We start from the raw sequence: 72089 nt of genomic DNA on the forward strand, positions 1-72089 counted from the left end.
TTTTTATGAGGTATGAGTGCTTTATCAACGCTGACTTTGTTTCATCGAGTGTGCTGACATTTCTGTGCAACAGCCTTTGACCTGGACACGAATTTTCATTAACATGGCGGCCAGCAGGGACAGAAGAGGAAACACATTTTTGCCACTCGACAAAAGGGTCACTTACAGTGTCAGCTGGTAATAAAAAGATGTTGGGGGAAGTTACCGCCATAAGATGTTTATATTTCTGTTTCCAGTTATCTGGAGCAGTCCGTTCGGCTGTGGGTGGTCGTTGGGCGCGTTTTCCTATCTTTTGTTTTGGAGTGGGGTCTACTGTTGCCTTGCCAAAGTGGGGGCTACTAGGTGCAGGGTGCCCAAACGTTTGCTGTGGCCCTTTTTCCCTTTTCTATTATTTTGAAAATGTAAAAGATGAAAAAAAAAATGTGATTTTGTGTATAATGTAGCATCTGTAACTTCATTTCATCTTCCACTTGCTTAATTGTTCACATTAACAGAACTTTTGACCAGGGGTGCCCAAACTTTTTCACTTAATTATACTCATGTAAAAGCCCAACTAGGGACAAGAGTTGCACACTAGCAATAGCTATAAACTCTATGTACAGCACGTCAGTTGTATTGTTTGTGTTGGAACTATATATATGATTTTAGGCACCTTGTCTTTTTAATCGAGAATTAAAGGTTTATAAAGGTTAAATAAATGAACTTTTTATAGTTCACTGAGCTTCCTGTCCTGGATTTCTCTCTGTGTGATTTCTTAATAAGTAGTAAGGACTGTGGGCTTTTTTTTTACCCTCGCACAGGCTGATAATCGCCGTATATCTGATAAATTAAGCGATGGAGGAGGGAGAAAATCCCACTCTTGAGTCAAGCTGCGAGTGTCAAATCCGTTGACAACGTGACGTCCCATTGGCTGGAGGCTCGTGGGACACCGCGCGTGTGTGTTTGTGCGCGCGAGGGGAGGAAGAAAAACGATCTAATGACGGAAATGTGACACTTTGTTACAGAGCTGAGTCTGTGTCTGTTTGTCCGTGCGCACCTTGTGCCAAATGGGAGCCTCGTCACCTCAGCTGCTGCTGCTGTGTTTGGAGAGCAGCCGCGGCTCGTGCGTCTTTTCCACTGCGCACCCATGAACTTTACGCACCTCCACCACGCGCCGCCGCCGCCGCCACCGCTGCTGCTGCTGCTGCTTCCTTCTGCTCCTCCCGCGGACCATGAAGACCTCTCGCAGATGTAGGACCCTTCTGTCGGTGAGCCTCAACTTCTTCGCCCTGTTTTTCTCCATCACCGCCTTCATCACCACCTACTGGTGCGTGGGCACGCAGAGAGTCCCCAAGCCCAAGTGCAGCAAACTGCGGACACACCACTGTATAGACTACGGGGTGAACGAGACGGACCCGAACAAAGTGGTTTACAGCTGGGAGACCGGGGACGACCGGTTCCTGTTCCGCCAGTTCCACACCGGCATCTGGTTCTCCTGCGAGGAGAACATCGACGATGAAAGTAAGAGGAGGTGTGTGTGTGTGTGTTCTTGTATGGGTCTCTTTGTGAGGACCAAACAACTTAAAGCGAGGAGCGAGGACATTTCGTGAAATTTCCTCACGTTGTCACCCCTGAAATTCGTTTTGCGGGTTTAGATTTGCGTAGGGAAAGGGGCTCGGGTTTGGTTTTTAGTTTAGCAGTGGCGTGCACAGACATTTGGGGGGACAGGGAGGCATGTCCAAAGTTGACCTGGGGTCAAAGTATGGCTGAACATTTAATGTTGAAATGTTACAAAATACCAAATGTAATGTAAATGGCACAATATTTTGTAAAGCCAAAATGTGTGGAAAAATGACCATGTCGTATTCTACAACATCTGTTTTCCTCACAGATCTGTGCAAACATCACATAGGAATCATTTTAAACATGTCTTTCAAATGAAAATGAGAATAATTTTCTAGAAAAAAGTACCATTCACTCTCAATTTCAGTCAAAATAATCACAATTAGGTATTTATTCAAAAGGGTTCAGACCTCGGCCAAAGGCATGTAGACCTTCATGTAGACCTCTACATGGACCTCCACACATTATTGTTGGATTAAGTGCTGTGTCCTTGAAGAAATGCAAGAAAGCCTTGGTATGTTATCGATGACTGATATCCCAATGAATTGTTGATTTCTTTTAAGGTCTTATATGTCACTGAATATAAACTTGTAACACATATTTTTAAACATGACCTAATCTGGCAATTAAGATTACCATTGATGACTCAGATTGAAATTATAATCACACCTCTATGATACAAACACATTGGGAACTATAAACCTTTATTTTTATTTTTCATTTACAGCCAAATGCTGTTGTAAACCTGCAAGACAGAAATAAACAAAACAAAAAAAAGAGCAGAACGTTTGAATTTACATCCTCACATATTTAAATGCTTGTTTTAAAAGCATATGGAAAATCTTTGGAACAACCAAGAATACCATTATTCTTCACTCAGGTAGGCTGACTCATCAAAATGTTCTTCACGATCATCACACTTGACAGCAGACTGTTTCCTTCTGACGAGCCTGTGACTCACCCTTTAAACACAAACCCTTTATCAAACAATAAACATCCATCAAACTCAAATCTGTCGTTTTCCTCCCTCGAGATTATTTGATCGGCCTTCCATTATTATCAGTCAGCGATAACTTGCTTTGTGTGTTTCTTATCTGTTGAACAGACAGCGGCGTGTGTGGGAGCGTCAGGTGAACGACGACAAAGATGGCACTCAGTCACACTTAGATTTTAAGTGTGGCGGCAGAATGTGATGACTTAATATGACAACGCAAGCCAACAGGAGGAGACAAGTGTGACTGCTGTGTGTGTGTGTGTGTGTGTGTGCAGCACTCGTTCACTCAGGGAAATGGAGAGTGAAACAGTTGGACGTTGGAATAAAGATTTAATTACAAGTGAGTTTATGGTGGGGGGGAGGGAGGGGGAGGTGGTGAGCCGCATCACTGTTGGAGTCAAAGGTGAGAACAGGCCAGATTAGTCCATCACAGTGACTTGATCAGGATTTTCCACAACAACAACTTAATAAAACTTTAATAGTATTTATATTATACATTTTCTGTCAGCGCACGTCAACGCGTTTTTACAGAAAGTAACCCGCCACACTTTGAGATTAGTCAAGAGGGGAATTTGCGAGCACATGTTTATCTCATCAAGTGGCTGTACGATGGAGGGGGTGAGGGGAGAGTGGGGGTGAGACAGCTTGAGTTAATAAGGATTATGTAACAGGGACCTTGATGAGTTTTTCCTCAAAACAGCTGTTGCCACCCTCTTTCTGTACCTGATTAAAGTGCTCCACTTGCAACAAATCCAGCAACGCACTCCGCACGACAGATGACAGCGAGACAAACATCGCATCGGCATCTGAATGCGCCGGCCGTGTCAAGGGTCACGTTTTTTATATTACTGTTTGTTAAATTGCCACACGTCACAGTGTGTGTTCGAGTGCTCTTACTTTTTTATACCACATATTATTTTGTTGAATCGCCACAATGTTGAGTGTGTGCGCTCGTGTAATTCAATAGGACAAGAAACTGATGTTGGGCAGGTTTTAGCAGCAGAAAACATCTGCTGACACTGAATCAGAAGCCTCCGAAAGCTGCATTTATTATACACACACTCTCTAGTGTGTCACATCTGTCACTGAAACACTGCTAGCATCACTTCCCCTCACCAAGGGTATGGTTGGTTATGATTATTAAGTGAAACTGAATTGTGTGTTCATAAAACTAAAATTACTACTAAAATTGTAGTGAAAAGTTGCTTAGTTTTCATCTTTGTAAATTAATTTCATACATAAGCATTTTGGGTTTTATGAAGTGTATTCATATGGTTCTGTCTGTCTGTCTGTCTGTCTGTCTGTGTTTCCGCACTTGCCAATATAACTAACAGAGGCCGACAGAGGCTTGTTGCGTGAATGGGAAAGTCTGCCATCCCCCAACATTGATCAGGCAATTTTGAAAGGTTGTTTCTGAGAGACAATACTTATCACCTTTTAGAATCTTGCACCTGGCAAATACTCCATATTACAAAAGAAAACTAAAACTAATAAAAAAAACTAGCGATCCTGCTCTAAAAACTAATTCAAACCAACTCATTTCAACATCAAAAAGTCAAAATGAAATAAAAACTAACACTAATGAAAAATCAAAAGCTATTATAACCTTAGAACGTGCAGAGCAGCGATAGTTTCTGATGTTTACAATCTAAAGCTCAAAAACACAGTTGCTAAATATAAAGACAAATGTAGTGTTCTAATGTTTGTTTTATTTCTTCAATGTTGTATTTTTAAATGTATGAATAAGAAGAATGGGCTCAAAAGGAGACAAGGGAAGGAAAGAGAGGAAGAGAAAAAAAGTGAATAAAGCTTGAGGTCAAAACATGAGGTCACTCTGTCTGAGCTGTGAAACACACCTGGTCACATTCTGGGATTTAAAGCCAGATTGTAGGAATTGGACTAAAGCCTGTATCAGTACCAAGACTGAGAGCAATTCTTCACTCAGTTTTTGTTTGTTAATCACAATCACTGCTTCCCTCTGACCCTTTTGAACCTTTGACATCTTATTCCTCTGAGCCTTTCTGCCAACAAATGGCTCCCTTATTTCTGACAAGGCCACAAAGAGGCGCAATCACTATCGAGTGAATTTATTATCATTATTATTATTTGTTTTTTTTGTACTGTAGGTGAGCGATGCCGCAGTTTCATCGATTTGGCCCCGGCATCAGAGAAAGGTGAGTGTGCGCTGCTTATCATCATGTGGTTTAATGACAAAAAATGTGGAGCTTTTAGTGTTTTTAGTTTGTGCGTTTATTGTTCACATGGAAGTTAGTGATTAGAGACTTTTCCCTTCACTAAGTGAATCTTTTAACTAAATATTCATATTAAATAAATAAATAAATAAATCATTAATAACTGTCAGCTATTGGCTGCACTCATTTCTAAAGATTTGGACCATACAAAAACCAATAAAGGCCAACCTCAAAATAATCTATCACCCTTTTTTACCATTTATGAAATCATTATTGATGAAGACACTAACTCTTAAGAGTAACTAAAACAGTGAAGTCTCTTTCAGTTCCGGAATGATCCACTCAATATGAAGCCATGGAGACACAGAAGAAGCCGCATATGCTGGGTTTTAAGTTACAGGATTTTCAGCTGTGATGATGGCTCTTTCCTTTCTGAAAAAACTTGCTTCCCAGCAATCTGAATAACAAGAAGGCAGGAGAGGAAGAGATTATTTGATGTAGTCATATTATATTTAGTTTGATTCACTGGGAAACTGAATCGGTTTCGGGGGGGAAAAAACCTGAGAGCTCAGCTGAAACCCAACCTTCTTCCTGTTGGAAATGTTCCCATCAGCTGATATTATATCTACACAAGGAACAAGTCTGTAAAATAGGTGAAATCACAGGTTTGACTGAATGTAATGCAGCTGTGTGTGTGTGTGTGTGTGGTTTGCAGGGATGCTGTGGCTCTCTCTGGTTTCTGAGATGTTGTACATCGTTCTGCTGGTGGTCGGCTTCAGCCTCATGTGTTTAGAGCTGGTTCACTCCAGCAACGTCATCGACGGACTCAAGCTCAATGCCTTCGCTGCCGTCTTCACTGTGCTTTCAGGTGCGTTGATTTTGATTTGCCATCAACCAAAATATGTCTGTGAGTTTCTGTTAAGGATTAAAGACATAATATCTTACAACCATAGACACACAGTAGTCTGGTAAAAGTAGAAGTTCACAGATGTCACCTGCAACCAGGCTCCTATCGAACGATACCAGCTGGCAGTCACACAGGTGTCCACTCATGTACTGTGCGTCATGCTTTATGTCCATTTTCCTCTAAAAGGAAACACAATTTGCAAAATTGACATCATTTTCTATTAAAGAAAACCTGAAACTAGCAAAGAAAGCTCATTTTCCCATAGACCTTCATTCATTTTGAAACCAGCAGTATTGCCCCCCTGGTGGTTGTTCAATAAATTGTTACTTCCGGGTTAGATTCACCCTGCAAACTAAAAAGTATGTCCACTTTTTATGTATGTTCTAGGATCCCACTGCATGATAAGAGTATCATGTGCTTTTTTTTGGTAAAGTGAGCTGTTTCTTAATCTGTCTCAACTCACTGAGCACATTTCCTGTATTTTTTGTTTTTGTTTGTTTTTTTAAATTTGATATAATAACAAATGATGAGTCCCTTTGGCAAATCATAAGGAGAAGACATTCTATTGCAGATGAGATAAAAGCACAGAGTTAGTGAAATGATCTAATTGGCATAAACAAAAATTAGAGATTGAGGGCTGTGGAGTGGGATCAAATCATTTCAGTGTTTACATTTGCATTTAAACTGCTTTTGTAAGTTCTGCAGGATTCTCTGGCACCAGTATGTCACAGCGCACGCTTCAATACCCCGACACTGTCTTTATTATTTCAGGTCTTCTCGGTATGGTGGCTCATGTGATGTACACACAGGTCTTTCAGGTCACCGTCAGTCTCGGTCCACCCGACTGGAGGCCCTACAACTGGGACTACGGCTGGTCCTTCTGGTAGGACACACCTCAAACGTCACACTTCAGATCAAGGGTGTCACATTGTTAGAGAGCCATATGAATAAAATATGGGAGGAATTCTATGTATTCTGCATGCAGCGGTCCCAAATAGTAGCTTCTGCAGCATCACTGTCTCTAATGAAAAAAGCCCAAAGCTCTCATGTTATGGCAGGATTAGGCTTTGGTGTCCAAAGCCCCAGTGCAGACGTAATTGTTGTTGCATAAGGGGATAATATTTCACTCCTTCACAATATGCTCAGTGTGCTAAAGATTCATCCTAGAGGCTAAACAATTCTTAACCTTTTGTTGGCATTAACTGACCCGCGTGGACAAAGAACATGGTGATTTGATTGTCTGATCTCACGCGTGGCCCGGCATGTCATGTCAAAATGTTAAGGCAATAACGTCAGAAAGCAATTTGGATTTAGATGCTATTATTATTATCATCATTATTATTGTTGTTGTTGTTGTTGTTGTTATTAGACTGTATTAATTCCATTGGGAAATTGAAGTATTCAGTGGTCCAGAACCATGAAAGAAAAAAACAGTTAATGACATAAGATGTATTAAAATACAGTACACTATGTGTGTGTGTCGATGTATGGTATCTTTGTGAGGACAGAAACACTTGTAAACCTAAGGGAGTGAGGACATTTTGGCTGTTCCTTACATGCTATCACCCCTTAATAGAGAGCTAGCTAGCTAGATACATAGAGAGCTAACTAGCTAGATACATAGAGAGCTAGATAGATAGATACATCTACAGGGGTGGAGTGGCTCAGTGGTTAAGACCCTACCTTGTGTACCAAAGACATCATGGTCGCAAGTTCGATTCCACCCCTGGCTAATTGTACTTGATTCCATTGTAAGTCGCTTTGGATAAAAGCGTCTGCTAAATGACATGTAATGTAATACATAGAGAGCTAGCTAGCTAGATATATAGAGAGCTAGCTAGATACATAGAGAGCTAACTAGCTAGATACATAGAGAGCTAGCTAGCTAGATATATAGAGAGCTAGCTAGCTAGATACATAGAGAGCTAGCTAGCTAGATACATAGAGAGCTAGCTAGCTAGATATATAGAGAGCTAGATAGATAGATAGATAGTTATTTCACAGGATTCAACAGCATGTGCTAATATGTTTGTTTGTTTTTTTTCACATCAGCATGGCCTGGGCGTCTTTCACCTGTTGTATGGGCGCGTCCGTCACCACCCTCAACTCCTACACGAAGACCGTCATCGAGTTCAGGCACAAGCGCAAGACCTTTGAGCAAAGCATCCGGGAGGAGCACGCAAGGGAAGCCTTCGGATATTTCCGAGAACGCTCGGTGCACTCCATCTCGAAATCTGTGGAGGTTTATCCGAGTCAGACGATGAAAAGTGGCAGGAAAACTCCCATACCTGCTGACTCACTGGACCTGAGTGACATTGCGGGATCCTTAGGGGAAGAACAGTGCTGAGTGAGACGGGGGCAGCATGTGGTGGCGTTTAATTCAAGTGTGGAAACTTGATGGATGGATCGATGGATGGATCGATGGATGGAGGTGTTGTTGTCGTTCCTCTATACACGGGAAGTTTGCCTCATGGGATCATAAGCTCCATCTGAAACATTTCTTCCCTGCCTTAATTTGAATAAATCGCAGAGATTCATGTCAGTCAAGGTTAAAGTTGGGCAACTCAGCAAAGGAATGGAAGAAGGGACACGATCTGTTCTTTATGGTGTATTTTTTTCTGTTTGTGTTACCTACCACAGTGTAAAATTTCAAGGAAAATCATTTTGAGGGTCTTATTAGCCTTATTAAATGTGTTTCAGTTGATCAATAATTGAATCCGAATGAGTTTTCTAACGACATTTCAGCTGCCGGTCATTAAATGTGAAATAGAGCACAAATACTACTTACAGTAAATGACGTGCCAAGATACAGTATCTACAGCAAAGGCTGCAAGTATTTAGACCGTTACAGTTTTTTTGTTTCGTCGTTGTCATTCAAATAGTGAACAGTGAACCTCACCTTTAATCTGAGTAAATGTATGTAATTTAATATCAAGGAAGAGTGTGGGAGACGTCCAAAACCCAGGGATCAAAGGTGATTGGAAACTTTCCATCCAAATGTTTCTTCTTGTGGAGCCAAAAAGCTGTTCATCACTGAATGATCAATGAGTCACCTGACTTTTATTTGATGGAGTGGATTTTAAATTGCTGCAGACCAAGCTCAAGGTGGGAGACAATTGGCATCAGCTGAAGAAGTGAATTTGATGAATTTCCTTTTTTTTTTTTTGACATTTAGGCTGTAATGCACTTTAAAGGCTTAATCTCCAACTATATCCATCAATGAACAGTAAAATGTCAGTGTCCTGATACTTCTGGCCTTGACTGTAAAGTGTAAATAGGCTGTGGTGTGTTATTTTAGTCTTCGATGTTCACATCAGTTTCTTTATGAAAACTGTAACAAAGGCCATGATGTTTCTGCTTTGATCAGAGGAAAATAAATACTCAACGCCATCAAAGTTACTTTATATAATTAGAAAAAAAGTGATTTTTCGTACAACAGAAGAAATGGTGACCAAAAATAAAGTTTGAGAATACAATCACTGCGTGTTCAACGTAAATCTGATCTTTGTTGTTGCATTAATGACCCACTAGAGGACAGTGTTGTACACTCACTCACTCCTACAGTCAGTTAACCTCTGCATGTTTTTGGACTGAAAGGCCGCAGAAAGGTCCTTATCCAGACCTGGATCTTTTTGCTGCAAGGCAACAGTTCTATCCACTGTGCCACCCATGTCCACATGGTGGTGTCTGTACAGTTTTGCATTTTTGTTATTTCTGGTGTGCTGTGATGTCAGTATTATAGTATAATATTAATTATTATAATGCAATATGTGAGGATACTGATGAATAAACTTTTATTTTATACCAGGTGATAATCTACACTTTATATATGCAATGTTAACAGTTTATGTTTCAGAAATGGCACAAGGTCATTATTAATATATCATGGTGCTTAATTACACACCGTCATAGAAATACACTATTAAAATATACAGAATGTTTATTTTAAACAAAAAAGAAAAAAAAAGAGGTGACCTGCACGCTCTCATGTACTTGCATTTCTGGAGAAATTATAACTTTGATGAGACTGATTTCAGTCGTCTTTTCTGTCATTGCGTTCTGTCCCTGTCTCCACGGTGACATGAGTTCAGACCTGCTTGTTGTTCAGTAGCCATCGTCAAACTCGTTCTGGGCCTGCTGCCGCGCCAACATGGCCTGAATGAGTGCGCTGGAGCCCGCGGGGACTGGGTTCTGTGGGTGAGCGGGGACCCACTGAGTCCCGTCCTCGTCCTCAGCTCTCTGTCTGGCTTGCATCACCAGCATGACAGCGCTGGACGTGTTGGCAGCGGTTTCATGATAATTGGCCGTACTGTTGTGTTCATCCCACGCCTCAACCTCCGCCCTCTGTCTTGCTTGTGAGGCCTGTGTGAAGGCACTGGGGGATGAGAAGTCTGTATCCGACATGTGCGTGTTTTCCTCCTGGTCCTGAGCTCTCTGACGGGCCATCATGGCCTGCACTAGGGCACTGGAGGTGGAGATATCGGAGGGAACTGGCACGCCGCCATTGCCTCGTCTTCCCTCCTCGTCTTCGAGTTGCTGGCGAGCAAACAGAGCCTGCAGCATGGCATTTGAGGTGGACTGACCACCTGCGGACACGTTACCTGAACGTTGTTTGGTGTGCTGCAAAGGGCAAGAGAAAATATTCAGCCAGGCTGATGGCATATTATCTCAAGGTTAAGGGCACTTATGGTTAAGGGCACTTATGTAAGATCAAGACAACGTCTCAACAGACCTTTTTTGGAGTCTTCTGTTTGAGTATTTTATTTGACCGAGATTTCTGGAGGTTCTGGAGCTTTTCTAACAAGAAGGCCTTGTCTTTCCCCTCCTGGCAAAGAAAGACAACGAAAAATGAAGTCAAGGAATTGGTAAAGGGAAAAAGAGAGAGAGAAACTCAATAAATGATTATTTATAATACTCACATTGACAATCTGCTGCTTCAGTAGAACGATGAGCTGCTTGCGGCCTTGAATCACTTGCCAGAACATGTATATGACGACTCTGAGCAAAACAAACACGACCATCGTCAGTTTACATAACGATGATGCAAAGATGAACACACACACACACACACACACACACACACATTCACGTGTTCTCTGTCGGTCTGTCGCTCTGTGTGACTGCTTGGTACAGTACAGAGTTTTCCTAGTTCTATGTTGCATATTAAATTTGCATGATTTTGATTCACCGATGCACCAACTACTTCATTTCCTCACAAGCCTGCTCTTAACTTGATCTAAACATAAATGATCTGAACGATCAGTGTGACCAGCTACTATAAACATACTATAAAACACTCATTCACTGTTCATTTCATTCAGAATTTAAATTACTTAGGCAATTATGACTATTTAAATACCCAATAATAAATATATATTTATCAGAATTATTTCTTTCTCTCTCCAACTGTAAGGCAAGGCAGTTTTATTTATAGAGCGGATTAAGTTTAAAAACAACACATTTAAGAACAACACGCGGACAAAGCTGTAGAAAAATCAATAAAATGTTAAAAATTACAATTCGTTACAAATTGTAAAGAAGTTAAAAAAGATAAAAAAAGTGTTAAAAGATGCAAAAACGTAACAATTTGTGTATAAATAAGTTAGAAATAGGATTAAGTTAAAGAAAACATATAAATAAAGATGTTAAAAAAGAAAGTCTTGAAGGTATATAAAAACTAAATGTAAAACAGATCTGCTTTGCTTTGCTTATACACATAAAAATAGGGGAAAACGTGATTTACGCTGCAGTTGCACTTTGTACTCACAGGACGATGAGTACGAGCATAAAATAGAATAATTCACTCTCAATGACATGTTGGTAAATCCACACGACCCACACAGAACCAGGTATCGCCGCCAGCTCAGCTATCCACACCTCAACCACAATGAAGGTGTTGCTGAGACCCCGGAAAGGACCACAATGCTTTGAGGGCGTGAGTCTGCAGATCAGGACAAGAGGGACAAAACAGGGAATAGTGTGTACTGGTCAGACTGCAGCTCGTATGGATGTATCCTTACAATTTACATCTTTCTGACTCCGAGCTGTAAATGCGAGCTAAAGGGTTTTGTATTTCTCAAAACAGGCCGCATCCTCATACCTCCAGGCGGTGAGCGCCACCATGGACACGGCTCCCACAAAGAAAGGGAAGAAGAGGAGGGCGATGAAAGTTGTCTGCATCTGAGCTGCCCTTCCTGTTCGCCGCGGAGGCTGGCAGTTGTGAGTCAGACTGACCTGAGGAGGGGGGGGAGTGCAGAGAGAACATAAACAAAGCATTTTATAAAGCATTATCCCTGAAATAAGTCAGTACTTTTGAAGTTAATTTTAGCCAACTCGTCTTTTCTCATGAGAAAACATGAGAATCTCAATAGCGTTGCTCCAAAGGTCGTTCATGAAACACCGGATCAGACCTGGGTCAAATTACCAGTCACACTATTGAAGCCATATACATTTTCCAGGGATGATTGATGGCGGTCAGGCCTCCTGCAGCACAATGCTGGCAACAGCTTTAATTAACATCAATCCAAAAAAATCCTGCCTGTCTTTTCCACATAATAAAGCACACACTGAATATATTGAAAGGATTTAATCAATTATTGACCCAGGTGCACCAACGTAACATGAGCCGTCAAAGGAGAGCAGAGCTGTTGGGGGCCACAGACGGCTTTGTTTCATGTCATCGAGGCAGTTCACTTTACGTGGGTTTACCTTCTTCAGGTAAAACAAGATGAAGAATTTGAGAATCTGGATGGCAGGCAGCAGGGGAGAGAAGTAGATCCCAATCCTGTGTAGACCAAATAAAAGCGACAACAACTTTTAATATGAAATTAAGACTTTCACCCACACTGATTGTGGTTTAATGTCTTGCTCTTACCAGGCTAGAGTCTGTGCGTAGATAAGTTCGAGGACATTTCTGGCTATGTCGAACTCTGGAACCCCAAGACGTGGTAATAATGTAGTCCCAAGTACTCTGTCAAAGACAAAAGTAGGAATTAATACAGTTGATATATGTAGTCAACAATGAGAATGAAATGTTACTTACTTGCTGAGAAACTCTCCAAAGAAGGATCCCAACATCAGGAAAAGGAAGTCAAAAATGACCAGACGGTACAAAGACTGCCCCACGATTGACTCCCAACACTGCACGGAAAACACAACGGTGAAACATCCACTGCATGTTGGCTATAAAACAAGACATAATAATGTAGTATTACTAAGTGTCAAATGTACCGAATACTTCTCAGGCACCACATTCATCCAGTAGTAACACAAGACGCCCAGAATGGAACCTCTGAGCAAGACATTTCTGTGCGTGAGGAGAGAGAAGGAGTTGTTAGTGAGTTCAAACCGTGTTGCATTTTGGGAATTTTCCCTCCTTGCAAAATCAGGACCACGCTGGCCACCGTAGCATACATACAGTTACCAAGCAAAACCTCTTACTGTAAGAAATTAATATGTACACATCTTTTGTTTAACTAATACAAAGATGTGTTATAGTCCAGGAAATAGTCGGGACTATGGAACAAAGGTATCAATATTGTCATCTCAGCAAATTAGTATCTTTACACAAGTGACCGTTTCTCTATCACTTCAACCCCATATTTCTCAATCCTCTTCATAGAATCAGTCTTGTCATCTAGTCTTTTATCAACTTCACAACTCTGGATACATGTCATTTAATTGTCATGTCATTGTCTTATACTGTCTTAGTCTGCCTTTGTTTAGCGTGCTATTGGGAGTTTATTGTATCTGTTCATCTGTAATGCAGATGGAAATGAGGTTGTGGCTAAATCTTTCCTCTTACTGGGATGAATGTACACTATATGGACAAAAGTAGTCAGACACCTGACCATGACACCAACGGGGCCTGTAATGACATAGTCCCCTTTTGCAGCTATAACAACTTCCACTCTTCTTGGAAGACTTTCCACAAGACTATAAATTGTTACTGTGGCAGTTTGTGCCCATTCATTCTGTAGAGGATTTGGTGATGTTGGACGAGAAGATGCACTCGTCCTTTTGGAAATAGAAAATCACTTTCCACTAAACTGTCGTCACAAAGTTGGAAGCATAGCATTGTACGACATGTCTCGGTATGCTGAAGCGTAAAGAAGGTCATTCATTGGAGATAAGGGGCCCAAGCCCAAAGCCTGATTAAAACACCTGAATTCAACCCTAAACAGGAGTGGCCAAAGACTTAAATCTGCCGTCTAACCTGACCACTAGAGCGTAGACTTGTTTCCGCTGGCTGGAGTAGAGCTCAAACTTGTTGAAGAGGGAGTAAAAGAGCGGGATGACCAGGTTCATCAGAGACACCACGAAGGGAAGCAGGAGCGTCTCTGCCTCCTGAAGCAGAGTCCAGCTGGCAGCGTCAGTTGTCCGCTGCAAAGAAGGAAACCGGTGATGGAGGTGACTTCACTAAGTTTATTACCCTGATATGGATTTTAAAGGCCAAACACATGACTGTGCCATAAAGTATTACAATATTCAGTTTCTCAGTTTCTCTGCAGATGAGACAACAAACTACACTTTATCTTAACACTAAGATTAATTATTTAATCCACGTGTGCCTACCTGCTCTTCATACTGGCAGAGGTAGAAGATGCTGGCCCCACAGCCGACAGCTAAGCCAGTGGAGAGGAGCCAGGAACCCAGATACACTCCAAACTGCTTGAGTTTTACAGAGAGGGTAGGCCGCTCCCTCTGGGCCTTCTCTGACAGAGACTCCTGGAAGATAACAAGAGGGCAAATGCAGTGATGAAAATGAACGAGGCCGTCTGAAATGAGTCTGAGAGCTCATTGTCTACGTATCATCTTTGAAGTGCAGTGACAGTCACCTGGAGTTGGACACGGAGGTTGTTCTTGCGCTGCCTCACCGCTCTCTCATTGGTTACACTAAAATCCCAGCTGCACAGAAGTTGCCATGCACCACTTGAGGCGGGAGCTGCTAGTACATAATTAGTCTGAAATGAGCTTGCCATGCTGCATGAGGACAAACAAAGACACATGCATTCAGATACATGCACTCAACCGGGAGCTTTTTCCAGAGGTAAGACATTCAGACGATTCGCCTGACCTGTAAAGAAGTGCAACTCCACACAGCACCATGTAGAGTGTGATGGTGAAGAAATAGGCCAGCTGCATGTTATAGTCCACCAGACCCACGAGGATTTCATTGCTGTAGCCGCCATAGTACATGACAGTATATCTGAAGTAACCCTGGAAAAATGGAACAAGGAATCTTATAGGTCCAGGGAGGAAAATTGTGGAAATTATATGCGTAATTATTTTCATTTGACAGAAATTGAAGATATATTTATATCAGGAGCCGGGTCAGAAAAGATGATGAAAAAGAAAATGTCCAGTGAGCAGCATTTCTCTGGGTCAGAGTACAATCTTCCACTTTTTACAACCCAGGTAAGGTATGCAGAGGCCCATATACCAGATATAAAGACAGTGGTTTTGTAAGAGTCTTCACTTACAGCTCCAGTCAGTATCTCCAGTCCCCTGAAGGTCACATTAGGAGGGATGTTGGGTGTGGGGTCATAAACGAGCAGCGGGATGGTGATAAAGCCAAAGTTAACGAGGAAGGAGAAGATGTTGAACATGAGCAGCCACTTGAGGAACACGAAATAGGAGAGGACACTGGTGCCAAACTTGCCACCGATCTCTTTCATGATGCCGTGCCACAGCTGCAGCGTCTGCCTGGCCGACCTCACACTGTAGCCACACCTGCGGAAGAACTGAGAGCACAGTCTGTGACACATTTGACAAAGACCCGTGGGTTTTGAATCAGGCGGCTAAATATAAGATAAATCACTCACCAGCGAGACATTTTCAGAGAAATCTGCTAAATGTGCATTCTTCCGAGATTTCTTGGCAGACTTGAGGACTTGGCTCCTATAAAATTGACAAAAAACCCAAACTAAGACTGTAGTGCGTGACATTTAAATAAACAAATGACTGTAACATTCATTGTCAAATGGGTTTACACGACGCTTATAAGCTCGTGTCTCTCGGCAACATTCCTGCACAGCGAGTGATTCGATTTATGTCGAGACAGACGGAGGCAACAGTAACACTGAGGTAGTAAAGCGAGACAGCAACAAACAGGTCGGAGTATGACTGAAAACACAGCAGTGTGGCGGAATAAATGCTTCGTGGTCCCACTCGCCCCTGCGCTGCTCATTCAGGTCTGATAGTATTGCTTGACAGAACCTGTTTTCGAATGAAGTCGCAGTATAAAGCATGTCACCAAATGGGGGCAGAGTAATAACAATAATAACAACCACACCGACACGATGCTGTAGTCAGCACTGACCGTGCTTTCGTTTTAAATGAATCGATAATTTTTTGTTTAAAAGCCCTTGAAACAAAAGAACACTGTGTCCATGTGTTAAGATATATAACTCTTCCTCTTGTGATCCATTGCAACATGACTTTTCCAGAGAGTAATGTTTAACTCTAATGACACCGACAAGGAAGTCCATTATCTTTAACTGGAAGCGTTTCCTCACCTGATGTGTTTCTTTTCTTCAAAGCTCGTTGGAAGAGACCGGATCGCGTGGATTCGGTCTCGTGTCGACAGGGCAACGAGCTCCTTGACTTGGTTTTGTTCCTCTGTGAGAAACAAGACAACAAGACAACAAGACGACAAGACAAATCCTATTAACTTAACATGCAACAACACCCGTCCAGATCACAGATCAAGTGTGACACTGCAGGAATCGACCCGTCACAGCCTCTTACCATTTTCCATCTCATTCCTGATGGCATCCTCGGTGAAAGCTAGACGGGCAGGATCAGCATCGGGAAACATGCTCATGCTTCTCATTGTCATCCCCCTCCATCTCATTGTCATGTTAGCTGGATTGATCAAAAAGACAGGGGGGGAGGGAGGGGGGGGGGGGGAAGTGTGAGTTTGAGTTAAATGGTGGATAAAAACACAAGAACTGAACACTCTTCCATTTCACCTTCATGAAGATATAGCGCTTTTATTTGTAAACCTCAAATTCTTGTTGTTTCGCCCAATCTGATGCAATGACGAGGCATTTGTTTATATTTTGCCAAGACCTTGTAGTGATGACAGAGCTGCTGTGTTAAAAGTCTCTGTGGACTCTGTGGTGGTCAATCCTTGTCTGGAAATGATGCCCCACGCTCCCTGAAGCACTACTGCGATGACATTATCTTGGAAGCTGGTCGTTCAGTATATTTTTCGGCAGTCAGCTGACCTCGGTTTTTGGCACCTACTGTTGCTGAACGTGGGCCGGACTAGAGTGCTATTGTGAGTGCTATTAACTAAAACCTGAGATGCTGACGTCACCATCAAACTAAAAGGGGACGACCGCGGCAAAAGTCTGCAAATAACAGCTGTGTCATGACATGACTGGGTCTATATCCAAACTAGTGGAGTCATTTCTTTTTACTGATGTTTGCACACAAACATTTGATTGTGTCCTATCAGCTGAAGATAACATTGAACGCCGCCGTTCTCTTCCCTCTGTGTTATTTTCTTGGTCAGTCCTATTGTTTTCTTTGTCATTTGCTGCAGTGCTGCCTCCACCAATAATTAACACATTTACTGATTGATTATCACAGTCAACAACAGGTCGGCACAGATGCGTCACATTTGCTGCATTTAAAAATCATTGTGCTGGGAAGTCTTTTACAACGTTGTGTGTGTACACAGCAAAGCCATGGCAACCGCATGGGAGATTACAGTAATGATAAATAAGCCGCACATTAGACACAGATTAGTTAAACCTGTTATTAGTTATTACCTGAAATTGAAGACGGAAGTTGACCTATTCGTGATCGATCGTACTGAGAGTCAGGGTTGATTTGAAATGTACTGTGATCTGAAAATAAAAGTCAGAGACAGAGAGCATCAACAGAAGTGTCACTTAGCAACACCTGAAGGCACAATGCTGCTTTATTTTAGCCGACAGCAAAGACCAGTGTGTAAGAACTAGTGACATCTAATGATGAGATGCAGATTGCAACAGGACTCTACGGGGTTGTCCTCATGAAAATGAGTCTACGTACGAAAACAGCGTTTTCTGAAATGCAATTTTTTGAAAAGTGAGTGGGACAATCTCAAAAACGCCACCCTTACACCTAGTCACATTTGCTTCTTTTGTTTAGAGATTGTTTGGTCTATACGTACGTTTTAAGTATTGTTTTCTTGGGTCATTCTGTCTCAGTTTCTGTGACTGTATTACTTATTCAAATAAAGCTTTATTTAAAAAAAAGTTTGTACACCGTATGTGCATGCTCAACGCCTTCCTCTCTGCTTTTGGTGTACATACAGGCCTGGAACGTGTACTACAGCATATCGAGTTGTTTTATTTTTGGTGTGTGGATGAAGATATTTCCTGACACAATTTCAAAACAACAAAGAAAAAGATTCCTTGTGTTTCCATGTGGATAGAGCATCAGCTTACGCCTCCCATTCCCAGCCAATCGGGGAACTACGGTGGCCTTCAAATGCCAGAAACTGTAGAAACACCATGAAGCAAGATGGCGGACTCCATAAAACAAGGCCGTTGTCTAAAGTTCATGTAAAAGACTTTTTTAAGGCTACAATATTAATACACTGGACCTTTAAGAAACAATGAATTTATTTTAGTTATAAATAAAAAAAGAAAAGAGAATTAATATATTCTGCACTTTCAACAGCTGCTCCCATCTTAGTTGGTCAATTAATACATTTTGTTTCAATTGTTCGTTCATAATTTGTTTCCTCATCTTTACTATATTCACACTACATATCTATCTATGTTTTCAGATTGTGCTTTGTTTATTGAAAGGATATGCAAACACTCACTGCGACCATGCTGCCGGGTTGAGATGAGGCCCATGGGGATGCTTTCTCTCCCCCTCTGGCTCTCCTCCTGCCAGCCACCCCAGGGCATTCTCGCTAAAGAATCATCACCACCGGTCGTCCGACCCACGGAGCCATTATGTGTCTCTGCTCCGCTACCCTGCCAGGAGGGGGCTTCCCTGGCATAAGGGTTGGTGTGGTTGTTTTTGCGAGGATACCTAGAGGCCACATGGAGTAAATAATGTTTAGAGTTCAAGGAAAAACAAAACAAAACAGACAGTATGCACCATTTGTGATGTGCCGTAGGTGGAACTTCAAGTTTCATGAATGTGTAATCAAGTGTCACAGATATGACTGCAAATGCGGTTAAGTCCTGTTAATGTGGGTACTTAGAGATATACTATCCTACAAGGAAGAGTAGGATTATCTTTTTTTTAAGAGTAAACATCAGAGACTAAGCTCTAATCTATTTGTTGCTGAAGTGAACTGAAATGTTGTTCTCGGCACCCTTCAGACCCTGCAATTTTCCATGAGATTAAAACTGGTTCAAACTGTCCTGCAGTCTTGGAAAAAGCCAAGATAAATAATGTATCCACTCTGCTGCCTGCACCTGGAGGAAATCCTGTTGGCTCTTTCACAGCACAGTAGTGTTTGCCCTCCGATTTAAACTTCAAACAGTTCACAGCACCCAGTCAAACACACTATTTGATTATTAAATATCAGCGTTTCTTGGGAGAGAATTGATGTACTCATACAGAGATCTTGAGCCCAAAAGAAGAAGAAAAAAAACATGACAACAAACCTTTTATCAATTTCCAGAGTTTCGTTGTCATGGTAAGCAGGGTTGAAAATCCCACCGTTGCTGTAACTTGTCATGAGATGCTTCAATTGGATTTCACTGCAGACAGTCCTCCAGCTCACTCTGTCACAGGCGCTCGCTCTTCAACTGACGAATCTATACGTCGTCCAGGCGTGAAAATAATGTGTCATGATGAGGACGAGAACGGCATTTGTCTTAAAAGTGAACATTAATGTAACAGTGTCAATAAAAAGCATCGCATGTTGAGGCTGAGTGAGTCTCTCTGTGCTCAGACTGACAGCTACATTGTCGTGTGGGGGGGAAACACAGCAGTGTCATTTAATCTCTGGTTTCCAGCCTCATCAGTTCATCATTAATTCATTCAGTAGGTTTAGTTTCGTATCCTAGCTTTAGGGTTCTCACACAGGCCCACTGAATCAAAAATGGATAGAAAACCACACAGAACAATAGAAGTTAGCAGGAAACAAAACTCTGAAGTGAGGACTGCCAGTATTTGAGATGAAATGTAGGCTAAAGGTTAAATAAATAACAAACAAAAAAGTCATGTTCCATTAAATCCTGCTTACCTGATATAGATGTAGATCCTGAATATATTCAGAACAGATGTAAAACAACAAATCCTCCCTACTGTGACTCAGACCTACATTCACAGAGACAAATGAACTGTGTGACTACCAGGAAGTGTGCGCCAAACCATAAAGGTAAAAGTCCACTGCTTCTGACTCCCCCAGGTATATCTCATGTGAACTCTGACTAGAATAATGAAATCCCCAGGGCTAAACTTTAATTGCCTTTAATCTTATAAGGATTTAAGGGTCATTGTATCCACACTGAATCTAATGTAACAGGTGTTTACTCTTACTTGTCTACAGGTTAAGAAACAAATAATCTGTACATTGCCAAGAGCTCATAAATAAATCAGTTAAAAAAGTAATATCTTTTGATCCCGTCTCCTCCTGTATTGTACATTTAAGACTACACTGTGTGGGAGGTTTAGTTTATTGTTTTTAATAAAGCATAAAAAGACCATGTCATCTTTGGTCCTGAGGGAGGTTTCTTTAATCTGACAAATTAACCCCAAAAATATCATCAGGATAATCTCAGAGTTAATGTTTTGTAGATAAACTGTGTTCCTTGAACTGGGGCATGAAGAAAGATGTGGTGATTTCTGCCTTACACATTTATAAAGGTCTTATTCTAAGGCTGTGAAAGCAAAACAATCTTTATTTTTAGAAGATTATACCTCGTACAAACTGCCAATAAACCCTCCTACATGTTAGACACCGGACCTTTAAAGAAAAAGAAAATTAGAGTGAAAGACAGCAATATTTTTCACTTTGCGACTGTAAAATATTCATGCAACACATTCCTTCAGTGGTGACAAATATTACGTTAATGTCAAGTTTTAAGCCATTCTACAGTAGAAAAATAGACATTAAAGTTTTCATGTATAAATTCCCTGCAGTAATATTTATTTTTAAAAAGTACTTTTCATCAACCCTGTAGGATTGCATGTCCAGCAGATGGCAGCGTTGCGCCACAAATTGCAAGGCTGTGAAAAGCCAGAACTGAAAAAATAAACACCGACAGTCTTGTATAAAGTACCTAACAGGGATACTTAAAGTACAAGTATGTTACCAGAACATGGGTTCTTTACAATATTACTTAAGTAAAAGTTTTAAAGTGCATGACATTTACTGTACTTAAGTATCAAAAGTCAAGTTTTTTGAAGTAAAAGATATAGTATAGTATATAGTATATAAAAAAAAGTGAGGCATAAGGATTGAGGCACGGTTTTCTTTCAAGTGGAAGGCTGTGGGTTCAATTCCTGGCTCTGCTCGTCTGTGTGTCCTTGAGCAAGACACGTGAATGGCTGAAAATAAAACAACTGTAGTGTTAAGCAGCTCATCAACACTAGAAAAAGCTCTCACAGACCATAATACCAACTGTTCATCTTCTGATTTGTTTTGGTAGTAACGAGTAACAAAGACAGTTATAGGAAATGTAATGGAGTAAAAGTTAAAGTTGCTAGATTTATTCAAAATCTGCATTATTTTTGTTTCGTAAATACGTTTCCACAATCCTCGGATCTTTGATTAGTCGTTTTATTGTGTAAAAATGCAAACTTTAGTAAACACTTCACAGGTACAATTTCTGATTTTATTTTCCCTTTGGTCCATTTTGATTTGTATATTAACTGCACAGCGCGTGCTGGTCTGTGTTTTCCTCCGCTAACTTTCTCTGAACCGGCACTACCATTCCGGTTTTTTTTGCCGATTAATTCACCGACCATGTAAGTTGCTTTGACTGCAGCACTCGCGTCCTTACCACCTTTGTGGGCAAGTTGTTGCTGGGATAGTTTGAGACCCCTGCGGTAGATAAAATAACCTGCAGTCACTCCCATCCAGGAAGTGGTGTCTCTGGAAAAGTCGGGCTGTGTTTTCTTCCTGACAGCTCCCAATGGACGAGACAAGTCAAGTGTTCGCTGAGCGGAATATCTTTTAAATATCACCAGTAACTCATTCTGTCTCAGCGGGAAACGATGGAGGTGGATTCAGGTAAACGCAGAGTTAGTGCAGTGTCTGTGTCTGTTGCTGTTCTCTTTAACAACTTCATTAAAACAAGCACTTCTTCAACGTTAGCTCCGAGGCTAATCATGCTAGCCTCCAACAAGTAGCTGCTAACAACAAACTTAACAATCTGAACGGCTTTTTATTAAAATGATACATACGGTTTGGAAGCACTACAGTCAAATAGTTACTGTAATGATAATAATAATAATAATAATAATAATAATAGTAATAGATATACAATACTATATAATTGGTCGACACTTTGCATGTTTTTTTCAGCCTTTTTTTTTTTACTACCACTACAAAAACAAAGGAGACATCTTTCTTAACACACAAACAAGCTGACATGTGTTTTGGAGTTCCAGCTCAGATATGGTGTCGTATTATGAACTTTTGAAAAGTTTTAAAATGTCCTGCTAAGTTACAGGACAGTCTGGAAAAGCAAGGGGTTTTAAAAATTCCAATCGACAACATAGTTCAGATTAATGTATCACAGTTTTGCTGGCGATTATTGTTCTTGTCTGTTGTTAATAACAAAACAATTCAACAGCACACATGCATGTTTCTACATATCTGTTAGTTCAAGTTTATTGAATCAACAGACATGAAACTAACTAAATAAAATGTTAAATTCGATACAAAATTCAAAACTGTATACTATAACTATAACTATATATATAGTATATATATATATAACTATATATCTAATATAATAATATAAATTTAACTATACATCACATGCTTCACTATGCACAGAATGTACAAATGTAAATGAAAAAGCATTTCAGCTGAGTTGTTTAGTTCCTCTTTTTGGGAGAACAATATTTGTTGCACAATTGGAGACTATGTCTTTGAAGTGACTCAGCACAAATGTGTTGTTAAAAGTGTCATAGTTCATAAATGGTCTAAAAACGACTGTATCGGACTAATATCGTTATCGGTAGACATGATCTGCCACATATTCTCTGCCCCACTTTTGATAATAAAGAGTAAAATAAAGATTTTCAAAAGGTCCTCCTGAAGAAATTGTTTTATTTACAAAAGACAAAGTCTTTGTCTTTATAGGGAAGACACAACTGTAGATTGGAGAGATAGACCATAATTGTTGTCTCTCAAGTAAAGCAGTTTTGTGTATTAATTCTTATTACTTCAGTGCATATTTTAACAAATATAGGCACTTGAAAGTTGACTCAATAATACCATTGAGCACCACAATATCAAAACTATATCACCTATGATCTCATCATATTTGTTCACCTTTACAGTGTTCTACACCAATCACAGTGGGAGAGTCACAAGTAACCCACTGCTGGACCAGCTCCCGAGCTACCAGTCCCTCCTGTACCGCAGGAAGTCATCGACTGTTGGCAACAAAAGAAGGAGCAGCTCTAGATCCAGGGACAGCTCCTCTGGCAGCGGTAAATGGACCGTGAGCACTGTCGGCAGACATGATGAGAGGCAGAAGGGTCAGATGGTGGAAAGACCCATCAGGGAACTGACCAGGACCATGGCTGAGAAACGTCGAGACAAGTAGGGAAGAAATATTCATTTTTTTCTTGAAAGACACTGTTAAAAAGATCTGTTCCACTTTGAATGGGACTAGAAATTGTGTTGCTTGATGAATGAATCTCTATTTTCAAAAAAGGGTTACATAATGCTGTAGTGTCCTTAATTCTTTAATAAATAAAGACTTTAACTGTGTAACCTGTTAGAACGCAGCGTCTGGAAGAGGCTCGAGAACTCAGTAGCTGGAAACAATGGAGGCAAAACGCCCGGAGGAATCTCAGGAGGCTGAAGGACGACACTCATGACTTGCTGAGCTCGCTGCAGCTCTGGAGGGGAGACATCCACCTGATAGAAGGTGAGAGATAAGTGATTAGATGGTGTGATTGCCAAAAAGAAAGTATCTTAAAAAGACTTTCCTTTGTGTGAACAGGATATATACCAGTTTTTAAATATTTTTCTTACTTTTGTTGTCCTCCCATACAGGGATGTTTGGCACTGGGATCCTGTCTTACTTCTCCTTCCTGCGCTTTCTGGTCATGCTCAACTTGATCATTTTTCTGCTCATGTTCAGTTTTGTCATGTTGCCCATCATCATTGCTCCGCATGCTTCAGGAAATACGACTTACAACCAGAACGATGGTGAGAAGACGCTTGTTTATTGTATAGACTCGGAGTGAAAACGGCCTCATGCTTTCTATATATCATATACAGGCAGTGTGTGCAGTGTGTATCCAAGCAGTGCTCGACGTGGCCTGGTGCTCTATTATGAACACATTACTGATTTGCTGTCTGGTGGAGTAAGTGTTGAAGTTTTACCTTTAACCATTTCAAGACAAACTGATTGCATGTTATTACCATACTCACAAACTGTGCATCACCAACAGGGCTTTCTGGAGCAGACCTATCTTTTCTACGGCTACTACAAGGTGGACAAAATCCACTTTCCACACACCACTTACAATTTACCACTTGCGTATCTGATGGCCACGGTAGCGTACCTCTTCCTCAGCCTCATCTGGATTGTCAAAAGGTACTGAAATGAGAACTTTATGAGACATGTGAATTCATTTGAGTGATCAGTTTTGTGGCAAGTGTGTGTTCTTTCTCTCCTTCAGGTCTGCGACAGGATTCAAACGTAGCCTCATTCAGGATGAGGATCGCTTTCAGAGTTTCTGCAACAAGATTTTTGCTGGCTGGGACTTCTGCATCACCAACGAAAATGCTGCAAAGCTGAAGAGGAGCAGTCTCCTCTATGAGCTCCGGGTTAGTTTGGCATTCTGTGAAACAAGATGTATTAGATGCGGTACAAGGGGCCGTTTGTGTATTCTATCGTAATGTTTACATAAATTGATAATGTCTTACTGTGGATCTTTTATGTACACTCAACTTAAATATAATGCAACACTTATTATTTTACAATAACTTATTCATTTCACTTCCATTTAAAAGATTATAAGATGTCTTCTGCACACATACATGGCACAAATTAGAGCTCACCTTTTATTGTGAACCGGTTTGACAGGAATAACTCTTTTGTTTACGTCTTTTACTTCAATTAATGAAAAATTGGAGTAAATACAACGTTGGGTATCTTCCCAAAAATATATCCAGGTCAAGTACACTCACCATACACCATAGAAGATGTTTCAAATGTTCTATAATCAATGTTTTACCTGAATATTTACCTGCCACATTTTACTATATCCCCAGACGGATTTGGAAGAAGAACGGATTAAGCAGAAAATAGCGGATCGCACACGCAAAGAGAAGTGTCGGATTTACCTCATCCGTCTCATCCTCAACCTGTTTGTCATTGCTGTGTTGGCTGGTTGCTTCTACAGCATTTATGTAGCCACCATCTTCTCACAGAAAGCACAACTGAATAATATAAAGGTAGTAATCAAGTCAGTCTTTGGTCTTTTTTTTCCCATTAGCTTTCTACTTTACCCCAATGAAACTCATTCCGTTTGTTAGTAAAGCCTTGAGGTGATTATTATTTCTGTTATTTTGATCTCGAAATTGGTAAAAAGTTTGATAAAATTGAACGGAGACTCTTTCGTACCCTGAAATCGCTTTGTTTCCGGTGGCGCTCAATTCAGACAAACCATGAAATTGAGTTCCTGTTTCGCAGGTGAATTTCATTGTGGATCTGATCTACGAATATCTGCCTTCAATCGTTATCACGCTGGCGAACTTCATCACCCCCCTCCTCTTCTCTCTCATCATCAATTTTGAGGACTACTCTCCTGCCTTTGAGATCCGCTTCACCCTCATGAGGTAGAGCGGAGTCTCATGTGTTAACCAATGAGGAAATATTTTCAAAGATTAAACTAAAAGGTGAAAATTGTGGCCTTCTTTCCCTCCCGTCACATGTTCCTCCTCTCTTCACAGGTGTGTCTTTATGCGGTTGACCAGTATTGGGGTCTTGCTCTTCTCCCTTTGGTCTCAGATTACCAAATGTAAAGACGAGCCCTGTGTCTGTGGCTACAATCATCTGCTGTACTCTGTAAGTCTGTATTTCAAACACAGCACACTGTGGTTTTCTGCAGCTCAATCTCACTGTTGTCTCCCTTCCAACACATAATTATATTACTGTAGCTTTACTACTGCTTCTAGTAAAACTAATAATAATAGTATTTGTTTATAATGTTAATAATTGATGCCATTACTTAGAGTTTAACTGCAGCTGTATTTACCCGTTTTTATGTATCTTGATAAGAAATGCGATATTTAGTAAATCATTACATCTTAAATGCATTCTTAAACTAATTTTTTTGTTGCCCACAGTGTTGGGAGACCCGTGTTGGTCAGGAAATGTACAAACTCACCATCTTTGACTTCATGATTGTTGTCGCAGTCACCATCTTGGTAGAGTTTCCACGAAAGTAAGTCCTCACTTTCCTGTAGTAGTAAAAGTAAAAAGTAAACACTTTGTCTTTGTCTTATTTGTGTGTAAAAATGTGACAATCACAGCATTTTTTTCCAGTCGTTTTCCTTTTAGAAAAGTAAGTTGCCCTTACATTTTCCCTGTGCTACCCAGGCTCATAGTGATGCACTGTAACTGTGGCCTCGCTAAGTGGTGGGGCCAGCAGGAGTTTGCCATTCCTCAGAATGTGCTTGAGATCGTCTACGGTCAGACCATCTGCTGGATCGGCACATTCTACTGCCCGATGCTGCCTGCCATCTGCACCATCAAATACTTCTTCATCTTCTACGTTAAAAAGGTGAATTTTTGTCTCTCGTGTACAAAGAAAATGATGACCTTTAGCACCTGTTTGGATTAATTGGTTAATCAAGCACCTTACTATAATCTACGGAAGCGTATTGCTGCCACACATACAAAAAAAAGTGGGTATAACGAGAAACTATCACGTTATAACGCAATACTGAGCACCCCACTTTTTTTGTAGGTGTGGCAGCAATACGCTTCCGTAATAATCCGTTGAGATTGATTTGATTTAAATTGTTCTTCTCTTAGCTCACTCTGCATTTTATAAATTGATAAAAAGAAAAAAACAATCAGAAGTTAAATTTGTGAAAGTATTCTTACTTTACAGCATTTTTCTTACCCCTGCCTAAAACTTTTACCCTGTAATCTTATTTAAATGTCTCAAAATCAGGAACACGGCTAATACTGTGCCGCTGTTCTTTACTGTGTTTTTTTTACAGGTGTCTTTGATAAATAACTGTCGACCAGCCACACGTCCATTTCGAGCTTCCAGGTCTCACTTCTTCTTCCTTGGCGTGCTGCTGATCGGCCTGGCTCTGGCCTGTCTGCCTGTCATTGTCAGCGTAGCACAGTGAGTAATGACCATGTTAACTTTCAACCTCAGTCTCTGAAGCTTTAATTGAACCTCAAGGGCAAATATTGGCAACACGGGTCCGCATTTATGTGATGAATTTCACTTAAAGCTGCTGTCAGTGATACTTTAGTCAGTGTAACTTTGTGCCTGTTGCTGCTGTTAGCATTCCCCTCCCTCCTCCATACATCACTTCAAGAACTTTTTTGGCTGTTGCTACCCAATCCGTACCGGAAACTCTATACTATAGAGTACTATACAGCTAATTCCTGTTAGGGTTTAGCGTTGTAAGGGTATTGGAAAAATATTCTCATAGAAAACACCCCAAAGTCAATATTCTATCAAATATTGTGGAGTGATGCTGTGGAAACACAATATGCATTTAATAGATTCTTTGTTGCCATTAACTGTGTAAGAAATTAAACAAAAGAAAAGTTCTGGTGTCTAAAACCTTTGATTCTATATGATATTGACCCTTCATTTTTTGGGGTTTTTTCATTGTCTTAGTTATTTTTTTAGTTTTTTTTACCCATGTTTTATCCATTGTAAATAAATTTCTGGGTGGATTAATTTAAGCCCTTACAGGTTTCTCCAACCCTCTCACTCCTTTTTATTTTATTGTATTTGCATGGTTGTATTCATGTGTGTGAAATGAATAAAATGTTTGTTTGTTTTACTGATCTTTAAAACATTAAAGGAAATGTCTCTTTTCTGTCTTCTTTCTTGTTCCTGTTTGCACAGAATAAACTGTTCCCAGGCCTGTGGACCATTTGTTAATTACACCACCTCCTGGGAGGTGCTGCCAACTGCAGTGTCTCAGCTCCCTGATGGAGTCAAATCTCTGCTCTTTGCTCTCTCATCAGAGCCTTTCGCTGTCTCCTTCTTTGTTGTTACGTGGTATGTTTTCAGTCAGGTTTCTCAGCCCCCCAGACACTTTTTGTTTTTCCTCTGTGTTGATATGTTGTTTTAACCAAATGATTTTCTCTCTGCAGTTTGGCCATGTTTTATATGATTGCATTAGCTGGAGCTCACAAAAGAGTTATTAACCAGCTAAGGGAGCAGCTAGTCATGGTAGGTCTACACAAAAAAAGATATGGTTATATTCATGTTGTTTCCTTTCTTCTTTTTAATAACAGCCTTATCTTTTAACTTATACTTACTAGTCTATTACAAACTATTAGCTCTTGGTCATTTTGTTTTGCAGGAGGGTCGTGACAAACGCTTCCTGATCCAGAGGCTGTGCCAGGCCCAGAAACCCGCAGCAATCACATCTCCAGGGTCAAGATCACAGGTCCGCAGCCCCAGCAGAAGCAGCCCCAGCTACCACACCAGCTTCTCTAACAATTTTGATGAAGCACTGTTTCTGGCACACTCGCCTCCAGACTCCTCCACACATGTGTGAGACCACATGCAAGGAGGGAAAAATGGATTGGGATTGTAAAACAGTTTGAACATTTTAGATATTCTTATTTCTTTGTGAAAACACTAAATACTTTTTGCATCTTTGGACCAACCCTCATTAATGCCTTTTCAATTATCTTTTTAAAATAATCATAACACTATTAAGAAATGGAAATGTGCAAGTATTTTTAAACCAAATCATTGCCGGTCAGATGTTTGTTTGTTGGTTTTTAGTGCTTTTCCTTATTTTGAGTTCTGTCTCACTTTTTCCTTCTAAGAAGGACTGCCGTTATTGTAACCACTGGAGTGTAGAACAACCTTTCATAAAAGTGTATGCACTTTAAAAGTATTACTTGTGCAACCTCTGTAGTACTATGCATTTATTATTGCTATACTGTTGCATTATGATGCAAAGAATCTGTTCACCATTCTAACTAAACTGTATTATTGTTCTCCTTACCAAATACTGTGAGTCAGTTTTTGTAGCTCTGAAATACTGGTTGGTGGGTGTATCTGTACTTTAAACACTATTTTAGTCATATTTTGGGTAAATATTTTGTTTTTCAATGTCATTTGTAGTTAATGTAACCGCATTTATCTTTTTACATATAATAAATATTATTAAAAAAAAATGCACCTGATAATTGGGTTTTTACCGCAATCCTTTCTGTGGAGATTGTCATAGCACCTCCGGACCAGCAGGTGGCGGTGACGCCGTCAGTGTCTCCCCTCTTTCGCTCGGTCATTCAGTGACAGCAACTCAGCTGGTACGGAACCGGAGACAGCGTGCCGTAGCTGTGGTTCTGGGGCTCAAAATGTTGAGGATTACGATACGGGCTGATATGGGGTCTCTGTGGGTGTTATTCTGCGTGATCTACACACAGATTTGGACCGTGTCCTCCGATGATATAGTGGTGGCGTGCGGAGGCTTCGTGAAGTCCGACGTGGAAATCAACTACTCTCTCATCGAGGTGAGAGAGAGTAACTAGCTTAGCAGCAAGCTAACGGCTAGCAGGTTTATCGTAGTAAGCTAAAGGTTACGCAGAGACTGGAATGAATGACACTTTAAATGTAATATGTATTAATGCAATATTGTAATACAGTTTACATTTACATGTATGTAATAAGACGTTAGTATAGCGACGCACTGTTCAGGTTTTGTCGTAGTTCTGTGTTAGCCGAGCGCATTCACGGTTGACTGGAAAGCTATATGGGAAATTATATGAAATGGTTATACGCGACTGCTCACTGCTAATCTTAAAGCTTATCTGTGTGGATGAAGACGGTGGCCAATCCCTCTTTATCCACGGGGTCCTTACTTAGTCATTTGGTTAATTATGGAGGTTGTCATTTAAAAAATGGTTAGTTAGTTGGTGACAGCTGACACAATATGTATATCAATTGGCCTACTTCTAATGCTAATATACACCATTTCTTACCTTCCTAGCCCTAACATTTTAGGTTTGGTTATGATTCATTTAAGTTCTCTTTCATTCACAGATTAAACTTTACACAAAACAAGGTTCTTTGAAATATCAAACGGATTGTGCTCCAATCAATGGCTACTTCATGATCCCGCTCTACGACAAGGTATGGAAAGAAAACACTAAAACAATTTGTGATTGTACATGATGTTCATGTATAGAGACATACCACAAACACACACACGCATGTAATGTAAATGCATACGTTCATTGTTGTATTTAACTGGTTACTTATCTTATACATTCTCCAGCCACTGAACTGTAGCTGTAAAAAATGTAGTGTGTAGTATTTAAAAAATAAATAAAAAAATGTGAATGAAAAATGTAAATAGAAAAATGTCTTGTTTTTTAAATACAGGGAGACTTTGTTTTGAAGATTGAACCTCCTCTTGGATGGAGTTTTGGTGAGATTACCACGTCTACATCTTCACAATTCATATTGTTTGCAATACCTTTTGTGTTTATGACTTTTTTCTATCCGAATTTTAAATCTCACCAGAGCCTACTGTTGTCGACCTCCATGTGGACGGAGTAAGTGACATCTGTACGAAAGAGGAAGACATCAACTTTGTTTTCACAGGCTTCTCAGTCTCGGGAACGGTGAGATGTGTTTGAAAATGTCCCTTTTGCATCCATTATCTCAAGTTGAAGATTGTTAAAAATCAAATCTGAACTAAGAAAAGATGTTGGAGCTTAAAAGATGGTGGTGTCAATATTCCTCGCACATAAATCAGCCGTTCAGGTCTACTTCTTAAGAAAGTTATTTGATTAGTTATTCTTTTAACACGTGTTGCTTTTGTCTCATATTTTCTATTTATAATTTCCCAGTTTTGGGATCAATCCATCCAAACTTGTTTTGTCCTGTAAAAAATTAAACTCACTGATTTTCCCTCCTAATGTTCTGTGTTTCATTCAGGTTTTGAGTAAGGGTCATCTCCTGGGTCCGACAGGAGTAGAAGTCCGACTGAGTCGACAAGGAACAGAAGAAAAAATCCAGAGTGTTGTCACGCAGCCCGGAGGAAAGTGAGTGTTTCGCGCATCTTTTTGGTCAGTGGATGCACATGTGTCTCAAAATGACGGATGTTTTAAGACATTTCTTTCATTTTGTCTCACTAACACAGGTATACCTTCCTCAAAGTACTTCCTGGGATTTATGACATCACAGCTTTCCATCCCTCTTGGACTCTGGAGAAGGTTTGTGTATTTGCTTCTCCTATTAAATCCCTTAAAACTAAGTTATTGAGGTACTGCCATCGCAATTTTTGCTTCCTGTACGTTTTGTTGTTTACTGAAGCGGAGCTGTGAAGTGATCATTTCTAATTCTAGAAAACTTTATCTAATTAAAACATGAGTATTTAACCATTTTGTACTTAATGTACCCAAAATAAAAAGGTTACTGTTCTTCACATTGATGACCCTGGCAAGTCGTAAAATTTCAATGACAAAAGTTGTCACAATTTATTGGAAATTGTGGATTCTCTGAACCTATTCTGTGTCAGTAGCTGTTGCTCTGATTTGGACTCAGGAGGCTTGAGAGCTTTCAGTGAAGCGGTGCATAATTTGTCAAGACTGTGTGAAAAATTAAGTGCCATAGAGACCAAAGCATCCCACTGGTGGGATAATGAAAATTATGATCATGATTATTAAGATTTATATCCATGGATGTCACCCCAGTGAGAAATACGTTGGAGCCAGAATCTTGTATTCATTAGTCATACACAGATGTACTGTAGGTAAAAAAAAATAGAGAAATGAAAGTGAAATATTTAACCATTTAAAATAAACACAGTATAGTTATAAAGATGGATTTGTGCATTGTTTATCTGAGGCGGTTGGAGCTTATACTGACTTCTTTTAACAATCCCCTGGAGGCGATATATTCTTAGTTCCTTAATTACTTCACTGAGAAAACCATAAGACTCCTATATACTATATATGGTCCATGTTTTGTGAACAAACACAGAACTGGTTTTGCTTACAGAGAGATGGTGACAGCCCCACCTTCTTTCTCCCTCTTTCTCGACCAGTTATACCTGCAGCCTCACTGTTCTACTTTCTCTCCAAACCTCAGTCAGGAATATCATTTATTTGAATCGCAGTCACCTTTAATTTTTTTTTTTAATGTAGAATCAGTTCAGAATCAGTTCAGTGTAGAAAAGTTCTGTGAAGTTAGCAGGTTTGAAATGTAATGACATCACAATTTCAGCCGTAATTACCCCGCTCTCGACTGTGTTATTATTCTGACCCTGGCTATAACTTACGAGTTGACCTTTATCATAGAGTGTTACCACGGTGCATGTCTCCAACGCCAACGCTCTGGCTGCTGAACATCTGGTGGTTGGAGGCTACGATGTCTCGGGGGAGGTCCTCAGTGATGGAGAGCCCATGAAAGAAGTCACCTTCCTGCTTTACTCGGCCACAGTCCAGAAAGAGGTAAACCAGTGTTACCTCATTTATTATTTTAAGAAAATTCAGTTTCACTCCTTGTTTTTTTCAAAACAGGTAGTTTTTTTAATGACAAAATTATAAATTGGTCGGACTTAGTTTTTATAGAAAATAATTGTTCTGTTTACATAATAGTCATGATTAGGATTGTAGTTTTCTTCAATGGAAATACATCAAAAGTTCAAGGTTCTGTATTGCTGTTTATGCATTGAACACACACACACACACACACACACTTGTAATTGCTTTGACTGTTTGACCTCAGATATGTGAAAGGTTTCTGTTTATCAATTGTTTTTCTTTTTCTGCTCATAAAGAAATATAAAACTCACAATTAACTGGTTTCTCCAACTTTCACACAAGAGCAGAAATCAGTCTCGATATCGACTGATTTGAACCAGGGCCGAACAATGAATCAAAATTTTACAATACAGATTTTCAGATTGCGGAAGGCGCGATATTTCTTAGAGCCAAAATATGTCAAAATAATTGCAATTAGATATTAACTCAAAATCTAGTTTGAACTTGTATATTGTGATAACCTTATGGGCTAAATCATCCTAACTCTTTTGTTAATTAATATGTAATGAACTGTTTGTTGTTATTTCTAGGACGTCAGTGACTGTAACACAACCCCAGTGGAGGGGGCAGATCCCGGGGACAGCTCCTTGATTTTCCTGTGCAGTGCACTGTCCAGGGATGATGGCATCTTCGTCTTCCCCTCTCTGGCCAGCGGAGAGTACACTGTGGTGCGTCTTTATTTATTTATTTGCTCACATGCAGCAATAATTTCCCGGCAGTCCCTCACGTACATGTGAGCCTTTTAAGTCCATACGCTGCATAAGCATGTTGTTGGATGATACTTGATCATTCTGTATCTGGTGCTGAATGACGGTTAGCTTTTTTGAATCTCTTCAGAATTACCGCTAAACTCTGGTTCATGTAGAGATTGTGAATAATTGTGAATCACACTGAATGGCTATTGCATAAAATGTGTTCAGGTGCCCTTCTACAGAGGAGAAAGGATCACTTTTGATGTTGCTCCATCAAGGATGAGCTTCAAGGTGGAGCACAACAGTTTGAAGCTGGAGGTAAAGCGTCGGATTATATTAATTTTCTTTGGTCTTTATATTTATCTTTTTAAGTTAACGCACAGTTCTGTTTCTGCCACTCCGCATGCAGCCTGTCTTCAGAGTCATGGGCTTCTCTGTGACGGGCCGAGTTCTCAACAGTGTTGACGGCGAGGGCGTACCTGATGCTGCAGTGACCCTTAACAACCAGATCAAAGGTTACCATGCTGCAACACCACACACTACATAAAAATGGACACACTAATGTGGTTGATCTACAAACTTTTGTTGTGAAGCCTTAAGAGTCATGATTTAACTGGTGCCAGTGATGTCACTTTTTGAAACTAGAAGTTCATGGACTTATTCACTTCCATCCTTGCAGAGTTCTTTTGGCAACTAGCTGAATCGCCCCCTGGTGGCTAACAGCCAGTTCTATCCTACTTCTTAGGCTTCATTTTTCACAAGCTATGTTCATTTTTATGTGCTGTCAATGTACAACCCAGTAATGAAACAACAAGAAAACCCTCTCTGTGTAAACATATTCACGCTTGCTGTCTGTATACTCTGTCTTCACAGTTGTCAGCAAAGAGGATGGTTCCTACCGCTTGGAGAACATGACGGCTGGCACCTACACCATTCGTGTCAACAAGGAGCTGATGTTCTTTGAGACGGTCACTGTGAAGATCGCCCCCAACACACCCCAACTTCCTGACATCATCACCGCAGGGTACGTGTAGCTTGTTTTTTTATGTGTTTTAATGATTCATTCTACATGCATGCTCTTTCTCATTGCTGACAAGCCTTATGATGCCTCTCCAGGTTCAGTGTGTGTGGGCAGATCTCCATCAGCCACCTGCCTGAGGGCATGAAGCAGCAAGGTCGCTACAAGGTCACCCTGACACACCAAGGTCAAGACAAGACTTCCAGCCGCACCATCGAGTCTGACCCACAGGGGGCCTTCTGCTTTCAGGCCAAACCTGCAGACTATAGTGTCCATGTAAGACTCTTAATGTCAACTGAATGAATACTTGGAGCCAAGACACATTAATACATTTATCTGCATTGGCTTGGAAATGCATTACAAGAGAAGGCACCTGCTTTCTTATCTACTTTATAAAACAGTGTATTCAAACTCATTTGACTGCAGTATCTTAGTCTCTGATCACATGAACAAAAACCTTTAGGTCTTCCTGTATTTAGTAATGACCTGACATAGTTAAATACTGTTTTGCTTGTGACTTTCATGGCCAATTTCAGCGTGCACATAGTTGTATAATGAATGCTCACCTTTCTACAGCGTAACTTTGCTTTCTCCTTCATGTGTTAAGGTGTCTCTTCCTGAGCCAGAGGTGAAAGCAGGACTCGCTCTGCAGCCTCAGGCCCTGCAGGTCTCCCTTGTGGATCGGCCACTCACAAACCTGCTTTTCACCCAGTTCATGGCGTCCGTCTCTGGAAAGGTCTTCTGTCTAGGTAATTGGCTTTTTTATACAGTAGATGTTATTTTTATTTATGGAATACAGTCTCACCTTTTCACTTGTCTTATTTATACAGCAAATGATGATGTAGGATAAAGATTTGGGATTTTACTGAATTCTTCGGTTGTTATGTTTTTTGTTTTTTTTTGGTTTTTTTCTCTTACACAAGCTGACCTTTTGTCTTCTGCTTGACCTCTAGCTTCCTGTGATGACCTCTCAGTCGTGCTGCAGCCAGTGAGTCGTCAGGGAGACAGAAGGGCTGTGGCTCTGTCTAGCAGTAACGACATCCTCAGCTTCTCCTTTGACAACGTTCTGCCAGGGAAATACAAAGGTCAGAATCCACTGATATTAATAATAGATTTTATTCTATATAAATCATAATTGTAATATCCAATTAGAGCATTTACAAATCAAAAAATGAGTGGCTGTAAGTGTGTGTGTGTTTTCTCCCATTTTAGAAGGAATTGCAGGCAGAAAGTATAAACTGATTTCTCATTTTCAGAATCCATTGATGAATGACAGCTAATATTTCCTAAATGATTGTCAGAAAATCAATCAGTAATTACCCTTACCCGCTTTATGGAATAAAGCGGGTAATATTCTTTGTAATATTCTTTGTGTTCATACATCTTTGGAGCACATTTGCTCAGTTTGGTGTGTTGCTGGGCCAGAGTATGTGCAAGATGTTTACCTTCTTAATCAATTGCTTTAAAATTTGATAGTTATTAATTAGGACCCCTGTGAGGAAAGCCCGAACATCAAGTCATCATGGCAGCTTAGCCTTGCTCTCTGGAGCTTGTCTGACAGTTTTAATCCCCTTCAGTAAATATGAACACATTTGTTTACCTGTTACTTTGACTGTAAAGTATTTTAATTGCTGTTAATTCTCTCAGTGAGTATTTCACACGAGGAGTGGTGCTGGAAGCACAAGGCCATGGAAGTGGAAGTACTGGAGTCTGACGTCTTAGGGGTGGAGTTCAGACAGATTGGCTACATCCTGCGCTGCTCGCTCTCCCACGCCATTACTTTGGTGAGTAATTGGTAACTAAGTTCATTGGTAGTAGGTGATGTGCATGTCATTACAGGCAGTGATGAGCCGATATGATACTCAGTATTGGTATCGGTCCGATACTGGTCAAAATCACTGGATCCGATATCGGACAGGTAAAAGCTGAGTCATGTTGTGGGCTGTTCATTTCTTCTTTATGGGAGAAGAATATTTGTTCCACACTTGGAGAGTTATGTCTAAGAAATAGCTAACATAGTTGAAAGTAGAAAGCTCACACAGTAGAAAAGGTCTAAAATGACTGTATCTGACTGATATTGTTATCGGTAGATATTCAAGTTTGTGATAACGGTATCGGACATGAAAAAGTGATATCGTGCCATCCCTACTTACAGGTGGCAGCATATCCGTCTTTTATTCTGATTCTCACTCCATGGGTTTTTCTTTTCTGCACAGGAATTTTTCCAAGACGGCAGCAAACCGGAGAACGTCGGCATGTACAACCTCTCCAAAGGAGTGAACCGCTTCTGTCTCTCTAAGCCTGGTGAGGTCCATTCTCCTCACCTCTCATTAGCTAAACATAGTGTGAATTAGCATACCGAGAAAAGGAAAACATCCCTGAAAAACTGTTCCCCCTGTGGATCATTAGAGTAGATTTGTTGAGCCAAAAGGTCTGTGTCTGACTTACCTAAATATAAAACTGGAGCACAGTAATTAATCAACTAAACATGGCTTGTCCAGGTGTTTACAAAGTCACCCCTCGCTCCTGCCACCAGTTTGAGCAGGATTTCTACACCTATGATACGTAAGTAATCGGATTCTGTCTCCATTAACTTCTGTGTTAAAAGTCCTTTTATATTGTGCCTTAAAGTAAAGCATGTTCACTGTGTCTCTTAACAGCTCGGCTCCCAGCATCCTGACCCTCACTGCAGTGCGACATCACATGACCGGACTCATCACCACTGACCAACTTCTGGACGTCACCGTTACCATCAAGTGAGACTCATCGCGGCTTCACTCATGTTTCTCTGACATTCTCTGACACTGATTGACTGTCCTAAATGCGCCTTCCTTGATCAGGTCGTCCATCGAGAGTGAACCAGCACTGGTGCTGGGACCCTTACGCAGTCTGGAGGAACAGCGGCAGGAGCAGCAGCTGCAGGAGATTCAGTTACGACGTCAGGAACGAGAGCGGCGTGCTGCTGAACAAGATGCCGGCGCCAGCGACGATAACCCGCCTATCCAAGAGAAGGCTGATGAACTGACGGGCCCATTCCACTATGAGTTTTCCTACTGGGCCAGGTCAGTTACTCAGTGTTTTTACTGCAGTTTAAATGATTTCTTTGATCATTGGAGCTATCAAAGTAAGGTTTACAAGGTTGGAGTTCACCAGGAAATGTGTCTCTTGCATATCCTAGTGCTCTTTGTCCTTGCGTAGTGTGATGAGCTGCTGTCTGGTTTTAGAAGCTAGGGTTCTCACTGATAATGTGACGGCTCTACAGGTTGTTATTATGACTACACTCTCAGTTGTCATTCTTTCATCTTTGTGGGAATTCAGTGTGTTTATTGGTACTGTATGTGTTTGCACAGGGCAGGAGAGAAGATCACAGTGACTCCCTCTTCCAAGGAACTGCTGTTCTACCCACCTGAAGTTGAGGCCACTATCACTGGAGGTAAAAAAACAACTTCACACACAGACCAAAATGTACATCTATAATCCGTTTTTTGTTGTTTCTATTGTTGTGGCTGCTGCTTCTTTGTGCTTTGCTGCAAGCATAAGCCTAAAATGTAAAACTCTCCCGTCTGACAGAGTCATGTCCGGGTCGGCTGGTGGACATCGCAGGACGAGCAGGCCTCTTCCTGAAGGGCAAAGTCTCACCAGAACTACAAGGCGTCGAGATCTCTATCACTGAAAGAGGAGCTGGTGCTCTGCTCATTACTGTGGCCACGGATGAGATGGGAGCATACAGGTAAGAGAACCTGCTCTGTGCAGAAAATCCACTGTAGCCATTACTCTGTCCTAATTACTGCATTGAGATACTTGCTGGCACAAACACTACATACACACCTGGACCGGTATATCACAAAGAAGGGTTTGCTCCCTGAAGAAAGGTGTATTAAAGCAGTAGCGTGTAACTCTTTGATATAAACCAATGTCCGTTACATTCAAACCATTGTCTTATGGGTTCAAACGATGCTGATTAAGACGGTCAGATCCACACGACTCTCTCCATGTTCTTCAGTGTAGCAGTGCTTTGTTTTGTCTGTGGAGAGACAAAGTGATGCTGCGTTTTACATCACCACTGATTTAGGGAAGGCAGTAAAGTGAGACGGCAGTGAACTGTCGTTTAAAGAATTATCCCCGGCTCTCTGAAACATGAGTAACGGGGAAACGGATGTTTAAAGAGAACTTAAGGTTAAGGAAATAACCCCTGTTTTCTGAAACTTGTGGGGTAGTGAGATATTGAACTGAATGTTGAAAGACTGATTGGAGGTTTTCGTTGTTTTAATTATTGATTCCAGGAAATGAATACAATTCTAACAATATCTAGTGTATTCAGTCTGGAAACCTCAGTTTTGAAGTTTTTCACTGCTTTATATATTCATCAAAAACTTCTGATGGCTAGATAACCCACACCATTTTTTACAGAAAACATTTTTTTTTAGTATTTGAACATATGCTTAATGCCTAATGTAAGGCTGAAACAATTATTAACCGATTGCTAAATGAATCGCCAACTATTTAGATAATCTCTGAATCTGTGATTTTTTTAAGGATTTAAACCAGTTTCTCTGAATTTTTCAGCTTCTTAAATGTGAATATGTTCTAGTTTCTTTTCTCCATAGAACAAAGAAATCATTCAAACTGAGTCATATTTGGTTTGTTGACCAAACAAAATGTTTGGTAACATCATTATTATCAAGTTTGAGAAAGAATTATCAACATTTTATGGACAATATGGATAATATATTAAAAACCAAAAGCTCTTTGAAATCTACTATTTTTAAATGTCTGTTGTTATTTTATATGAGCGTTAAAGGTGACGTCATGATTCATACTATAAAAGATGCATTCACGGACATGTAGTCACATACACATGACTTCTGCTTTGCTTGTTCCAGTGTGGGTCCACTTCACAGCGACCGTCAGTACGACATCAGCGCCAGCAAAGAAGGTTTTGTCCTGAGTCCTGTGGAGGGAACGCGGGGGGATTTCAAGGCCTTTGCCCTGGCTGGTGTGACCTTCAAGGTACATGTAACCTTCCTCCTAACATCACCTGCTACTTTCACGTCCACTGTTTGACCTTGAGTATCTTTACAGTTAAACTCCTTGTACTCATTTACTTCTCCCACTGATGATGTGGTACGAAGTGAATGTGGAATGACGGGATAAAAAAAAGCCACCGTTAATTCCTATCACTGATGATAAACTCTATAAAACAGCTTCCTGCTTTGCCGGGGTGCCGTCAGTGGCTTCGCCTTTGCACTGCATTTATTAAAGGGATGTGCAGTTATCTACAGTGACCATGAGATCCTGGCCCAAATAATCACTGGCAGTTACCCTTTCAGATTGTCTGAGGAATTACTTTGAATTTTTCTTTACGGCATTTACGGAGTTTTTGTGTCCTTGTTCATTCTTCTTTTGTAAACACTCCAGAACATCACAGTCTCAAAACTCCCCTGCCGTCCTAATTATGCCACTATTTCACCACTTTGTGCCATGATTGTGTATTATTTTATTTATTTTTTTTAAGTCTGTGTGAGTTTGGCTACAGTACACATTGAGTCCACATTGTGATAAAAATGAAGGAATTCCACCGCAGTTTTAATAACTTTTTGCTTGACTTGACCTGACTTTTTGAACAAATTCATGACCATTTTTGTTTTAAAACATAAATTCTGCTCTGGATATTCCCGTTTTCCACAGGGGAACAAAAACAGAGGTTTAAAAACATTGCTTGCTCCATTTGTTGTGAAAACTTTGTGTTTTTCTGTATTTTTTTCAGCCTGGACGGACAAAAACTGAGAACATTAGTATTAATGACATTCCCCCTCCTGACTGGTTCTTATTGCTGCAACTGTGAGCTAACTGCGCACTTAACTCTTAATTTAGTTTTTTTCATTGTTCTTACTTTTCACAATTATTGTTTGTCGTCAGTATTATACTCTGAAACTAAGCAGACGAGGGAATCGATTCCCCATGTACACCAGCATGCACATGTACCTGGATGGTCACGTGATATAAGTTTTTTGTTTTTTTGCTAGGGATTGGAATCGGTATCGGTCAGTATCGGTATCTGTACGATACTGGTTAAAATCACTGGATTGGATATCGTACAGAGAAAAATGTAGAATCCGATAGGCCAAAAATCCTATATATCGTATTCTTCCCTATGCACAGACTCTCTAAATAAATATCAGGAAAACCATTTTAGCTGAGTCATGTTTGGGCTGTTTATTTCTTCTTTTTGGGAGAACAATATTTGTTACACAGTTGGAGAGTTGTGTTTTTGAAATAACTCGGCACAAATGTGTCGTTAACAGCTTCATATGTTCATAAGTAGTATAAAATAAATGTATCGGGACTAATATCGATATCGGTAAGTACTCGAGTTTGTGGTATCGGACACAAAAAAGTGGTATCGGGATATCCCTAGTTTTTGCATGGACCCAGGTTGTTTCTGACATGGAAACGTTAAGTCAAGATGTTGTCAAGTCATGATGAGATCCATAACCTTTACCCTTTTTCTCTTTTTCATCAGATCAGATCAGAGGATGGTCAGCCCCTCTCGGGCGTCCTCCTGTCTCTGAGCGGAACTCAGTTTCGTTCCAACCTTCTGACACAGGACACCGGCCTGCTCACCTTTAATAACCTGGTATTGATCCCCTAGCAATTTGTTCATTTCATTCTGTCTTTCTGTGGTGTGAGATATGAGCCCTTTAAGGCTGATTGCAAGGACACTTCGACCTCTGTTGTGGTAGCCGATGTATGTTTTCATGCTTTTCATTTGACATGATCTCTGCTCCTGTCTCCTCAGAGCCCAGGTCAGTACTACTTCAAGCCCATGATGAAGGAGTTTCGCTTCGAGCCGGCGTCTCAGATGATCACAGTGGAGGAAGGTCAAAACCTCAGTATCGACATAACGGGCGTTAAGACTGCGTACAGGTATACAAAATTACCTGGAATTGCCATTTCTTGTTTAGTTTAGGTTTAACATTTACAGTGTGTCTAGAGTGTCATGCAAATGTTTTTAGAATTAAAAATAGAGGTCAGTTTCAACAGTTTTGTCATAAAGTTGTTTTTTTTTTAACTATTGTCAGTTAGACGACAAAAGACCTAATTTAATGATATCGGAAAGCAGCATGGGATCATGGGAATTTCGCTGTCTCATTTACATGTAGAGCTCACGCAGCAAATGGCGATGAGCTGTTGTGATCCATTTGTGACAAATAGATACAATAAAATGAAAAAACAAAAGACAACACACTGGCTCACTACAAGTACCAAATAGTTCCTTTCTCACTCAGATGATATAATTAAAAGGCCACCGAAATGAAGTGGTCCATTTCCTTTAACAGAAATACAGATTTATATGGATTTAAAGAATGATGTGGAAACGTTAAAACGAAGTACACTAAGCCAGACTGCCGGCCACTGACACTGAGGCACACTGAAAACAACTGCTTTACAAGTCACATGTTTGTGGAAAACCAACCTAAACATGGTGTGGCGAGGCAAGCTGGGACCATAGGTGGAAAAGAGGCTTTAGTCTCATAGCTTGTATGACCCTTTAATGAACCGTTAAGTATTATATCTTTAACTTCAAGCTGTAGTAAAAGTAAAGATGCCGTAATTACACCCGTTCCTTAGATTCTTGTCCTTGAACCTTTTTGCCCAGCACTGGTTTCACTGGACTCCAGAAATGTCTATTTTCCCACATGTGTCTGATCAGTGTCACGGTGTTGTGCCTTTGTCCACAGCTGCTACGGAGCGGTGCAGTCCCTCAGTGGGGACGCGGAGCGCGATGTTGCTGTGGAGGCAGTGGGTCAGGGAGAGTGTAGCCTCTACAGCGAGGACACAGTCACTGACGAGGAAGGCCGCTTCAGACTGAGGGGTCTGCTGGTGAGGCCACTGAGAGCTGTCCAAATCTCACTGAACTGAATCACACTGGTCCAAAAAGGAGAAACGGGGAAAACATACCTTTTGTATTCAGACTCAGTACTGCTTTTATTGTAAAACTTAATCAACTGTGTGTTTCCTTGCAGCCGGGTTGCAAGTATCTGATTCAGCTCCGTGCTGAAGGAAATGACCACATCGAGAGGGCTTTACCACAACACAGAGCTATAGAGGTAAGCAAACCATTTGATTCCAGACTTCCTGTACAACAACACAGTTTTTCCTGATGTTTGGAAAAATTCATTCAGCCCATGGTAAATTAAAGAAATATTTAAGTTTAAGTTTAGGAGAGACCAGGTAACAAAAGTCCATAGTGTCTGAGTCCAGCTGCACTATTTGTGTGTTTAAATATAACACCAGCGTTCAGTAATCAAGATGCTAAAACTACACATCTCCTTATTTAGCACATTGTAGGTCTGTCTTGTGATCCCCACCCAAAAGATGTGTCATCAGTGATGGGAGAAATTACTGTTCTCAGCCTCTCAAATGTAATGACATGCTTTTGTTTAATCCATCTTTAAAAAGAAAAAAGGGTGTGAACCATCAGCAGTGAGATTAAGTTTTTGTATAACAATCAAAAAACATGTTTTTTTTCATTATTTTTTCCATTTGCTCTAAAATACAAATGTAATCCCCAATCCACTGATTCACAAACAGTATCTCTACTGTGTGGACATGAAAAGCTGAAAAACCAGTGCATACACACAAAAAAAGAACACGGTGAACAGGTCACCGTGCTTGATACAGCTGTACCCTATTTAAGAAGACTTCTCATTTAAAAAAAAAATATATATATTTTGCCTCCACACATTTAGGAGATGAGTCAATAATGAAAGACGTCAGTTTATTTGTTATGATTGATTTTTGAATATCCAATCCAATCCAACTTTAAGAATAGCCGAAACAAAGTGCTGTAAAGGTTCTAACCCTTGAACCTTGGCTGAAGTGAAAACATCAGAGCTCTTTTGCTCAACTGAAAACACTGAAACACTGAAAACTAGATTGGAGGATATGGAGAACTTGAGATGTTAAAACGACTGATTGTGATCCCGTTTCCAAAACGCAGAACAAAAGCAGCGATAATCTTGTTGCAAGTTTAGACCTCTCGGTTCATAATTTCAGCTTTGCCTGAAAAGTGTCGGGACCCCCTAATCTCTCCGACAAGCCTGGAAATGCCTTCATTCTGCCTAATTCTCTGTTATTAAAGCACTGTGACTTGTACTAAAGCTGTATCTAGACTTGTTATTTTTAAGAGTTCATGGTCGTGTGTGTTCACCCTCAGGTTGGCAGCACTGACATCGCCGGTGTCAACATCCTCGCCTTCAGGCAGATCAATCAGTTTGACCTCAGCGGGAACGTCATCACGTCCCCGGAACATCTACCAACGTTATCGGTTCGACACGTTTGTTTTTCCTCATGTGATCCCAGCTTTTGATGAATCTCTACATCTTCTCTGCAGTAGTTCTATGGCGGCTTTGTGAAGAGTTTTTTAATTTAACCCTTTATTATCTGCTTTGCCCAGGTGAAGCTGTATAAGAGCGACAACCTCGACAATCCAATCAACAGCGTCTCTCTGGGACAATCCCTCTTCTTCCACTTCCCTCCTCTGGACAGAGACGGAGAGGTATCAGCTCATAATTCTCCTAAATGTCTTAATGTGCTTTTGAATTTCACTAAATGTATGTACATGATGATGAGCCAGTTATCTGAAGTCTCCTCTCTCTCTCTTCTGCAGACCTATATTCTGATGCTGTACTCCACGCTGTCCCGCTCTCAGTACGACTTCACTCTGCCTCAGGTCTCCTTCACGTCCAGTGGCCACCACAAGCACATCACGCTCACCTTCAACCCCACTGTAAGACGCACATGCCTCACAGTTAAACCACTCCACTGTATTTTCTGCTGTTTGATAGTGTCGGAAAGTCTCAGGAATTATGACACACAGTGAGATACGTGTGTATTTATTTGTCCTTTAATTAGCCAGGAAGGTCCCATTGCGATACAAGATCTCTTCTTCAGATATAAAACTCGCAATAGAAGCTAAAAGGAAGTAGTTAAAGGAGAGTAAAGAAGAGAGACATAATAAAAGTAAATAGGCCATACCAACAAGATCCTTAATCCAAACCCCTCAGAAAAGCAATGTAAAACAACATGTTTCTTTCCTTTTGACGGTGTTTAAAAACAGCAGTGTCTGTAGGGAAATTGTGTTTTGCAGCTAATGATTTGGTGGTTTTGTGCAAAAGTTACATATCACAACACCTTGGTATCACAAATTTTAGATGCTTTCATCCGCATTGGGTCTTAGTTCACAGAAGTATAAGTAGTTATAACTTGATTATGATACATGGTTGCTCTTGCTACCCGAGCTCTACCAAGGGTTTCTATGCATGTGTGAAGTGTGGCACTCGGGCACTTTCCATGGATTGTAAATAAAATAATGTTATATTTTTAGTTCATGAGTTTTATAAGAATAACTTTTGTTGTATGGTGGCTGACGAACAATAGTGGTAACAGGAAGTAGCCGCACTTTTGCACATGCATCGAACCAACTGTATTTTTCAGTACAGATGGGGTAGAAACGGTGGCATTTCATTGATGTGTTATTTATTATTTTGCCAGTGCAGTGAAATGCAAAAAACTTTTTTTTTGAGTCATGCGATTTCTAAATGGCATTCTTAATGTACTGAATCTGTTTCCATTGTATTCATTGATCGGTCAAACCTTCCCACCTCCCCAAAGCATAAAGGTTTTTTTATGCACAAATTAAAAACAGATGGAAACTCACTAGTGTGCTCTATATATATATATATATATATATATATATATATATATATATATATATATATATATATATATATATACAGTATATATATAAAATAATGTATTTGTGTTTTTTCACAGCGTAAAGTGCCTGACCAGGATGTTGCCCAAGGCTCTTACATAGCTCTGCCCCTCACTCTGCTGCTGCTGTTGGCAGCGTACAACCATGAGAAGGTATAAACCACTTCCATCTGCTGGAGACAGGCTGAGCCTTTCTTGCTTGGCTATCAAATTTGACATGCTTTTAGGGTTTGACATGTAAAAGGGAAACATTGTCTGACTCCATATGGTTTCCATGTTATGTTGTCAGATCTTTTGTGTCCGTTCATTGAAGTCCATCACATATTTCCCCTTGTCTCCTGGTCTTTGCAGGTGATCCCACTCCTGTTGCAGCTCGTGAACCGTGTCCAGGGCGTGCGGAGCATGACCCAGGCCAGCGGGGACAGCGCCGCCCTGGATGAAGCCAAGCGCCAGGCCAAGAGACAGAAAGCCAGACGTACATGAGAACGCAACCACAGTTCAACCTCAACACACCTTTGTAAGCTAAACGGGACACTAGCGCTCGCAAACACCTGCCTCGGCAAACACTGGGTTTGACGTCTTCAGTTGTGTCGGCTAACGATGGGTGCTTTTAAACTTGTTTAGTCCAGTAAAGATGTGATTTGGCCTCACGTGAAGTCCAACGTTAACCACTCGAAGCAGGATTCCTCCACCTCATCAGCATCATCAGCCATCCTCAGATTAACCGGACTAAAAGCTGACATTTTACAAGATGTTTTCTCCCTCTTTTTTTTTTTTTATCCCAGAACACTTATTATCTAAAGGAATATCGAATTATTTGTGAAAAATGTTGAATTATTATGAGCCATTTTTATACTTTTTCATTTTTCTCGGTCAACTAAAAGTACTTGAATGCATGTTATGTCCATCGTGACATAGTTTAGACTCAAAGTTATTGGTTAAAATAAGAAGTCAAAGAGATTATTTTCCTTGTGCTTGTAAAACTGTTTAAGGAAAAGTAAACGTGAGAGCTTTAAATTAAGAATTTCCAAATTATATTCGTAGCGAGATATTTTCCCCACTGACTTTCTGTTTCCGTGTCAACATGTCATTTCACAAGTTTAAAATGTCTGTGTCTTATAACATTTGAAGCCATAGATTTGATCTTAAACAGCACTGATGTCACCGTTTACAGTGTAATTGCTCACTGGGAGTGAAAGACGGCCAATGATGTTGACAGTTCCGCCTTTGTCGGCCATATCGCTCAAATGTAAAAACTCTGAAATGCACTCCGTTCTCTCCTGATGGTATTTCATAAGCTGTTAAGCGTGACGCAAGATTGACTCAATGTCAGTTTGTCCATCAGCTCAGGAAGATGATGGTGGATTAGACGCTGGAAATATTGGTTTCAATAGTTTGTGATGAGATTTGTTTGGTTTTTTTGGGGGGGGGAGGGGGGTTGAAAGGTGAGGTAGGGAGCTCTAGAATCTTACTAATAATTGATTAATTTATTAACATATGTGTAATCAGATGTGAATGTCTTACAGAATTCTTTTTGAATGATTCCCTGTCAGATGAAGTGTGTGTCAATAGCTGAGAAGCAATATAAATTTCAAAATGCCCCCACAGAAGTGGAAGAATTAGTGAGAAGATCAATACAGGATCTGTAACGACCTCGTGTTAAACTGTGAAATATCAGGCGGAATCCTAATTTTTGCAAACGCTCGTTTGTTTTTACTGCTCAGCTGTGGGGTGCACTGTGAAAACAGTGGAGCCCAATTATTTTTCTGTTCTTAGTCATCTGCTCAGAGCTGTGGCCGAGTCATTTCGACCACTGACTATGTACTAAGTTGAGGGATCTTCCAATTAGTCCACATTTAGGGGGAGTTAATGACTTTGGCTGGGGTGGCAGAGGAGAGGGGTGAGGGAAGTGGAATGAATTGTCACTCGGTCAGAATCTGTTAAATGATGTTGTTTTTGAGAAAATGAATAAAGATTGACTGGAAAATACACTTGACTACTGTGTGTGGTTTTGACTCTAGGGGGCAGTGTAGTGCTAGACTTTAATACTTTCCCAAAGATATACCAAGAACTTAAGATCTCTTCATCTTTGTAGTGTCAGCGAACAAAAGTTGTCAGGTTTTCAGTAAGGATCAACAACAAATGGGGAGTAAACCCACACAAAAGTGATATTATTCCTTCTCTTCACTCAAGTAGAATGAGCCAGGACACGCTGATGTTTGGTTAAAAGAGGATGTACAATGGAGTTGAGCTGAAGGGACCACTCGGCATAAAACTTACTGTTCTAATATGTCTTGAGAGCCCTGCTGCCTTTCTGTGTTGCCCACTGGGTTATGCAAAAAATGTGTCAGACAGCCAAGAGCTTAATGAACTACTGTACATGAGGCCCAGCTCCCGAGTAGGCTGGCCTGAAAGGGTCTCAAAAAAATCTTTTCAGAACATTGTTAGGTCAGCAGTGCTATATATAGATAACACTGCTAACAGACACCAGATATACACACAGTTTATGGGCAAAAACACCTCGTGTAACTATAATTGTCCAGTGTTCAAGTGTAAGATTTTGCAGGGAAAAATCTGACCAGCTTCCACCTTCAGACAGTGCTAGACAAGCATAGTATTGATCAGTGGTTACCACAGCAACTCAAAAGGTAGCACTTATTATAAATACTTGGTAAGTACTGCATGGACATTTTGATGAAACACATTCCCAAACAACCTTTTTTTGACCAGTAGGAATGGCATATAACACGTATTAATTAATTTCTCTTGCTCGTTTGTCGGGAGCAGAAGAAATGCCATATCAACAGAGTATGCAATAATTAAGAAATAAGATTAAATACTTAAATACAGATAGAAAAGACAGAGTAAAATAAGATAACAATTAAAGTGCTGGATTCAGTGACTTTAAAATGGAAACAGAACAGGAGACAAATTTAATTTGTTAAAGCAACAGGAGAGCGTACTCTCCCACCAAGCCACTTACTTTCCCACAGTGTCAATACATTTGTCTAATTAACAAGGTTAACTCTTATAATCATTTTTTTCCCAGAAAAAGTGCTGCATAAGCTTCTAAAGGAAGTGGAATTGTCAGATAACATCCAAATACCATGGATGCCACATACAGTATATTTGGTTTGTCCCATTATAGGGAGATACAGGGGTGTGAATGCTCAGCTAGGGACCTATTTTACAGTGACACCTTGACCTGGAAGTTAAAACAGGCAGAAAATGGCCAGTACTGTTCTAAGTAACACAGAAATTGGATTAGCTGGATGTAGCTGTTGCGTTAGCAGCTAACATGTGAATCAAGTGGATAAAACTGCAAAGGTAAGAGCTGATTAATGTATAATTGGCGACATTTTTATTGTTTTTCCTAAGCACTGGCTGCTAGTTCAGTGAAAGAAAAGGAATACTTAGTTGTTCTTACAACAGGCTCTTGGCTTTGAGAAGTTGTGTAGCTTTTGTTTGTTAGCTTGGATATTGAGTGGTCGTGCTGGTCAGAATTTTGTGAGCTTTTATTGTTGGAGGTGACTTAGTGGCTTGTATTGGAGCTGTTTTTCAGTCAAAGTGTTAATTTTTTAATTTTTATGGGCATTTAGCAGAGCTTCTTGCAATTCTAACAAGTTAGACTTGTTAGCACATGTTTACTGTACTGTCAACTTCCTGCCTGTCTGTGTGCTCCCTGTTTTGACCACAAGGGTCCTTGACTACAAAGCGGTTGTTCTGGAACTTTTTATCCCAAGTTAGGGTCGCGGGGGGGCAACTAATTTTTATTAGGACCTGAGCACACAAAGTGCTTCTTCCTCTTCTTCTTTTTTTTCAAATGAATTGTGTTTTGTGGGCTTTCCCATGCCCCAAAACTCCAGAATTGCAACTGCATCAATCTTGGTGTAATTTTACATCTGAATGTTGTTTGGTGAGAAAGCATGGGAAATTGGAAGTGGGAGGGGCTAACAAAAATGAAATAAGGCTTTATTAGGTGATTTTTTAAAAAATGTTTCACGTACATGAACGGAACTTGGTACACGCTTAAACTATGTCAGGACGGTCCAAAAAGTCAATGAGGACTTTGCCATAATTCCTACAGGAAGGCCGCCATCTTGGGTTGAACGGCCATTTTTTGGCAATTTTGGTGATTTCGCACCTCTGGTATTTGAAGGAACTAGTTTTATTTTATTTTTTTGTTATGTGTTTCATTTTCTATGCACTCCGGACAGTGCACTCCAATCACATACCCTGGTATATAAAGTAGAACATTATTTCTGTCCACTTACCACCAGAGAAGGCTCACGTAACCACAGTTTGAGAACCATGGCTTTAGTGCATCCAACAACATTAAATATATATATGTAAGTCCTACATTTGGGGGCAGCCCATGGCCGAGTGGAAGGGCTTGCAACCAGAGAATTACTGTTTTGAATCCCCGTCAGGTCAAGGGCTGGGTTACCCCTGAGCAAGGTGGCCAATCCCCACTGCTCATTGTCAGGTGGACATCCAATAAACGCTCAGTGCTGATCATATATGCAGTTCATCCACTGTAACGACCCCTAAAGAGGGAGAAGCTGAAAGAGGAAAAAATAAATTGAAGTCCTACATTTGGCAGTTTACAGTATGATGAGGTCCTCTGATCACTTTTTATCTAGATCACATTTTTAAAATGCAATGGTTGTGTGAGTGTTGAGATGAAATTGGTCATCCAAAGAAATGCCTTTTTAAAACTACACCCATGTCTGGGTCTTTTCAGGTCATATAATCTTGAAATTACTCTCTTTCTTTGTCTGGTCTTTTCAGTTCAAGCTTGAAAAGGTGAAGTGTTGGTCCTTTGTGCATCGTTATTTCTCATCGCTCTCCTCGGCACTGTTAGCGCTTGTCTCTCCTCTTTCTGCACAGGTGCGTTTGTTACAGCATGGCAGCTGTAAGTAACTCATGTGGATCCTGCACAGGATGGGGCTCCTCCTTATACAATTGTTCGCTCCAGGGAAAATGAGAGCCATTGTCTGAGAGCTTGCTACTCGGTACACCGCCTGTCGATGGAGGCTGAAAGTACGCAACTCTAGGCTCATATGCTGCTATTTTGGCTCGATGAGATGCAGCCAATTAGTGTGAGCCACTCCGCTCAGCATCTGTCTGAGGCAAACAGCAACACACGGGGTCAGCAGTTTGAGCAACTAACCTCGACGCTCTGCTTCAGAACACATGTGGACATGCATCATAATTTTCAATTTTTCCTCACCTCATTTATATATTTCTTGAGAAATCTGTCACAGCTACTTTTCCCCATAGCAGTCGTTATCGTGCAATTTGCTAATTTCTTGGTATGATTTACTGCGAACAGCTGCTGTATCACTCATTGTCGGAACTGATGCTCGACGGATGTGGGTTTTCTATGGTTAATGGGTTTCTAGGGGCGAAATCAGCGGGGTTTTTTTTGACAACATGAAACAGGTCATCAAAAAACTAAACTTTGTGACTGAATAATGTTCTGGCTACTCGGAAGCGTTTATCATATTATGAGGGAAAAAAAGGTGCAAACTTCAATCAACCGTTGAAAGCTTTTGAAAGGCAAAAATGGGGATCTTTTCAAATTGACCATTGCTGCTCTTTTGGGGAGTTTTTAACCATAATCTGTGTCAAAATTGTGATTGCTACTGCGTCTTTCTGCATTTGCACAAGTGCGTCACCTGACATGAGCCGCTTCCATTCATGTCACCCCAAACTCCAGTGGCATGCTGCCCAGCCTGAGTCACAATGCATTGGCCAGGGCACAAGTCATTGTCGAGCAGAGGAGGGAGGAGGAGGAGGAGGAAGAGGTGGAGGAGGTGGAGGAGCGGGTACTGTACATGCGCCGTCTGTGGCACATTAATAGCAGAAGTTTGATGAGAGGGCCAGCGAGCGGGGAGAGGAATTAAATATTCATTGGGGATGATGACAAGTGATGTGAAATAGTATCTACTGGCTGCTTTTTGTGGGAGCCGAATTTGTGCGCGTGTGGACACATAACCCAGACGGACTCTTAACTGCCAGTTTCTATCAGTACACGAGATGTGTCATGTCACCCCTTTTATGAAACCTAATGCCTGCTCACTGTATTCTGGATGGCGATGAAAGCAGAGGTGCTTTCGTCCCCCAGTAATGTAATCAGAGAGTCTCGTATCATTTATACTTTATTAAACACACTCTGACTCCAAAAATAAGAATAATACTGTCAGGGCTCGGTCATACCAGCATTCATTACAGAAAACTTTTTCAAATTACTTCAGTACAAATACACTGACATCATTATTCCACTCACTCTGAGGCACTAAGTAAATATGTGCATTACTCCGAATGAGCTTGGAGGGTTCATCTTTGGTGAACTCTGCCATGCAAATTTGCAGCACTGATCAACTGCACACAGTTACCCTTGGACTCCTAACACAGTAAAGGAAGGTATTATATCAGCACATCCACGTTTCCACTAGCTCGATTCTCCTTCGCCATTTTTTAGTACCTGCTCTGGCCAGACTGCCAGCCTCTGATTGGTCAGAGTGCCGTCACAGGAAGAGGCATGAGCAAGACATCCAACACAAGAGCCCAGCCGAACAATGACGAACTGTAAATCAGTTAAAAAGACTTAACAATGTTAAAAAACGTGGGTTAATCTCCAACAATTAACAGGGAAATGTGTAAAAATATCAATATTTAACAGAGGAGTCTGGTCTATTTAGCGACAGCACTGCTGATCGTCATTTACATTTGTCGTGTATATTACTATATGTACTATATAGTACAGTAAATAATACAATACAGCAATACATTACTATTTATGCGTACAATAACCACCAATAAATGTAACCACCATCTATTTTGAGCTTCCTGCAGCACATGGAACTGTAAATTTGATTTATTGCCAAGGAGGTATTAACACACAAGGGATTCACTTTGGTGTTTTGGTGCAAAGTGACACGGAAATATGAATAAAGATTAAAGTAGACCCGGGATCGATAAGGAATGTAATGTGGTAATGTTCCAGCAGCTCCTCCAAATCAATATTATGATCAATAATCAGTTTGCTTCATACTCAGTTGGGGGAAGATTTAGTTTCTCTTTAGTGACACAAGAAGTCTGGGGTCAAGTATGTAAATCAAACATTTTCTTTCTTGTCGTGTTGTGTTTTTTGTGTATGAGCATTTCTGCAGAACATTCAGGGAGAGAGGAAACAAGGATGACATGTAACAACAGTTGGTGTTGAAATGGGGACAGGTTTGTAAGAATTGAATCTTTATTTATTTTAAAGGTGGGGTATCGAGATATTTTGCATGCTATTGATTGATAATTGAACACTTCTCCACCTAATCTGGACAGTGACAGGAGACTTCTACGACAGGGTACTTGGTTAAAAGATGGCTTCAACCAATGAATGCATACATCGCAGAGCAATCATAAAAAAAAGTTTCAAAATGAGTGTCGGGCAATAAATGCAATAAAAAAAGTAAATATCAACAAAGCACACACACACACACACAACATCGCAATAGTATTCACATCAGTGCAATATCTCATCTGTGCAATCTTCAGCAATGTTGATACTGTAAATATTAAGCCTTATCTTGTCTTTTGCACGAGTTGTTCCTCTAAGGAGAGAGGATGCTGCCGCGTTGTCCAGATTGTGAAGCCCGCTGAGGCGAGCTGTGGATTTGGACTGTACAGATGAAGTTAATTGGTTTGATTTGAGAATTGTGGAATTGGGGAGATTGCCTTGGTTAATCAGTTGCTTATGAAACAAGTATGTTATTCTGTGTTCATCTGTTGGCGACGAGCTCAGGACAGAGAACCCCTGATCCCAAAGTGTTAGTATTTTAATTTACTGCTAATGAAACTAAATATTTTCTTCCAATTATGCCCACAGCAACCTTAAGTCTGTCTAAATTTGAATTCACAACACTCTGACTCATTTAATCCATGGTTTAACAATACTGTACATGCCAAACCAAACAGGTTGTCTCAATTTTAGCCTCTCTTTGTTATTTCACTCCATTTCAACCCAGCGATACTGAAACTCATCTACTTCCCAGTGTGAGCCTTGGTGACTTTTTTGCAGCAGTTCACAGTTACAAACACGATCCTCTAATCCTCTCCCTGTCCACAAATCTCTCCTCGAACACACTGACCACAGCGCCCGGCTGTCCGTTCTCCTTCCCTCCATCCTGAACAGGGTCAACAGGGTGAACCCGCCTCCCCGCAAAACCTGTCCGAACCTTGAACTGACTCACTGGCGCTGCTCGAGGGTTTCGCAGATCAATTGAGCGTGCATTGCGGCTTGACACTCGGGAACGTCTCCACAGTTACTGCCTCTTTTGAATTTGAAGACTATAGTTGGTCCCACCATGGTGATAAAAGCTCAGATATCACAGTTATAAAAAAAAACAAACTAAAAAATGACCAGGTTTGCAAAAGACGGATTCTTTTTCACTCTTCCTCTCTATCCATCTCATTTTGTCTTCTGTCTCCTCTGCCTCCCCTCATTGCTCTCCTCAGCTCTTGGTTTTGATACACTGGTGCCATCGTCTGCACTGTCATCTGTATGATCAACAGAGCCTGAAGAAAGGGGTGGAGGAGCGAGACAGAGGGGACAAAGAGACGCTGAGATGTGTCTGGCGTGTGGGGAAGAAGTTGATGAGACTGGAGTTACACAAGTCCTTGAGCAAAGTCACGTCGAGGGAGGAGGAGGAGGAGGACTAAAAGAGAGAGGGACATGGCTGCGGACAACCTGGAGGAAGACTCAGCCCAAAGGCTTCCATTTACTGAGACCCTCCTTTCGTACATCGGTAGAATGAGCTCTGAATGTTTAATATTCAACATCAGCACTAACGGTATCGATTAATGCCCAAGCAGTTGTTACAGCTGCCCTTTCAGGCCAGGTGTGGGCCTGACTTAATTCACTCTCGGCACAGTGGTGGACACATCAGCAGCTTTTGTGTGGTCGCAGTGGCCGTTTGTCGAGAAAACAAAATCAAAGTCAAACTAAACTTAATTAAGAGGCCACTATTGTGTCGTGGGTGTGAATCTTACACTCACACTCTACCCAAACCAATCATATTAAATAACAAACACTTCTATAATGTGCCGAACATAACATAGCAATTCAATTTAACAAAAAACAGCTAAAGACTACTAAATACTGATCATCAAAAGTTCTTAAATCACTAGGTACTCGGCGATCAAACTGATATCTAAATACCAAACAAACAAATAGCTCCTACAGTGGTTTTATATCAAGGGTTTCTTAAAGGTTCAGTGTGTACTGTAAGAATGAGTGATGTCTAATGTTAGATTCCTCTGTTCGTCCCTTCCTTTGCCAGGTGTAAAAAGAATCTACGGTGGTCTTCACAGTTGACGAAGATCATTGTCGGAGGAAGAGGCAAAGAGGAAACAACGACTTACCGAGCGACACACACGGGTACACATGGGAGGGGCTTTTTCCGGATGACGAGAATTGAAAAACGTTTTTGTAAAGGCGTTTGCTGGAGCATTTTTATGAACGATGTCTGTTGCCGGTTTTGTTTTCAGTGGGTGGTTGGCTGTTCTTCCATCGGTGTGGACTTCACAGCTTGTGTTCACCGGCTCCGATGACAACATTTGCACACGGTGCAGGAGAGGGGGAGTGTCGGTGCTTTCTAAGACAGTGAGGACAAAGCTGCGAGGACAAAGCTGTAGACACAAGGGGAAGAAGCTCCAGAGAGAAAAAGGTAAAAAAAAAACCTAAACCAGACAAAAAAACAAACAAAAAAAAGTTGTTCAATTCAGTAATTTGACAAGATAAATGCTTCTTGTCGCTCACCCCTACGCTGCTGGTGTACACTCTGGTGAACGCTCTAACAGTCAGGTCTGTTAGTTTTGCTTGACAACGCCTGTTTTTAGATGAAGGACTCTTTGTTTCTGTTAACGAAGACCAAACAGAGGCAGAGCAATAACATCAAAACAACAATCACCAACTGCAGCTTTAGATTATGAACCGTACAGCATGTTCCACGTCAGACTCCCGTGAGTGTCCCGTGAAATGTGTCCTCTGCCACACATTTCTGCGGTTCAGTGACTATGAAAACTAATTTTTAATGAGGGTGATATTAGTTATCATCAAGGCACAGCAGAAGCACACATCAAACCCGAGAGTCACACAAAGCCAGTTCTTTGCACATCAGTCAGCATCATCTGATCAAACCTTAGTGTAGGATCTATAAATGTAGCGTCAGCCTTTGCAAGAAAAAAAAAAAAATGGATCTTTCAATATGATTGAGGATAATGGAACCAAGAAAACCGGGATTAAAGTTTCATCATCTCGCCCTTCACACTCAGCTGAGCAGTGGTGGGAAGATACTGATGATGCTGCCAGATACGACACACATGTTTTGATTAGGTGGATATACCTTTTCTGATTAATTGGGTTAATTAAAGTGGGGGAAACAGACAGCCAAGTGAGAGCATGAGAGGGTTTTGTGGGCTAATTTAATTTGATAGGTGTGTGGTGCATACAGTAAGGAGAGCTGTGAGAATGTGGGTGTGAGGCAGAAGGTCTTTCATAGAGACTTTGAGTCAGAAAATAAGAGGTAATGTATGCGTGCGTGTATGTGTGTACTGCTTATTACTTATTTAGGACATTTGCTGGCATAAATGCTGACCGTGTCAGGACTAGTAGTCATGGAGACCAAAACCTGGTCCTAATGAGATAGGCTTAGAACACAGAGCATTTCGGCGGCATTTTTTCCATTATTATGTTTAAAGATAAACAGTATACAATACACAGAGGCTATAAGAATGTGCAATATAGAGTGTCTTATATCCTTTTTTTCAGCACAACTAAGGCAATCTGATGAAAAAAAAAAAACCCGTCATTTTCACCAACTATATAAACACACCTGAGCAAAAAATACTCAAAATGTTTAAAATCGGATTGAATTAGTGAAATTTGTGAACTACGTCAAAGTTCATTTGGTGAAACTTCATGTCACTACTAAAAATGCCATATAAAATGACTCAACAACACATAAGAAAACAAAAAAACCCTGCAGTTTTTTAAGCATAGATCCGTAGGTTATAGGATTAGACATTAACTGCTTGTGGTTTAGGTGAGTCTGTTGAAAGAAATGTAAGTCCTTAAAAGGATAGCCGTGTGCAAACTTGTGTCTTTGTGAGGACATTTTGACCTTGTGGGGACCCACAAATTTAAAGGGCATTTCTTAGGTTTAAGACCTGGTTTTATGGTAATAGTTAGTGAACTTAGTTGTGAAGGTTAGGGTAAGGGGACAGGGAATGCATTATGTCTATGATGTTTCCTCACCAAGATAGAAAAACAACGTGTGTGTGTGTGTGTGTGTGTGTGTGTGTGTGTGTGTGTGTGTGTGTGTGTGTGTGTGTGTGTGTGTGTGTGTGTGTGTGTGTGTGTGTGTGTGTGTGTGTGTGTGTGTGTGTGTGTGTGTGTGTGTGTGTGTGTGTGTGTGTGTGTGTGTGTGTGTGTGTGTGTGTGTGTGTGTGTGTGTGTGTGTGTGTGTGTGTGTGTGTGTGTGTGTGTGTGTGTGTGTGTGCGCGCGTGTGCGCGAAGAGAAATCCACACTGACCTCCACTGTTGCTTCGCCTGAGGATGGAGCGACACCGTGACACAGTGGGAATGCGGATAAAGCTAGTGTGTGTGTGGGTGGTTGTTGGTGCAAGAGGGAAGAAACATGGATGCAACACGTTCAGAATTTAAATGTCCTCCGTGTGCAGCTTTTGCCATGAAAAAAAAATCATTAACACATTCATTTGGAAACATTAATATTTTTAGTGTGAACGAGAGTCAAGGCTGAGATGATACAAACCACTATGGAGTGGGGTTTGTTTCAGGACCCACTGTGCTGTAATTCACAGGAAATCAGTTGGAAAGTGTTATGAACACAGAAGGAGGCGTCTGTACTGCACAAAAAGAAGAGACTGTCCTCCAGTGGGAACAGAACTGATGCCTCAAAGCCTCTGATCTGTTTAAAATGGCAAAGAATGGAAAAAAAAAAAAAAAAAACACATGTCAACAGAAGTTTAGTGATGAAAGATAGTTCATTCATTTAAAATATTAGGGCTGACAACATCATCATGATAGCAAACGTTTTGAGTCAATAAATATTGATAATTATGGGGATAAAATGTCAGAAAGTTGAAGATTGAGCAACTGATCTAGTTGCCAAAACATCCCGTTGAAATTTGACACATTGATTTATTCCCAATAAGAGCATTCGCTCCAAGTACCACCAGAGGAAGCTTACGTACCACAGTTTGAGAACCCTGGTACTAGATTATTCACTGTCATGGTCTGCAGTCTACACTTCCAATGAAAAATATGCTCATGTGAGATTTGATGTGAACACAACAGTAAGTATATTCACTAATTAGCCCCGCCCCCACGTGACTGATGATGTGCTCATCAAACACTGATTTATTAGACACATGGCTCTCAACATCCCATCATTTGCTGTGCTATGAATCACAGCTCACATTTACACCTGTTACTGGACTGTCTGTCTTTGAAGCGATCCATCTTCTCCTCTCGCATGTTCTTGACCCTCAGCCGCTGTCATCCTCACATCGCCGCTCGCTTCCATCGCCTGCCTTTGACTTTTTCAATCCCTTTCCTTTTGCCATCCCTCATGCCGAGGTGCATCCCTTGTCTTCCTATACGTGAATAATACATGTAATACATTACCCTCAGAGGTTTCAGGATGTGGAGTGAGAATACGAAACCCTGGCTGGTCGGGGGCCTGTTTTCCTGTCTGCTCAACTCCTGGGACCTTCACGCTCACAGTGTCTGGCCAGCTGCTGAGGGGAATACTAAGCAACCTCCTCTAATACAATACCATATATATATATATATATATATATATATATACTGCCAGTATGTGTGTGTGTGTGTGTGTGTGTGTATATATATATATATATATATATATATATATATATATGTATATATATACATACAGAAAACTCATGCAAAACTTTATGTGTGCACAAGGCAGAAACCAAACATGATAATTGAATGTACAAACTTAATGATCCACTGTGTGATTATGATTCTGAGTTTTTATATTTGTCAGGATAATGAGCCACGATCACTTTTCCTAGTTATTTATTGTGCAAATCCTGATTATCTTCTCTGTATCAGAAGCATCTGCTCCAGTGCTGCCCCTAGCCTTTGTGGGGCCCCAAGCTGAACGTGATTTGCCCTCCCACCACCTACACCACCTACTTTTTTTTTTTAATTAACCTTAGAGCAGCGTAAACATTTTTATTTTGATACTCTGTGAAATATTGTCATAAATGTCATGATTGCGTGGCTTAGGGTTAGTGTTAGCTGTAAGGGTTAGCGGGTTAGCTGTAGGCAGGTTCTTATGGGCTTGACTCTTAGGTACTGTTTCAATCCCTCAATCACCAAGGCAAGGAAGAGTCATGTGAGGGGTTTGCACATTTATTTCCACTTGCCGTACATCCAGGTTACCTTTCCATACACATACAGTATATCTCCAAGCCTCTCTCGGATCAACAACACATGGAAATATTCCATTCATGTTCCAGGTCGTGAATGACGGTCTACTGAACCCGACGTTCAAAAAAACCTTTTTACATCAAACCTACCACAGCTTCTAACGGACACATCAACCTACAAATTGCTAGATATTTTCCAGTACATATCTCCCAATCCCTCTATATATCACAGATGTCAAAGGTATCAAAGTATCCACGGTATCTTTTATCTAAGGAACTAAAAATTTAATAACATCAAAGGTCCACAAAGCCACGTTCCTTTCCTTGCAAGACTATTTAATCAAAGTAATACTGCACTAATCATTTAAACTAAACCCTAGACTAAATTAACCCAATACTGGCTCCTACAATGCAATATCATGATAGTTTAGAGCTCATATCAACCACCCTGACTGCTTTCCCCCCCCCAAAAAAGCCCAGACTAGATGTGTAGCGGCCCCCAGGGCACCTGATTTTGAGACCCCTGCTGTTAGAGACTAGTAGAATCATGATTCTGAACTTGAATCAAACAAGTAAACCCAGTTTAATGACAGATGAGGGTCCCAGTTGACATAGGGCAAACGGCGTGGTGACACCGTGGACAGGTCACCAGTCCATCACAGGGCCAAATGAGCAATCTTCAACTCCAAAAATGACAACTTGCACTCAACAAACATTTTTTTTATATCTGAATTTATATAAAGATATGTATTTAATATGTTAATATTTAGTTTTTCTTCACACCCTGTACAGCCACACAGTTTGCTTATGCCTTGGGCCGACTCTGATCTGATCACAGCACAACCCACGATGGAATCTCTGGAGGTTTTAATGAAATGGCATTTACAAACTCTCCCCCTGGTTTTTCCTCAGAGGCTGTTTTCCAAAACATGACTTCATAGCAGGGACAAATGAGAGCAAATTTCCATCTAATTGATAACCTCATTACCTATGTCTCCAAAGCTATTAACACCCCCCCTTCTGTGTCGGGGCTGGGTCAGTGGGTCACCACTGGTTCTTGCATTTAGAAGCAGCCAGCATTAAATTGGTACAAGCACGGCCCGGCCACCATATGCTGTGCTACCTGTCATCTGTCAAATGGCTTCAGCGGACAGACACACATTTGAAAAGGGCACTGCCTGCCACCAGCTGCTCTTTGATGATACAAACGGAGAGAGAGGCACACACAGAAATGCTGGATGGAGGCATCTGGCAGCGGCGGTGTCAGGTGTCTGAGATTGTTATCGCCAAACCTGGCAATGCCTCTGTACCTCCACTTTGTGAGATGTCTGGACGCTTTTCAGTTAACATGTTTGAAGGAGAAGATTTAATAATTCATACATCATGTTGCATAGTATGTCTCTGGTGATGATGGATAATAACGTCTGATCTGGGGCTTTGAGGTGTTTGGCTCCTGAGCTTTTTTTTTGATGTTTTAGTGAGCATACATGAGACTAAAGGCTTTTGCACATCACATGTGTGTTTATATTATAGTTCACGAACACTAATGAAATAGCCTTTTTGAATTTTGCACCTGGCAAATACTCCATATTACAAAAAACTAAAATAAAACATAAGCATTTACAAAAAATGAATTAAAACAAACTCGTTTTAAAAACAAAAAGTCAAAACGAAATAAAAACTAAAACTCCGCTAAAAGTAAAAGTTCCGTTAACAGTGATGTTGAATAGGGAAGCACTGGTCATTTTTCAATACAATACCATGGTTCTGTTTTCCTATTTGAGGCCTATTTTGTGGGATATTCAGTGTGCTGTACAAGCAATTCAATGAAACCATAGCAAATTAGCAGACACACACAAAGCTAGTTCAAAGCCCACTCACCGTGACAAGGTGCATGCTGAAAGAGGCAACATGGAACAGAAACAAAGACAAAAATAAACCCAAGACTAAAATTATACAGAGAGTCATAAACAGGCATTTTAAAATTTAAAATAAATTAATTTGTCGATTATTTTCTCAATTAATCAATTAGTCCTTTGGTCCAATGTTTGGCGATCCCCAAAGCCTCAAAATGACGATGTTGTCAAACAATATGACTCAGTTTTGCTGATTTCTTTTTAAATCACACGTTAAAAGCCGGAAAAATCTGAGAATTCATTATTTTAATTATTAGAAAATATAGCGTGATTTGAGTTTTTAACAAAGCAAGTGCAGGTTTGGAGCATATGAATTCACGCCATGAAAACTGTTTACCATTAACAGGTAACTCTACAGAACAATGATGTTGAATTACAGTGTACTCACCTATGTTAAAACACCTGTGATTTCCTATTTCCTATTCCTTTTTTTGCCAAATGTTGCATTGTAACGGTGCATTGAGTGCGGAAAGAGGTGTACAAGGTTGCCTCCAACTGTGGTTTCAAACATGCGTGTGCGGCCCTGGGAATACTGAGTTTCCCCTGGTGCTGTAGCTCAGCACTTCATTTCTAACAGCTGATTCTGAGCCAGTTCCCCGGGGAACTTTGCTAGAGGTTGTTCTTAAAACTTGAAAACAACACTCTGACCGCCCCAAGACGCTGATGTCATCCCCGAGGACACAATTCCCTGCTCCAGTTTTTTACCTGCATGATGCTTGTGTGCAGATGTGAAGTGTTTTGCACTGGGATTACTGTGGAATCCATTTCATGTTTTTAAAAGGAAGGCTTCAGGTGATTCTGACGCAGCCGGCCTGTCATGTATTTCTGGCTTTTCCACAAAATCATAGAAGACATTTCATAACCTTCTTGCACTAACAATACAGCCTTGTGTAGGTATTCCATTAGGATCCTTTTTTTGTGCGTGTTGTTGTTTTTACATCCTCATTGGTGCTTTGTGCGTTTTATCTAGAGGTTTTTCTTTTCTTGAGAAGGTCGAGAGCTGCATCAGTGGTTCTTATAAGCAATTTCCCCGCAGGGATCAATAAATTATTTCTGATTCCGATGAAGACCACAGTCTCCTCCTCTCTTATTTTCCTCTCTGTTAATGACGTCACAAATTCCCTGCAGAATATCCCACATGCTTTCTTATGATCGTTGTATCATTGTGGGCCTGTAATACAGAAATGATGGCTTTGTGACCCTTGGGTCTGCAGAGACGCTGATGATTGTGTGCATGATGCAAAAAGCCATCCAACAGTCACGCACAGTATATGATCAAGACTTAATTGGTATGACAGCAGTGTAGAGTTTTGAAGTAAAAGTGTAACAAATGACCACAGTTCACATAATTACTCGTAAGGCCCTGGTGTAGTTCCATGCACAGCAGGTTTTGGAACCGTGAGTACAGAGTGTGTTGAGTGCACGTGGACAGCGCATATGCAAACACAATTTCCGCCCCGCCAGTAGGTGGAGTATTAAGCCCCGATCACCTAGCAGAAAAAACATTTAGACAACAGAAGAAGTAGTCGCCAAGGATAGTCATCCAAGCCTCGATCTGGCAACCCTCGATGGACCTTTCAGCTCTGAGCCACTCGACCAGACGTGTCCGAGGGAGCTGTAGCATTGTTTTTTCTTCTTTGGTAGGAATGCGTCCTATTCCCTGCGTCCAGACTTGTACCGCCACCCGATGGTAAAGTCAGACACTACAGAACCCTGACGCGCAAGCATACCGGGGTCCGCGATATGTGACACGCACTTCGGAAGTATACCAAGACCTATGCTCATCTCTTCTCTCTTTTCTGTTTCCAAATGAACAGCCGACTTCTTTGACTGAAAGCAACGGAGTCCTTAACTGTTACTTTGGTGATTTTGTTGCCCCCATTTCTTGGTTTTGGTCCACAGTGGTTGTCGTCGCTTCATTACCAAAGGCCGAGTCACTAGACATTTAATGTTTCTCACTTCAGTAATACGTGAGGGTGTGAAACCGGTTATTACTTACCTCTGAATTTTTGGTTTGTTCCGCTGCTGCCATGCATTCTCATTCTAGACAGAAATCATAATGGGGGTCACCTGTGGCTTCTTCCACTCTTCCATAATGACACACCCATCATTGCTATTTCTCAATGACGTGGGTAGCTGCACTGTAGGTGTGGATGGTGTTTCAAATGTATCAAGGCAGCCTATTCCAGTATACAATATTTGCGTCATCCACATGTTGACGGCAAGACACAAGGACGAAGTTGCTTCTAGAGCCGCGGCAATGCGGGCAGATTTTTTTCCACAGTTGGCGACGGTGGACGTTTAAATAAGCCGATCAACAGGATGCTTAGCAAGTGTTTCCTGATGGATGCACACAGGAAGGTGGACATGAGTGGCAGCTTGGCAGCCAGTGGTGGAGAGATCCATCACGTCATGACAGGAAGGAGAGGACTCTGACGTCTTGGCCTGCCCAGAGAGGCCACTGCCTGTCAGCTTAATGAGGCTCCCAGTGACAGGTGATGAGGTTGTTAGATTGTCTGTGTGCGTGTGTGTGTGTGCGTCAACTATTACTCACGTAGTGGGGACCTGAATCTGTTTGCACAGTCACTTACTGGGGACAAAAAGCAAGTTCCAACAACTTAAATAATTATGTTTTAAGGTGAGGACACATTTTAAGGTTAGGGGTCGACAAGTGGTAGAATAATGAGGGTTAGAGTATTAATGCAAGTGAATGTAATATCCTGTGATGTCTTGGAGACACAGCTCAGTGTGTGTCCCTGTTTGTACATGTGTGTCTGTATGCCTCATTAGCAGGATTCCCACAGTTTAAATGTCTTCTATTCCATCTAGTACACCGCCAACCCGTCTAATGTTCTTCCTTTATTCATTTCATAAGAAGAATCACATCACATCTGTTTCAGTTTATATTCTCCACACTGTGGAGCAAACATAATCAACAGAGCTTTATCTTCCTCTGTGTTTCAGCGTAGGGATCTAAAAACCCAAAGTTGTTGTATCCTGAGTTACTCCACCCTGTGTGTACCTAAAAACTTTGTGTGTAAAAGCTCTTTGACCTCTCCATCTCCAACTTCCTTTTCCTCTTCAGCGCGTCCCTGCTCGTGAAACTCCCTCACCTCTTCCCCTCACACCACCCACTCATCTTCCTTTCCCCATGTGAGGGTATTAGGTTCACACAGCAGAATATAGATGAATTCAGCATGGGCACTTTTATTGATTTCTCCCACACCGCAGACACCAGGGATAATGAAAGGGTTTTCCTTGCTTCCCCCCCCAAGTAGCTTTGTGTCATGTTTCTTCAGGAGGTCAGGAGGCATGGGACAAATTGAAAGAGCTGGACGCGATGCTGCCGGTTCTGTAAACTGTGACTGTCTGATATGTTCAGTATGATTAGTGTAATTTGCTCTACTCGTACTGACCGAGAGAAAATGATGAAGACATTTTTGAACTTAATTCACGATTGGTTGCTGCACTCGCATGTCATGTTTCTGATATAACCCCATTTGGCTGCTCAGCTTACATAATAGACTATGCTGCTGCTGTGCTTGACATTTACATAAAATTAAACTTGGGTTAAAATAGTTTGCTTAGATCAATGTTTGCCTGATTTCTTTTTTTCAGAAAAAGTTAAAATAAAACTTCAAGAATCTGTCTGAGCCCAGCTTGTCAAACCATCAGTTCAAAAAACCTGCACACGCTTCATTTACCGTCATATATGACAGTGTTTCTCAAACAATACATGACAAATGGAACCAATTAAAAGAAATAGCAATCACAACAACAACATGTGTGTGCGTCATAATATTTGAGTCTTTTTTACTGCCATTTCTGTGGTTTACAGGAATGTTAAGAGTGCTGTTAGACACTGTAACACTTCATGTTATTTTGAATTTTAAACAGGCAAAACAGACATCTTCAAGAGATGTAGTACTTTCAAAAATATAACTCCTAATTGCTGATTTTTATCGCACAAAATGCAGGGTGAGCTAACAGAAGTAAAGCGTGTGACTACCCTTTGCCTACATATACATTTTTCGAGGTACACTTGCACACAGTCTTTGAAGGAATTCAGCAGGTAGGTGGTTCAAACTGACACCAGCTCTTCTGTGGACGAAGTCTGGCTTAAATCATTCTGTCTCTTCATGTAATCAGACACACTCAGTGATGTTGAGCTCAGGGCTCAGTGTGAGCCCATACCATCACTTTCAGGACTCCTTGTTCTTCTTCACGCTGAAGATAGTGCTTCATTTGGGGGATGTTTTCCTGCTTTGGGTCCATTCAGACGCCTCCCTGATGATACTGCATGGTGGCTAGTTATCTGCTTGTATTTCTCAGCATTAAGGACACCATTCATTCTGAACAAATCCCCAACTCTAGTTGCAGAAATGCACCTTGCTTCACTGTTGCACCACTCTACAGCCCTTTGCAAACAAAGGGCCTTCTGCAATTTCAAACTCTGACCCGAACCGAACCAAACACCAGCTGTCATTTCTCTTCACAGTAGTTCTTATGTTTCTGTGCACAGTCGAGTGGTTGGCCTTGTTTCTGCGCTGGCAGTATGGTTTTGTGGCCACAATTCTTTCATGATGACCACTTCTGGCCAGAGATCTCTGGACAGTAGATGGTTGTATCTGGGTCCAGGAGGTTTCTGCCAGTTGTGAGCTGCTGATGTCTCTGCTGGACATCTTTGATTTGGAGGAGAAGTAAGCGTGATGTCTGCCACACGTTTCTTTGTCCTACTTCAAAAGAGCTTGAACAGAACATCTTGAAACTTTAGTCTGCTTTGAAGTCTTTGTCTGGGAGAGACCTTGCGAATGTAGTAGAACTATTTTGTGTCTTGTTGCTGTAGTCAGTCTTGCCATGGTGTATGAAAAAATCTCATCTTGCTGGCAAAGTTTAGCGGTTCCTCACCCAGTTTTGTTAATGACTGTGTTTTAACTGACACATAATCCTAGAAAACCCTTGACTTTGTGCAAGTGCACCTATAAGAATTGATAGTGGCTTAAAGGGTGGTCACTCGGCTCACTTTGCAACAAATAGAATTTATATTTGTGAAAGCATAATTACTTTACAGCATTTTTTCACACATGTTTTTGACCTAAACTATATCTCCTGTGACTCATCAGTTGGGCCATACCCAGTCTGTGGCAATGACTCTACATGTTTTCTCCTGTTAGATTGAGATGTTTTTAGAGTCTTTAGTTTGGTTTTCTTTCTCAATCTTTTCTCGTCATATCTTATTTCCTCGCTCCCTCTTTCTCTTAACAACAAGAGCCTCCTCCACCTCTCTCCCACACTTTGGTATCTCCGGTTATTTTAAACATAAACATTGTTCAGGGTGCATGAAACTCTGCGGCGTCCCGCGAGGGCCTATCTCTTGTAGTGAAGAGGCGTGAACTGTGGATGTACACTTTATAATGAGAATCTATGGCCAAAGATTTTTTTAGGCCTCAGAGAGGAAGTTTGTTGCTTCCCAGCAACTTTAGACAAAGCACAATATTTGTAGATTGTACATTTTACTCACTGTTCAATATTTACGGTAGTGAATTTAGTCAATGAAACTGTGTTTTATTGATCATTTTTATCTCCCTAGCACCCCCTACCTAGCAGATTTTCTCATATCCATCAAAAAGCAACACAGATCTGCCGCTGTTTAGCCAAACTCTAAGATGATCTGGGGCAGGTTTGTATCGACTGAATTATGAAATGCAAAACAATGGGTTTGCTCGTGGCAAAGTTCCACTGGTACATTTTTAAGTAACTGGCAAACCCACTCCTTACAGTTAAGCTCTTGTATTATTTGGTCTTGATGAGCATAACAAACGACACACCACCCAATCTCTAAAAATCAAAGACTGTGTATTTGGAAAGTGAAGCCAATGCAGAGCTGCCTGGAACCTGAAAATCCACAATAAGACCCTGCTCATTTAACGTGTCTTTGGCTGATTTTAGATCTTCTTCAGTATGGACTGATGTCCTTTTAGCGTCACATGGTTATGGTCATGTCATTGGAGCGATGGACAGTGGGTGTCAGGCACAGAGCCGTAATATCCGCTGCCTGTTCTAACACTCTTGGGAATATCCAGACTTTGCTTCCTCCCCAGTGCCACCCTGTCATCCATATATGGTCTCTTCCGATTCATCAAACACAATATGGCACTGTCCAAATAGCAAAACTGAGGGATTTTAAACAGCACTTAATGGAGGGTTGCTGTCCTTGTAGGGCCTCACTTTTACTTATGCTGCTGCAACTTTTGCATTATTTTTTATTTTAGAGGCAAACATCGTAAATGTTCTCGTTGTGGGAATAATAAAGGGCTATCTTATGTTCTTATCTGGACTCACAACAGCTGCTCCGTGGCGGGAAAAAAATGACGGTGGAGTAAATTATTGTTGTAATGAGCAATTTATCATCTCACAAAATATACCCAAAGGACAACGAAATACATTTTCCAAGGCTTTCAGGCAATATTTTTTTGGTGTAAATACCGTTTATATGAGTGTTGTTAATCAGCCAACTGGGAAGTTTATGTCACTTTCACACTGATTAGAAGGTGATTCAAGTCGTACACTGTAGACTAATGGATTGCCAGAAGTGATGGTGGTCATTTGAGAGCAGCGAGAAGCTGATTTCTCTGTTTTTTAATCTGGTCACACTGGGCTGGGTGTGTCCTTAGCTGCTCGAAGCCCTAATGGCTGCAACACTCTGGAGGACATAATTACTACCCAAGCAGCACTCAGAGTCATAGAGTTCGGTAAAGCCACTTGCCTTTTTAATTGCTGTCATTTCTTACTCCATAAGAAAAGAGGCATTTTTGCCTTTGTGAAAAAGAAGTTAGGAGAAAAGGGCAGGGTAGATACTTAAAAGTAAACCGTCGTACAATAAAGTCAAAGGTCGTTGGGCACAATTGAATCGGGGGTGTGATATTGAATGAAAGACATGAGTAAGATTTCACTGTGTTCAGGCGTTTGGACAGAATATTGAGCTGTCCAGTTTGAGAGGAAGGATGACTTTTTATCATGAGAACACAGTGGTCGGTGCCTGAGGACATGAACTCTTGGCCTTTTCTGTCGTGACTCTGCATCAAACATATAGAGCAGAGCGGATCAGCCTTGACAGGCAATCTCGGGTTAACACCGTCGAGCTGAGATTACACAGAGAGATGCACGCTAAAGCACTTAATCACGTGGGTAATAGGTTGGGTTTTGGTGGCACAGCAGTAAAAGACACCACATGGATATAGAAGAAAGAGGGCGATGTGAAATCTGTAGCCTCCCTTTTTTTCTGCTTATTTTCACTCGACTTCACTGCCTTTCAGTGGTACATGAAACTCATCCTGCACATTTAAAAATAGCATAAAACTGTCCATGTAACCTGATTTTAAGCACTCCTCTCGGGGCTTTGAAATTGTGACATGATTGATCAGACTTGACGCGCACATTTCTTTGCACTCGCACATTTTGTGCCATATGCTTGTTGCTTTTGGTCATGAGATTACGTCCTGATGAGCGCTGTCGTAAAATGTAAATCTGTGACAATCGAACTGTCATTTTCAATCAAGCTCGCACATTTGCCAGTGTAGACACTGGAGTAAAAATAGAGTCCTCATATATTATTGAAATCCTGCATATAAGACTGTATGGTACGTAATTATTCATTCATTCGCATTAATATTAGCATGGAGGTCAGTGAATCTTTAATTCAGTGTCCTTTTAAAAAACATAATTATTCACACTGACAATAATCCTTTTAATTACATGACGGCTGTCCTCTTTCAAGCCTGTTCAATAATGAAGCCTATATATAGTATATAGTAGAAACCTTGTGTTATATATGAGCCACAACAGCAAACTCTCTCTCACACACCCTTTTTTTATTAGTCTCTTGAGGCTTTTAATCATCTCTTTGGTCCATTTGAAAGAAATTAGAGAAAGTGGGATTTTGGTCACTGAAAACCATATTGGTCTCCATTTCATGGCAGTGGATTTTATAAATCCCCGTCCATAACACCAGAACTGCTGTCCCAGGCTTTTGCTGGAAGGTTCCACTGGCATTTTCTCAAAAGGTCACCTTAGCCATTCACCATTCAGTTCTGTGACTTTTAGATAATGCATTTTTACTGATATGTTCAATAGTATTGGCACCTTATAGGTGGATGGAGCCTTCAAGTGCTTTAGGTATTGACTGAAGGTCAATGGAAACATTATTGTCCCTGTGGGGAAGCTATTTGTCAGTGAATAAAACATGTCAAGCCTCTGCTGGTGTGAGGGTAAACACAGAAGACACTTTAATCATTCAACATACGGGCTGAAATTACCGTTAAAGTGTCGGCTAAAAACACAGACCTCAACAACCTCACAGGCACATGGTATTACTCCATTGTAATTATGCAGTAAAATGTATTTTAATTCAAAAGACTTTACTGTGGAGGTGTTTATTTAAGGATTGAATCACTGATGTTGACCACATCCCACAGGCAGCAACTCGGAAGCAGTAAAAGAGTGGGTTCTGTTCTGTTCTGTTCTTTTTTCCTGCCACAATAGCGGTGTAAACAAACTAAGTCATGTGACGTCCAGAGCTCCACAGGTTACTCGCATTTAACCCTTTAACACCGAAGCCTCAAAATGTCTGCATGTACTTTTTTTTTTGCTTATTTTGTCCATAAAAGGGTCAGAAAATGTCCTGTGAGTAAGTGCTTTTGCCCTTTTTCCAGAATAACTTTCAATATATGGCAGTTATTTATTGCATGCTAAAATTATCAATTTTAAATGACTACTAAAAAGTTAAAGTTGATTATGGCATCTCAAATTTAGGGAATTCATACGTCAAGGACATTGGCAAAATGTTTTCATCAGGACAACAGGGAGAGAGAAACACACTCAGTGTTGTCCCTGCAGACCAAAAAGCCGCTGGTTTGCCTTTTATCAAGAATAGTGACTTAAATGACAAACACAGTAGGTTCTCTTGTGTTTCTTTGATGATTGATTGAGAGAATTATGAATATATTCATGACTGACGATGCCGATGACGGCGATGGCAACGTGGTTACCTGGCAGTATACAGTACTGAGAACTGCGTCATATAATATGCATTGGCAGCCAAGACGCATGTAATCAAAGGCAGTATAAGTGATTTATTTCTTTATTATTACAAAAATGAACAAACACTATTGGTTAAACCTTTGTATCATTCAAACTAGGGATGTCCTGATACAACTTTTTCACTTCCGATACGATACCGATATTGCAGCCTTGAGTATTGGCCGATACCGATTCGATACGATATCAGCATGAAACATACATATTTCAAGTGATATTACTTAAACAGAGAACAATAGTCGGTATGGTATGAGGTATGAGAAAAACTGACCCATTTTACATACATTTTAACCTTCAACATAAGAATATTACATTTTTTGCCACGTTAATTTCATGCAGTCTATGGTTAATTTCGTCAGTGACTGATCTCTGATATCAATATCGGATTGGGACATCCCTAATTCAAACATTCATAGTGTAAACCCTGTCAATACAGATAAATGATCAGGCTGACGATGCTTAGCGGGACATGAAATCCCGAGGACCTTTTTCTTTTTATCAGTGTATTCTCTCTGCTTATGCGTGTGAGAATTTACATTTTGGATCCGCCGCATAATAAAAACAAGGTTTCACCCAAAAAAAATTCTGAAGACTCGCCATGAGCTTAAAGTGATAGTGGCACGGTGGATTTGCATTTGTAATGCCTGCGAGGCTCTATGTATGTTTTCATTATAGCTTAGAGAACACAAGCTTTGTGCGCTGTATCCAGAAGTTGTTATTTCAGTTTAACTCCCGTCGATATCTGTCTGGTCTTTCTGTGACAACACTGTCTGGAGCTCTATTTTCTAAAATACCAGGCTTTGGCTCTTTCACAAACTTTTTTATAATTGGCCGACAAAACAGAGAGATCAGAGTTTGCGTACAGACATGTTTTTTTTCTTTTGGGTGTGTGTGTGTGTGCTTGTTGTGTGTGTGTCTTTGTGAGGTCCAAAAAATGTATAAACCATAGTAAATGAGGACATTTTGGCTGATCCTCACTTTACTTTCTGTCACAACTTATGGGTTAGGTGTAGGTTAGGGTGAGGGTTAGAGTGTTAGGCATTTAGTCTTGGTCCTCATTTAGATAGCTGTACAAGAATGTGTGTGAGAGCGAGAGATTATTCACATGCACGTGCATGTTTCTCTCTTTTTGAGCTAGATTGTGATTGGACACCCACATGTGACTGTGTGTGCACATGAAGGGATGCACTCAGAAGTAATTGGCTTGGAGTTCTGAATCACCAGTGGAAACATCAGAGGACAGTAGAGGAGAGAGAGGGAGAGAGGGAGAAGGAAGAGCGTGGATGCTTTGCTGCAGCTCATTAACCAACGCCTGTTAGCTCGGAAATAAATTGGGTGAGATTCCACCACTGGAGAGGCTGATTAGTTCATTTTTCCTCCTCCCTCTGACTGATCCGTCGTAGGTGTAGTGAGGCACGGCTGCTTCCCTCACCCTCACCCGCTCCCTCACCCGCTCCGTCTCACTTACACACATGCCATGTGAGGCCAAGCAGGCATACACGCTCAAATCAGCAGCCCATGGGTCCCGGAGCAGATGTGAGTGACGCGAGTGTCAGATGACGTGCAGCCTGCCACGGCTCAAAGGTCACCTAGAGCTCAGTATCCCTGTCTGGCTGGGCTCACATCCAGCTGTGAGACCTTCATCCTGTGGGACTGATGGCTTAGTTAAAAACACTTACAGAAGGAGGCAGAGTGATGGGGATCACTCAAAGCCCAAGGAGGAAAACAACATAAAAAACTTTTTTCTGTATGATGGTTATGGCTCTGCAAAGGCATAGAGTGCTTTGCCAGCAATGATTTTTTTAAATGTATATACTGTATATTGATCACTCATGTGAAACACTGCATATGTTTGCTGCTGTAATTGATTAGAATGTATGTTTAGCTGAGAACCCGGGTTATTCAGCTATTAGGCGAGTAAAATCCCAGCCTCTTTACCAATCTTATTCATTGGCCCAATTCCATTGGACCAGATGGTCCACAACGTGGTGCTGCGTCTGGTCTTCAATCAGCCTAAAAGGCCACATGTTACCACTGGCTACCCTTAGCCGCCCACATCAAATTCAAACCTACTTCAATGCTCTCCTAAAGGCTTATGTTGCCCCTCGACTACTACGTTCATCAAAGGATTGTCGTCTGGCGCTGCCAACACCCCACACAAGACAATCCAGAATGGTGGAATGAACTACCGAGCGCTACCAGAACAGGGGTTGTCCGTGTCTATCTTCAAGAAGCTCTTCTAAGTGCATCTTCTGTCCTCTTATCTCCTTCTCCACTTGGATCCACTTCTGCACTCTCACCCTCTGTGAGTCCACTGTTCCTATCTAGACTTCTCCTATGTAGCTTATCTGTCTTTTGTAAGTTGCTCTGGATAAAAGCATCTGCTCAAGGCTTAAATGTACATTTCACATTTGTACTCCTACCTCTTGTCTATTGGAACTGAGTTACAAGATAAGGGTTAAAACCTGGTTCAAATCT

The 72089-nt window shown here is 40.9% G+C and overlaps 3 protein-coding genes across 3 annotated transcripts; 2 read left to right on the forward strand and 1 right to left on the reverse strand.

Annotated features, from left to right (window-relative positions):
* Positions 1-992: 992 nt before the first annotated feature.
* Positions 993-9483, forward strand: LOC131467611 (germ cell-specific gene 1-like protein). Its single transcript, XM_058641613.1, has 5 exons — positions 993-1500; positions 4723-4770; positions 5504-5656; positions 6467-6578; positions 7748-9483. The coding sequence occupies exons 1-5, from the start codon at positions 1212-1214 to the stop codon at positions 8040-8042; spliced, it is 897 nt and encodes a 298-aa protein (XP_058497596.1). The 5' UTR covers positions 993-1211; the 3' UTR covers positions 8043-9483.
* A 44-nt stretch (positions 9484-9527) lies between these two features.
* Positions 9528-19996, reverse strand: tmc5 (transmembrane channel like 5). The gene is made up of 21 exons (XM_058641612.1): positions 19905-19996; positions 19321-19473; positions 18522-18736; positions 17476-17553; positions 16445-16561; positions 16213-16315; positions 15520-15595; positions 15178-15438; positions 14772-14914; positions 14533-14677; positions 14270-14422; positions 13911-14077; positions 12926-13001; positions 12738-12835; positions 12570-12665; positions 12404-12479; positions 11796-11929; positions 11463-11636; positions 10615-10693; positions 10428-10520; positions 9528-10315 (listed from the first exon to the last, which is right to left on the reverse strand). Exons 2-21 carry the CDS (start codon positions 19392-19394, stop codon positions 9800-9802), a joined length of 2874 nt encoding a protein of 957 aa, XP_058497595.1. The 5' UTR covers positions 19395-19473; positions 19905-19996; the 3' UTR covers positions 9528-9799.
* Positions 19997-21737: 1741 nt separating this feature from the next.
* On the forward strand, positions 21738-47108 carry nomo (nodal modulator). Its single transcript, XM_058640225.1, is given in 48 exon segments — positions 21738-21896; positions 23177-23441; positions 23624-23772; positions 23901-24056; positions 24129-24214; positions 24302-24447; positions 24533-24680; positions 25128-25310; positions 25549-25694; positions 25809-25923; positions 26205-26302; positions 26458-26641; positions 27087-27217; positions 27959-28114; positions 28210-28288; positions 28422-28613; positions 29375-29405; positions 29408-29589; positions 30119-30208; positions 30461-30506; positions 30602-30702; positions 31019-31125; positions 31224-31296; positions 32383-32535; positions 33159-33296; positions 33549-33638; positions 33730-33835; positions 34194-34344; positions 34437-34614; positions 34946-35087; positions 35292-35423; positions 35986-36122; positions 36555-36642; positions 36840-36903; positions 36999-37094; positions 37179-37400; positions 37689-37771; positions 37909-38068; positions 39222-39348; positions 40862-40975; positions 41138-41265; positions 42081-42222; positions 42366-42449; positions 43559-43669; positions 43799-43900; positions 44012-44131; positions 45178-45270; positions 45469-47108. Coding segments are annotated over 48 exon segments (5973 nt in total). The 5' UTR covers positions 21738-21880; the 3' UTR covers positions 45601-47108.
* The last annotated feature ends 24981 nt before the right edge of the window (positions 47109-72089 follow it).

This window comes from Solea solea, chromosome 10, assembly GCF_958295425.1.
Source record: "Solea solea chromosome 10, fSolSol10.1, whole genome shotgun sequence".
Taxonomy (NCBI): domain Eukaryota; kingdom Metazoa; phylum Chordata; class Actinopteri; order Pleuronectiformes; family Soleidae; genus Solea; species Solea solea.

Coding starts and splice junctions, on each gene's coding strand:
- LOC131467611 (XM_058641613.1), top strand. CDS start 1,212: ATGAAGACCTCTCGCAGATGTAGGACCCTTCTGTCGGTGAGCCTCAAC. Junction 4,771..5,503: donor GGCCCCGGCATCAGAGAAAG/GTGAGTGTGCGC, acceptor TGTGGTTTGCAG/GGATGCTGTGGCTCTCTCTG. Junction 6,579..7,747: donor GACTACGGCTGGTCCTTCTG/GTAGGACACACC, acceptor TTTTCACATCAG/CATGGCCTGGGCGTCTTTCA.
- tmc5 (XM_058641612.1), bottom strand. CDS start 19,394: ATGACAAGTTACAGCAACGGTGGGATTTTCAACCCTGCTTACCATGAC. Junction 15,596..16,212: donor GAAGAAAAGAAACACATCAG/GTGAGGAAACGC, acceptor TCAATTTTATAG/GAGCCAAGTCCTCAAGTCTG. Junction 14,678..14,771: donor GGAGTTGCACTTCTTTACAG/GTCAGGCGAATC, acceptor GTCCTCATGCAG/CATGGCAAGCTCATTTCAGA.